At 42.0% G+C, this 72,089-nt stretch overlaps 3 protein-coding genes and 1 long non-coding RNA gene across 4 annotated transcripts in view; 3 read left to right on the top strand and 1 right to left on the bottom strand.

Moving 5' to 3' along the window:
• LOC110538942 (uncharacterized) overlaps positions 1-162 on the bottom strand; it is a 1,195-nt gene extending 1,033 nt beyond the window's left edge. The window contains exon 1 of the mRNA XM_021625910.3: positions 19-162. Within this exon, the coding sequence (XP_021481585.2) occupies positions 19-162 (144 nt within the window). The remainder of the gene's footprint in view (positions 1-18) is intronic.
• Positions 163-15,548: 15,386 nt separating this feature from the next.
• On the top strand, positions 15,549-56,776 carry LOC149979350 (uncharacterized). The gene is made up of 4 exons (XR_016485203.1): positions 15,549-16,270; positions 16,639-16,700; positions 56,531-56,615; positions 56,744-56,776. It is a non-coding gene; the product is annotated as an uncharacterized LOC149979350 (long non-coding RNA).
• A 1,805-nt stretch (positions 56,777-58,581) lies between these two features.
• Positions 58,582-60,201, top strand: LOC110539160 (interferon a3). Its single transcript, XM_021626120.3, has 5 exons — positions 58,582-58,877; positions 59,029-59,100; positions 59,586-59,738; positions 59,880-59,978; positions 60,096-60,201. The coding sequence occupies exons 1-5, from the start codon at positions 58,728-58,730 to the stop codon at positions 60,180-60,182; spliced, it is 561 nt and encodes a 186-aa protein (XP_021481795.2). The 5' UTR covers positions 58,582-58,727; the 3' UTR covers positions 60,183-60,201.
• A 1,496-nt stretch (positions 60,202-61,697) lies between these two features.
• On the top strand, positions 61,698-67,314 carry LOC118937714 (interferon a3-like). Its single transcript, XM_090193123.1, has 5 exons — positions 61,698-62,179; positions 62,354-62,441; positions 62,733-62,807; positions 62,938-65,261; positions 65,587-67,314. The coding sequence occupies exons 2-4, from the start codon at positions 62,355-62,357 to the stop codon at positions 63,106-63,108; spliced, it is 333 nt and encodes a 110-aa protein (XP_090049249.1). The 5' UTR covers positions 61,698-62,179; position 62,354; the 3' UTR covers positions 63,109-65,261; positions 65,587-67,314.
• The last annotated feature ends 4,775 nt before the right edge of the window (positions 67,315-72,089 follow it).

Raw genomic sequence — 72,089 nt, 5'->3', positions numbered from 1 at the left:
TTACGGAAATTAACCTACCTCGGCAAGATCATTGAGGGTCTGGTGAGTTTGAGAAAGATAATATTTTTGCACTTTTGGAGCACTGCATTTAGCATACACAGCCGGGTAAAAAACAATTATACACAGAAGATGTACCACAAAGGACACGTTAAGAGTTGCCATGTGTGCAGTCAGTTGATAAATCCCTGAACACTACTTCTAAACGTTGGGCTACGTGCCCTAACTTTATAGTGTCCCTCACTGAAATATCATAGATGAGGTAATATGTAATTTCCTATGGCTATACACAAAAGGAAATGTCAAACAGGGAAACTGAAAGAGCATTGAAAATTCCATCTCCTCACCTTGCAAGGCTGTTGACGAAATGTTTCGTTCCTGTCTCCTGTATGCAGGTGTGCGCAAGAATGTTGTTCAAAGCATGGGTTATGCAAATACTTATTTGTACCAATACATCATCAAAACAGAGAATAATATAATGATAGGTACACAGTGATCTTCACGCAATGCATTTTAAATACAGTAGCCTATGCATTATACTGTAGACATGATAGCCTACAGTATAATCATTTAAATGCATACTTTTTACATCCCCTCTCCCAAGGGATGGGACGTGTAACTATTTGCATAGCTACTCTGTTTCAGAAAGAAGAACATGATGATAATAGTTGGACTCCACACAGCTGCTCCACTGCAGTTATCTTAATATACTACATGTAGCATCCATGGCATTTCATTATTTATTGTAAAACATAGTGACATTGGAGTATAAAAAGGTAGTTTAAAAGATGTATTGTGGACCTTATTTATTTGCAGCTAGATACTAAGCAATTAGTAACGAAGCAGGTTGGGAGAAGTAGATTAAGTTTAGGAAAAGGGTTCAGGGTTGCAAAAAATGCTAATAAATAAATAACAACCTTTGTCGCGGGGGATGATGCCATCGGTGAATTCAAACCATAAATCGCTTTCACTTTCGAAAACAGCAGTTTTTACATACCCCTGCTTTGCGTCATCTATCCCAGTAGGTAGAACCTTTTAAGATGGTTAGCTCAATTGTCATGAATTCTATTTGTAGCCATCTTCTCATATGGTTTTGAACACAACCTTTATATATTTTTATGAATATATCACATGATTTCACATGGTTGATTTGTTTAGGTAATTATTTGGTTATTTATTTAAATGAACAGTACAATGCCAAGCATGTACACCATGACAATAAACTAAACCTTACTAGAAATACGAGTCATACCTACTGGATATTTATTGGCTATAGGCCCCAAAATGTAGAACGGTCTAAAACTGCCTTATAATCTACAATACTCACTATCTCCTAAGAAATTCGCCTGTCATATTTAAGTAAGAGTGTAATCTGATTGAGACAACCCCATATAAAACACGGTTGACATTTTCTGATCTGATTGAAGTGATGTTAACAGGCCAGCAGGGGACATTCTTCCCCCTTAGGCGCTGTTACGAGGACAACATTTTTAAAGAGGATGGATGCTTAAAATTCATGTTTGGGGACATATACGGTAGCAGTTAATGCTAGACAAGAGAAGATATGGATGCTTAGAATTCTTAAATTGCTGTATTAATCACTTGAATGCCATTCTCAACTGTGTGCTTTAAAATATAAGTTGAATACATTGGGAGATGAAATCAAAGCAAATAAAATCAAATTAAATTGAATTTGTCACATGCACAGTTTACAGGATGTATAAAAAGTGCAGTGAAATTCTTGCTTGCTAGGCTAGCTCACTCAATATTATTATTACATGCTTATTGCCTGTATAAGCAACATGTAACGATGAACTCCTCTGTTGTCTACGTCATCTCTGCTCATTCACTTGATTAAAAGTACAATATAGTCTTATTTTGGTCAAATATGGCAGATACACACCTGGTTTCAGTTCTGTTTGCTTTCAGAGCAGTACACGTAACCTAATACAATGTGATTGGTCAGGCTATTCTGAAACCCCTTCCCCCATCCATTTTTCTATGGACTCACTGCAATGAAGAGTTTACCCTTTCGCCATGACATTGGCAGGATGTTTTTACACAATGAAGTGCATCCTCCATATTGCGTTTTAAAAATGAAACTGACTCATGTCGCAATGCCCTACATCTATCGAATATGAATCATTCAAACGTATTATTCATGACTGTGATTAATAAAGCTCATCATTTCTTCTACAACATGTTTTAATATATATATATATATATATATATATATATATATATATATATATATATATATATATATATACAGTCCTAACCATATGGATTTGTATTTGGATGTCTTGGGTCAACGGGATAAAATGTGTATCCTCCAGAGCGTCCGGTCTTCCAGAGCGTCCTATCCTCCGTTGCATACGTAGGCAGGTTCACTAAAGTTGTTGTTTTTAGTTATTCTCAGTGGCGATTGTAGAATGTAAATCTTTGTGGGGCAAAAATAATAACAATAATGATGCATGCCAGCAAAGCCACTACACAACACATTAATTACACTATAAAGGTGACAAATGTTGCCCATAAACTGTTAGGGCCTACATAAAGCTGTTCCAAAAGCAGAGCTTTCTTTTCAGCACAAAGGAGTGAATCCTTACCACCCTACACCTGGCTATCAAAGGAACGTTGACCGGCAGCGAATCAGTTAATTCAGCTTATTTTACTGCCTTTTAAAAGAACATAGCTGATATGGCGGACTTGCTTAAACAAATGTGGTTTCAACTGACAATTGAGATGTACATATATGGCATAAGGGGATAAGAAGCAGATAAGAGGCAATCTGTACTTTCAATTAAGACATGAATGAGCAAGCTAGGACAGACATAGTCAATATAACTATTTGTTTTACACTTTTGAAATGTACAGTGACAAAATTCAGAATATGGGCCATTCTTACAGTGTTCTCCCTGTACACCAAGTCAGGAACGTAGGACAAATATTACAATATTCGATGTTTGCATTTCTCTAAAAAAGGTTATAGGCTTCAAGTGCACGACTAAATCCGAACAGTAGGTGGAATTAAGAAGGGTAAATAGACCAGATTATTAGGGTGGCACAGCGGTCTGTTATATCTCCCTGGCATATTTCATAATTTATGCATCAGCATACAATACATTTTTGGGCTCACCTTGTTGTGCTGTGCTCACTTGAACAGGAAGGTGGCACAACGGTCTTTCATGGGAAAATTTTGTCATCAAACTTTGTCATCAAAGTCTGGCTTTCTCTGGACTTATGGTGCTTTCAAGACAACTGTGAACTCGAGAGGAAAAAATGGTTGAATCATGATGACATCAGTGATCTTTAAGTCGTAGCTCTAGAAAGAGTCCCGAGTTCCGAATGTACTATTCCGAGTTGGATGAAAGTTCAAAACATATTGTCCCAGCCGTAGCCGAGTTCCCAGTTGTCTTGAACTCACTAATGTCAGAGTTAACAGATGTTTTGAGTGCAGCACAAATCATGCTTAATTTACAGCATGGCCAATGTTGAATGTTTATCATTTTCAACTAGGAAAAGAGACACTTAATTTTAGACTTGGGATCACACAGCCACTCCACTGAATAGCAGGCTAATGATTGCTTTGCAATGCTTGCAGTTAGCCACTTGCAGTTAGCCACTGATTCAACCTTTAAGTCTTTACTGAAGACTCATCTCTTCAGTGGGTCATATTATTGAGTGTAGTCTGGCCCAGGAGTGGGAAGGTGAACGGAAAGGCTCTGGAGCAACGAACCGCCCTTGCTGTCTCTGCCTGGCCGGTTCCCCTCTTTCCACTGGGATTCTCTGCCTCTAACCCTATTACAGGGGCTGAGTCACTGGCTTACTGGGGCTCTCTCATGTCGTCCCTGGAAGGGGTGCGTCACCTGAGTGGGTTGATTCACTGATGTGGTCATCCTGTCTGGGTTGGCGCCCCCCCTTGGGTTGTGCCATGGCGGAGATCTTTGTGAGCTATACTCAGCCTTATCTCAGGATGGTAGGTTGGTGGTTGAAGATATCCCTCTAGTGGTGTGGGGGCTGTGCTTTGGCAAAGTGGGTGGGGTTATATCCTTCCTGTTTGGCCCTGTCCGGGGGTGTCCTCGGATGGGGCCACAGTGTCTCCTGACCCCTCCTGTCTCAGCCTCCAGTACTTATGCTGCAGTAGTTTATGTGTCGGGGGGCTAGGGTCAGTTTGTTATATCTGGAGTACTTCTCCTGTCCTATTCGGTGTCCTGTGTGAATCTAAGTGTGCATTCTCTAATTCTCTCCTTCTCTCTTTCTTTCTCTCTCTCGGAGGACCTGAGCCCTAGGACCATGCCCCAGGACTACCTGACATGATGACTCCTTGCTGTCCCCAGTCCACCTGGCCGTGCTGCTGCTCCAGTTTCAACTGTTCAGCCTTATTATTATTCGACCATGCTGGTCATTTATGAACATTTGAACATCTTGGCCATGTTCTGTTATAATCTCCACCCGGCACAGCCAGAAGAGGACTGGCCACCCCACATAGCCTGGTTCCTCTCTAGGTTTCTTCCTAGGTTTTGGCCTTTCTAGGGAGTTTTTCCTAGCCACCGTGCTTCTACACCTGCATTGCTTGCTGTTTGGGGTTTTAGGCTGGGTTTCTGTACAGCACTTTGAGATATCAGCTGATGTATAAATAAATTTGATTTGAATTTGATTCCAAACTACTCATTGTTGAATTTGCGATTTCCAACTTGCTGTGTAATGTTTATGTCCATTGGCCGATGTTTTATCTATAATTTCACTCCATTATTTATCTTCATATGACAAGGATTGAAAAGGATTTACCAGTAGATTGTTGACTTGATTCATGCTGATGACTGCTAGCTAAGATTTTGAATGTATGATGTTGACATCATCAGTCCCATCAAAGCTAATGTAGATATGTGATTTGATATCATTTTGTCCGTGGCCAATGATATTGAGCCTTCTTGGATGGGCAGTTTAATGTCACTCTATGGCAGCACCCAAGGGGCTTGGATTTTCAAGCTCTACCGCAACACTCTGTAATTTCTGCTGGCATGCCCCACCATCACAGAAAACACGGAGCTAGGCTGAAACACCTGCATTTTGGAGCTGCCTTACTCAAGAAAACAAAAAGGAGACCATGTTTGTATGCGGCTTTATTAACTCATTGATATATACGTATATTGTTTTGTTTTTTTACATTGTTTGCAATCTGATATGTGACACATAAATGCCAAAATAACATGCAAAACAGGAAAGCCTAAATTCGGATAAAAATAGGGGCTCATCACAGGTGAGCCAACGGTACCATATATAAAAGTTAAGGTTCCAAACCATGTGAGAAGATGGCTACAAAACATAATCCACAACAATTGAGCTAATCATCTAAATAGGTGACGTGTTGCGTTCTACCTACGGGGATAGGTGACGAAATACAGTGGTATGTAAAATAGTTTTTTTTTTCGAAAGTGAAAGCGTTTTATGGTTTTGTATTCACTGATGTCAGTGAAGAGAATCGAAAAGAGATCACAAGTTATTTATTCTAGTTAAAAAAATACATTGTTGGAGCTTGATTTATTCATATATTCAGTTATTTTATAGAGATGTGGGTTATTTTGTGTGTGGTATAGGAGAGGAGACCAAGAGGCTGTTTCCAAGAGGCGGAAATGATAATGGTCCAACGTCCAACGCTTTCAAAAGTCGTGATCCTCAGGAGATCATGAGTGTGTGTCTACAATTTTAGTGTTAGTCGAGTTCAATTGCTTGGTTACACGGGGTGTTATTGTGATTACAAGAAGGGGGAACGTTTTGGATACTGAGACTTGCGTTTCAACTAGCTGGCGAGCTCTTACAAAAAAAACTGACACTTATGAAATGGAATTATATCAAACTCAGGGACCTCCAATACCTTCTTGCTCGACAAAATTCGGGAATGTGTAAGTTCTTGGTTATGTTTAATTTGTTAACTTGTTACACAGTTATTATTAGTATTAGTTTTATTATTTTTCACGTAATCACATATTTAATTTAATGTTATTTGTTTACTATTGAAGGTCAGAGACATGAGTCTGCGTCGAAACATTCCAATTGGTGATATGGTTAAGAACTACTTCAAACAGCTGGACGACTTTCTTTCACATGAGGTAAAGAATCTCATAGTTTGTATTTTTTTTGTCAACTGTGTTTCAAATATTAACTATTGAGAAGGGTTGAGTAGGCCTAGCCTAGCCTGTACCCATGGTGTATTATATATTATATTCACATAAAACATATTTGTTTCATGTTTTGGGGAGCATCCTGAGGTTATTTTACAATAAATCAAAGATGACAATAAAACATGTGTGAGAGTAGCGTTACTTTTCGTTCTATTCTGGAACCCCATTTTTGTTGTTGTTGAATATATGATTTCTGCCACTGTAAGCTGTATATGTTTGTTATTTCTCCGTGTTGTAAATAATTTCCATGTAGGCTATAATATTGCAATAAAGAGACAAACACGACATTGATTGGTTAAAATTGTGCTAGTGTGATGCAACTTTGAAATTAAACTACTTTTCAATGAAATGTTATCCTAAATGTGATGTTATTCTTCCTGATATTTGCATATCAACATAATATTCAATGAAAAACAATACACTTCCTGAATTCCAGACATATTTTCCTGCACTTTAAGACATCATCATGTCAATGTAAAACATTGTTGATTGGTATAGTTATTAATAATATCAAGTAAACATGTACTGGATATACTGCAACATAATTGAAATGCCAATTTCTGAATGTTAGTTAAATGGAGCATAGCAATCGTTCTTAAAACCATGATGTTACTGTTCAGTCCCTCTTGGAAAGATAATAGATGAAGAGGTCCCATCAACTCACATACAGTATCTGGATAAATAAATACAATATTTCTTTATAGTTCCAATAAAAACAAACTAATATTGAATACTTTGACAGATGATCTATGTGATAGACTTATATTTTACGCACGCATAGCTACAGTTTAGGCCCAGATTCAAAATGCACCCGCAATATAGACTCCAATTTAAGCTGTGTTGTCAAGGTCTATACTGCCTGTGCACTGCATAGGCTACAAGTGTCTTATTCTGAAAACCGGGAGCATATAGGAAGGTATACCAAAATATTTCAGACCACCCAAATCCGTTTCTAAAACGAAAAAATGTCATGTTGAGTGTGTAGTTGATAGAACCCATACAAGGTTGAACTTTATCTTTAAACGGGTAGTTGAGGTCCACAAACCACAATTACCCTTTAAGCAAGCGGTTCCAACGCAGTTGGACAGCATAGTTTCTGTGTGTAAAATGAAAATGTGTTGCATTTGCAAAGGCAAGATAAAAAGCTATTGTTTTCGAAGTGAAAGTACAAACTCAAACAGTTTTGTTCTATATAGTGATATAGGAGGACGCAATGTTTGAAAATAAATGCATATTTACTTAGGCTATCGTCTGACTAAAATTGATTCACATGTAAATGTTTTTAATCTAAAACATGTTCCTGGTTGATAAGCCAATATTCATAGTAAAATAACAAATAAGTCAGAATTGAACAATTCTTCGAGAGATGCACCTGTCCTTTCCGTGCACTAACTCCAGAACGAAAAATATACTCCGTTATGAAAGCGCCTGTCTACGGGGACTTCCACCTTTTACTTATTGAACACCATGAATAATATTGTTTTATAAATGACCGACACAGATTTAAGCAAGGCAAATAGTTCGGCAAGGGATCGATCAGGAAGAACACTATATCTTTATCCTTTGGGGGAAATCTTTTTTTTGTCGGAGTTATACAAAGTGGTCTATCTTTTGAAGTGTACCTAATTTTTACACCCCTGTTGATTTCAAACAGATATAATAATTTAATCAGCCTTTCAGCCTAGAGCTCAGTGCTTTCTGTGGTGGTGGGGCAGCCAGCAGAAATTATGGAGCGTAGGGGTTGGTAATGTTTTCTAATTGCGCCATGATGAGGTAATATTCTCTAGTTCGTGATTGGCTCAGTGTTCTGTCACTCATGGGGACACTTCATGACTGCAATATCTAAAGGTAGAGCCTGAAAATTCAAGCCCCTTGGGTGCTGCCATAGAGTTACATTAGAAGTGTCCACCCAAGAAGGCTGAGGGTCATTGGCAACAGTTAAAATTACGTCAAATCACAATATATAGTCTTTTTTTATGTAACCTTTATTTAACTAACCATGTCAGTTAAGAACAAATTCTTATTTACAATGACGGCCTACACCAGCCAAACCCGGACGACGCTGAGCCAATTGTGTGCCAATAAGTTTTGAATGGTCATCCAACTCGGAATTGCAAGTTGGGAACTTGGGGCTCTTTCTACAGCTCCGACCTGAAGATCACTGACGTCATCATGATTCAACCTTGTTTTTTATTCAGAGTTCCCAGTTGTCTTGAAAGCACCATAAATCCAGAGAATGCCAGACTTTGATGACTAAATTTGCCCAAGAAGGACCACAGCTCAACCTTCCTGTTCAAGTGAGCACAGCACAACAAGGTGAGTCCAAAAATGTATTGTATGCTGATTCATAAATTATGTAATATGCCAGGGAGATATGTATACTGTAGCTAAGAAAGTAATACTAAATGCACGTTGTGTAGTAAGCTGTTAGTAGCTCATGTGCCTCATCCTAATAATTTGGTGCCTTTTCCCCTTCTTAATTTCGCCTTCTGATCTGACTTGGTGGTGTACATGTAGCCTATTGCCTGCATACCTTCTCCACTATGCAATCTGGTTTCAGAGCTGGTCATGGGTGCACCTCAGCCACGCTCAAGGTTCTAAACGATATCTTTCCGCCATCGATAAGAAACAATACTGTGCAGCCGTATTCATTGACTTGGCCAAGGCTTTCGACTTTGTCAATCACCACATCCTTATCGGCAGACTCGGCAGCCTTGGTTTCTCAAATGATTGCCTCGCCTGGTTCACCAACTACTTCTCTGATAGAGTTCAGTGTGTCAAATCGGAGGGTCTGTTGTCCAGGCCTTTGGCAGTCTCTATGGGGGTGCCACAGGTTTCAATTCTTAGACCGACTCTCTTCTCTGTATACATCAATGATGTCGCTCTTGCTGCTGGTGAGTCTCTGATCCACCTCTACGCAGACGACACCATTCGGTATACGTCTGGCCCTTCTTTGGGCACTGTGTTAACCTCTCTAGGGTAGGGGGCAGCATTCGGAATTTTGGATGAAAAGCATGCCCAAATTAAACAGCCTGCTACTTGGGCCCAGAAGATATGATATGCATATAACTGGTAGATTTGGATAGAAAACATTCTAAAGTTTCCAAAACTGTTAAAATAGTGTCTGTGAGTATAACATAACTTATTTGGCAGGCAAAAACCTGAGAAAAATCCATTCAGGAAGTAGTTTTTTTTGCCATTACAGTATCCATTGACGTATGACTCCATTTACAGTTCCTATGCCTTCCACTAGATGTCAACAGTCTTTAGAAATAGTTTCAGGCTTGTTATAAATGAGGGAGTAAGACCAGTCTGAACGAGTGGACCCTAACATGTCGCAGAGTTTTTTCAGGCGCATGTGCATTTCTTGTTTACCTTTTATATTGACGTCGTTATTGTCCGGTTGAAATATTATAGATCATTTAGGCTAAAAAACAACCTGAAGATTGAATATAAAAATCGTTTGGCATGTTTCTATGAACTTTACGGATACAATTAGGATTTTTTTGTCTGATTGTTTTTACTGAGTTTGAGCCTGTGGATTACTGAAGAAAACGCGCAAAAAAAACGGTTTTTGGAGGTTTTTGGATATAAAGAGACTTCATCGAACAAAAGGAACATTTATTGAGTAAATGAATGTCTTCTGATTGCCACCATATGAAGATCATCAAAGGTAGGGGATTAATTTTATCTCTATTTCTGAGTTTTGTAACGCTTCTGCTTGTCTGGTTACTGTTTGTAATAATTTGTCAACTGGGCTATGTTCTGGGCTAGGTATGTTCTGGGCTAGGTATGCTTTCGCCGAAAAGCATTTTATAAATATGATACTGTGGTTGGTTTAACAAGAAGTTAATCTTTAAACCTATGTAAAATATGTTTTGTTTTTCTGTAATTTAATTTGGCGCTCTGCAACCTCACTGGATGTTGGCCAGATGGGACGCTAGCGTTCCACATACCCTAGAGAGGTTAACAACCCTCCAGGCGAGCTTCAATGCCATACAACTCTCCTTCCGTGGCCTCCAATTGCTCTTAAATACAAGTAAAACTAAATGCATGCTCTTCAACCGATCGCTGCCTGCACCTGCCCGCCTGTCCAACATCACTACTCTGGACGGCTCTGACTTAGAATATGTGGACAACTACCAATACCTAGGTGTCTGGTTAGACTGTAAACTCTCCTTCCAGACTCACATCAAACATCTCCAATCCAAAGTTAAATCTAGAATTGGCTTCCTATTTCGCAACAAAGCATCCTTCACTCATATGCTGCCAAACATACCCTTGTAAAACTGACCATCCTACCAATCCTCAACTTCGTCGATGTCATTTACAAAATAGCCTCCAACACCCTACTCAATAAATTGGATGCAGTCTATCACAGTGCCATCCGTTTTATCACCAAAGCCCCATATACTACCCACCACTGCGACCTGTACGCTCTCGTTGGCTGGCCCTCGCTTCATAATCGTCGCCAAACCCACTGGCTCCAGGTCATCTACAAGACCATGCTAGGTAAAGTCCCCCCTTATCTCAGTTCACTGGTCACCATAGCAGCACCCACCTGTAGCATGCGCTCCAGTAGGTATATCTCTCTGGTCACCCCCAAAACCAATTCTTCCTTTGGCCGCCTCTCCTTCCAGTTCTCTGCTGCCAATGACTGGAATGAACTACAAAAATCTCTGAAACTGGAAACACTTATCTCCCTCACTAGCTTTAAGCACCAGCTGTCAGAGCAGCTTACAGATTACTGCACCTATACATAGCCTTTCTATAATTTAGGCTAAACAACTACCTCTTTCCCTACTGTATTTATTTATTTTGCTCCTTTGCACCCCATTATTTCTATCTCTACTTTGCACATTCTTCCACTGCAAATCAACCATTCCAGTGTTTTACTTGCTATATTGTATTTACTTCGCCACCATGGTGTCACGTTCTGACCTTAGTTCTTTCATTATGTCTTTGTTTTGGTATGGTCAGGGCGTGAGTTGGGTGGGTTGTCTATGTTCCTTTTTCTATAATTTGGGATTTCTGTGTTTGGCCTGGTATGGTTCTCAATCAGAGGCAGCTGTTTATCATTGTCCCTGATTGAGAACCATATTTAGGTAGCCTGGTTTCACTTTTGAGTTGTGGGTGATTATTTCCTGTTTAGTGTTTTGTCCTTCACCTTACGGGACTGTTCTTTTGTTGTTTATTGTTTTTGTTCAGTGTTCATTTTGCTTCATTAAATGATGGACACTTAACATGCTGTGCATTGGTCTGACATTTCTTACTCCTCGTCAGAGGAGGACGAAGACAAACGGTACACGTGGCCTTTTTTTGCCTTTACCTCCCTTATCTCACCTCACTTGCTCACATTGTATATAGACTTATTTTTTATTGTATTATTATTGACTGTATGTTTGTTTTACTCCATGTGTAACTCTGTGTTGTTGTATGTGTCGAACTGCTTTGCTTTATCTTGGCCAGATCACAATTGTAAATGAGAACTTGTTCTCAACTTGCCTACCTGTTTAAATAAAGGTGAAATAAAAAATTTAAATCTCTAAATTACAATTTAGTAATTAATTACATTTTGTTGTCCCAGGCTATTGTACAAGCAGCCCGCATTTTTTTATCTTATGTTAGTCATATTGAGATCATAACATGGCTCTGGTCAGTACAACACAGTCAGGCAAGACCTTTGTTCTGTTTCTCTAGATGTACTGATGTGGTGGCAGTGACCCTATGGTTGACACCCATCGTCTGGGAAGGCACCTTTGACGCTGTGCTAATCGACATCTACAAGCCCACGAACCTCACCGTAGCAACCACTGTGTTGGCCGTTGGAAAGTGAGTACAGCTTTTTACATATATTCAAAAGGGAAGTTGAGCCATCAATACTTTTTCAAATATGCAACTATAAGTAAATAAGTACCTGATGGCAGGTAATTAAATATCATGATGTTATCCTGATTTATGCCTTGAAACTGTCACGTTCCTTATAAGGATCGGACCAAGGCTCAGCATTGTATGTGGACATTCTTATTTATTTAAAGAATGACCACTGAACAAAATAACAAACTGTGACGCTATACAAACGAGTGCTGACAGGCAACTACACATAGACAAGATGCCACCAAACACAAAGGGGAAATGGCTGCCTAAATATGATCCCCAATCAGAGACAACAATAAACAGCTGTCTCTGATTGAGAACCATATCAGGCCAACATAGAAATACAAAAACCCCTAGACCTACAACAACCCTAGACATACAAAAACCCTAGACAATACCAAAACTAGCGTACCCACCCTAGTCACACCCTGACCTAACCAAAATATAAAGAAAACGGATATCTAAGGTCAAGGCGTGACAGAAAAACGTTAAGAATTGTACTACTTCATGTATTATACTATTAAAATAGTGACTTAAGCAACTTTGAGTTTGGTATGATCTGCGGTACTAAGTGCGTCGGTTACAGTATCTTAGAAACGGCCGGCCTTCTGGGCTTTTCACGGACAACAGTGTCTCGGACAGGGGTACTCAACTCTTACCCAACGAGGTCCAGAGCCTGCTGGTTTGCTCTTCTACCTGATAATTAATTGCACACACCTGGTGTCACAGGTCTAAAATCAGTCCCTGACAAGAGGGGAAGAATGAAAAATTGCAGTGGAACTGGCTTCGAGGTCCGGAGTTGAGTTTGGAGGGTCTAGGGTTTACCAAGAATGGTGCGACAACAACAAAAAACATCCAGTCAGCAGTCCTGTTTATGAACACAGCCCGTTGATAAGAGGTTGAAGGAGAATGGCAAGAATTGTGCAAGCTAACATGCGGGCCACAAACAGGCAAACAATGGTGCAGTATAAAAGTTGTGGGCAGAACGGTATCTTGGAAATAACAAATCGTTGGTCCTTGTCACGGATGGGCTATTACAGCAGATGACAACACCAGGTTCTACTCCAATCAACTAAAATCAAGAAGAAGCCAGTACAGTGTGCACGCAATCACCAACACTGGACAATTGAGTAGTGGAAAAACATTGATTGGTCCAAAATAATCCTGGTTCCTTTTGCGTCATGCTGATGGCAGTGTCAGGATTTGGCGTAAGCAGCATGAGCGTTTGGCCGCACCCTGCCTGGTGTCAATGGTAAAGGCTGCTGTCGATGGTGTAATAGTGTGGGGAATGATTTCCTGGCCCTTGATACCGACTGAGCAATCTTTCCATGTCCAAAGATTTTGGGCTGTTCTGCAGGCAAAGGGGGGTCCAACCCCCTCCAACATCCAAATTAGATGTGTGTAATAAACTGGCCGCTGAGTGTATTTTGCATGATAACTACAGTGAGGGGGGAAAAAAACTCTAAATGTCCAAAAATATAACACAATATGATAGGCAAGTCCGTTAAGAACAAATTCTTATTTACAATGACGGCCTACACCGGCCAAACCCGGACGACGCTGGGACAATTGTGCGCCGCCCTATTGGACTCCTAATCACGGCCGGTTCTGATACATCCTAATTTAGGTTTAACATTTCACCCGTTTCCTTTTCTGTGCGTTCTATTATATAGCTTATACTCTAAGTAGTCCTCGGACATTGATTACTTCAGTTTTACACACTCTTCAAGACCATCTTTATTTATTTTTTCTTGAAATAAATATAATTGACCACTTTCCATATGTTTTGTGTTCTGTCACTACTTCTTATTTAACCAAGGTTCAAGGTGATTTTTACGCTTAATTGGGATTCTCATAAAAATGTTAAATAGTGCTTCCCTCTGGTGGACAGTTATAGTACATGAAATACTGGGAAATTAAATTAAATGTATTCCATAGCCTAACTAAAAACAACAACTTTAGTGAACTTATCATCTGGCAACCACAGCACGGTATCAGCAGAAGGGGAAGGCTAGAGAACACATACTTGGAACAGCTAAGGACCAACACCAGACTGGAGGAGGAGGAGGAGATTGTATCTGCAATAGAGGGCAGACAGCTCTGGAGGACACACCTTTCATCCCATCGACCAAAGATGACCAAATCCATATGGTGAGTACTGTATATATATATATATATATATATATATATATATATACATATATGTGTATATGTATACACTGCTCAAAAACTTAGAAAGGGAACACTAAAATAACACATCCTAGATCTGAATTAATGAAATATTCTTATTAAATACTTTTTTCTTTACATAGTTGAATGTGCTGACAAAAAAATCACACAAAAATGATCAATGGAAATCAAATTTATCAACCCATGGAGGTCTGGGTTTGGAGTCACACTCAAAATTAAAGTGGAAAAACACACTACAGGCTGATCCAACTTTGATGTAATGTCCTTAAAACAAGTCAAAATTAGGCTCAGTAGTGTGTATGGCCTCCACATGCCTGTATGACCTCACTACAACACCTGGGCATGCTCCTGATGAGGTGGCGGATGGTCTCCTGAGGGATCTCCTCCCAGACCTGGACTAAAGCATCCGCCAACTCTTGGACAGTCTGTGGTGCAATGGAGCGAGACATGATGTCCCAGATGTGCTCAATTGGATTCAGGTCTGGGGAACGGGCGGGCCAGTCCATAGCATCAATGCCTTCCTCGTGCAGGAACTGCTGACACACTCCAGCCACATGAGGTCTAGCATTGTCTTGCATTAGGAGGAACCCAGGGCCAACCGCACCAGCATATGGTCTCATAAGGGGTCTGAGGATCTCATCTCGGTACCTAATGGCAGTCAGGCTACCTCTGGCGAGCACATGGAGCCCCCCAAAGAAATGCCACCCCACACCATGACTGACCCGCCGCCAAACCGGCCATGCTGGAGGATGTTGCAGACACCAGAACCTTCTCCACGGCGTCTCCAGACTCTGTCACGTCTGTCACATGTGCTCAGTGTGAACCTGCTTTCATCTGTGAGGAGCACAGGGTGCCAGTGGCGAATTTGCCAATCTTGGTGTTCTCTGGCAAATGCCAAACGTCCTGCACGGTGTTGGGCTGTAAGCACAACCCCCACCTATGGACGTCGGGCCCTCATACCACCCTCATGGAGTCTGTTTCTGACCGTTTGAGCAGACACATGCACATTTGTGGCCTGCTAGAGGTCATTTTGCAGGGCTCTGGCAGTGCTCCTCCTGCTCCTCCTTGCAAAAAGGCGGAGGTAGCGGTCCTGCTGCTAGGTTGTTGCCCTCCTACGGCCTCCTCCACGTCTCCTGATGTATTGGCCTGTCTCCTGGTAGCGCCTCCATGCTCTGGACACTACGCTGACAGACAGACACAGCAAACCTTCTTGCCACAGCTCGCATTGAATCAAATCAAATCAAATTTTATTTGTCACATACACATGGTTAGCAGATGTTAACCAGTTAGAGCTCTAGGGGCGCTATTTCATTTTTGGATAAAAAACGTTCCCGTTTTAAGCGCGATATTTTGTCACGAAAAGATGCTCGACTATGCATATTCTTGACAGTTTTGGAAAGAAAACACTCTGAAGTTTCAGAATCTGCAAAGATTTTGTCTGTAAGTGCCCCAGAACTCATTCTACAGGCGAAACCAAGATGATGCATCACCCAGGAATTAGCAGAATTTCTGAAGCTCTGTTTTCCATTCTCTCCTTATATGGCTGTGATTGCGCAACGAATGAGCCTACACTTTCTGTCGTTCGCCCAAGGTCTTAGCAGCATTGTGACGTATTTGTAGGCATATCATTGGAAGATTGGCCATAAGAGACTACATTTTCCAGAGGTCCGCCCGGTGTCCTTTGTCTAAATTTGTGCGTAATCTTCAGGTGCGGGCATTTTCTCCTGGGATTCAGGAGAGAAAGCATGTGTCCAAGAACGATGTATCAATGAAGAGATATGTGAAAAACACCTTGAGGATTGATTCTAAACAACGTTTGCCATGTTTTCAGTCGATATTATGGAGTTAATTTGGAAAAAAGTTTGCGTTTTGAGGACTGAATTTATGGATTTTTTTTGGTAGCCAAATGTGATGTATAAAACGGAGCTATTTCTAATACACAAGGAATCTTTTTGGAAAAACTGAGCATCTGCTATCTAACTGAGAGTATCCTCATTGAAAACATCAGAAGTTCTTCAAAGGTAAATGATTTTATTTGAAGGCTTTTATGTTTTTGTTAATGTTGCGTGCTGGATACTAACGCTAATGCTAACGCTAAATGCTAACGCGAAATGCTAACTCTAGCTAGCTACTTTTACACAAATGATTGTTTTCCTATGGTTGAGAAGCATATTTTGAAAATCTGAGATGACAGTGTTGTTTACAAAAGGCTAAGCTTGAGAGATGGCATATTTATTTCATTTCATTTGCGATTTTCATAAATAGTTAACGTTGTGTTATGCTAATGAGCTTGCTGATAGATTTACACAATCCTGGATACAGGGTTTTTTTCATAGCTAAACGTGACGCAGAAAACGGAGCGATTTGTCCTAAACAAATAATCTTTCAGGAAAAACTGAACATTTGCTATCTGAGAGTCTCCTCATTGAAAACATCTGAAGTTCTTCAAAGGTAAATGATTTTTTTGAATGCTTTTCTGTTTTTTTGTGTAAATGTTGCCAGCTGAATGCTAATGCTAAATGCTACGTTAGCCATCAATACTGTTACACAAATGCTTGTTTTGCAATGGTTGAGAAGCATATTTTGAAAATCTGAGATGACAGTGTTGTTAACAAAAGGCTAAGCTTGAGAGCTAGCATATTTATTTCATTTCATTTGCGATTTTCATGAATAGTTAACGTTGCGTTATGGTAATGAGCTTGAGTCTGTATTCACGAACCCGGATCCGGGATGGGGAGATCAGAAAGGTTAATGCGAGTGTAGCGAAATGCTTGTGCTACTAGTTCCGACAATGCAGTAATAACCAACGAGTAATCTAGCTAACAATTCCAAAACTACTACCTTATACACACAAGTGTAAAAGGATAAAGAATATGTACATAAAGATATATGAATGAGTGATGGTACAGAACGGCATAGGCAAGATGCAGTAGATGGTATCGAGTACAGTATATACATATGAGATGAGTATGTAAACAAAGTGGCATAGTTTAAAGTGGCTAGTGATACATGTATTACATAAAGATGCAGTAGATGATATAGAGTACAGTATATACGTATACATATGAGATAAATAATGTAGGGTATGTAAACATTATATTAAGTAGCATTGTTTAAAGTGGCTAGTGATATATGTTACATCAATTCCCATCAATTCCCATTATTAAAGTGGCTGGAGTTGAGTCAGTGTGTTGGCAGCAGCCACTCAATGTTAGTGGTGGCTGTTTAACAGTCTGATGGCCTTGAGATAGAAGCTGTTTTTCAGTCTCTTGGTCCCAGCTTTGATGCACCTGTACTGACCTCGCCTTCTGGATGATAGCGGGGTGAACAGGCAGAAGCAGAAGCAGGAGCAGTTGCCGTACCAGGCGGTGATACAGCCCGACAGGATGCTCTCGATTGTGCATCTGTAGAAGTTTGTGAGTGCTTTTGGTGACAAGCCGAATTTCTTCAGCCTCCTGAGGTTGAAGAGGCGCTGCTGTGCCTTCTTCACGATGCTGTCTGTGTGGGTGGACCAATTCAGTTTGTCTGTGATGTGTACGCCGAGGAACTTAAAACTTACTACCCTCTCCACTGCTGTTCCATCGATGTGGATAGGGGGGTGTTCCCTCTGCTGTTTCCTGAAGTCCACAATCATCTCCTTAGTTTTGTTGACGTTGAGTGTGAGGTTATTTTCCTGACACCACACTCCGAGGCCCCTCACCTCCTCCCTGTAGGCCGTCTCGTCGTTGTTGGTAATCAAGCCTACCACTGTTGTGTCGTCCGCAAACTTGATGATTGAGTTGGAGGCGTGCATGGCCACGCAGTCGTGGGTGAACAGGGGAGGGCTCAGAACGCACCCTTGTGGGGCCCCAGTGTTGAGGATCAGCGGGGTGGAGATGTTGTTACCTACCCTCACCACCTGGGGGCGGCCCGTCAGGAAGTCCAGTACCCAGTTGCACAGGGCGGGGTCGAGACCCAGGGTCTCGAGCTTGATGACGAGTTTGGAGGGTACTATGGTGTTAAATGCTGATCTGTAGTCGATGAACAGCATTCTCACATAGGTATGTATTCCTCTTGTCCAGATGGGTTAGGGCAGTGTGCAGTGTGGTTGAGATTGCATCGTCTGTGGACCTATTTGGGCGGTAAGCAAATTAGAGTGGGTCTAGGGTGTCAGGTAGGGTGGAGGTGATATGGTCCTTGACTAGTCTCTCAAGGCACTTCATGATGACGGAAGTGAGTGCTACGGGGCGGTAGTCGTTTAGCTCAGTTACCTTAGCTTTCTAGGAACAGGAACAATGGTGGCCCTCTTGAAGCATGTGGGAACAGCAGACTGGGATAGGGATCGATTGAATATGTCCGTAAACACACCAGCCAGCTGGTCTGCGCATGCTCTGAGGGCGCGGCTGGGGATGCCGTCTGGGCCTGCAGCCTTGCGAGGGTTAACACGTTTAAATGTTGATGTGCCATCCTAGATGAGCTGCACTACCTGAGCCACTTGTGTGGGTTGTAGACTCTGTCTCATGCTACCACTAGAGTGAAAGCACCGCCAGCATTCAAAAGTGACCAAAACATCAGCCAGGAAGCATAGGAACTGAGAAGTGGTCTGTGGTCACCACCTGCAGAACCACTCCTTTATTGGGGGTGTCTTGCTAATTGCCTATAATTTCCACTTGTTGTCTATTCCATTTGCACAACAGCATGTGAAATTTATTGTCAATCAGTGTTGCTTCCTAAGTGGACAGTTTGATTTCACAGAAGTGTGATTGACTCGGAGTTACATTGTGTTGTTTAAGTGTTCCCTTTATTTTTTGTATATACAGTTAATTCAGGAAAGTATTCAGACCCTTTGGCTTTTCCCACATTTTGTTACGTTACAGCCTTATTCTAAAATGTATTACATGTTTTTTTCCCCTCATCAACCTACACACAATACCCCATAATGAGAATGCAAAAACAGGTTTTAAGAAATGTTTGCTAATTTATTAAAAATAAAAAACTGAATTATCACATTTACAAAAGTATTCAGACCCTTTACTTTGTTGAAGCACCTTTGGCAGCGATTACAGCCTTACTTGAGTGTTCTTGGGTATGAAGCTACAAGCTGGGCACACCTCTATTTGGGAGTTTCTTCCATTCTTTTCAGCAGATCTCCTCAAGATCTGTCAGGTTGGATGGGAGCGTTGCTGCACAGCTATTTTCAGGTCTCTCCAGAGATGTTCGATCAGGTCAAGTCCGGGCTCTGTCTGGGCCACTCAAGGACATTCAGAGATTTGTCCCGAAACCCACTCCTGCATTGTCATGTCTATGTGCTTAGGGTCGTTATCTTGTTGGAAGGAGAACCTTCGCACCAGTCTGAGGTCCTGAGCGCTCTGGAGCAGGCTTTCATCAAGGATCTCTCTGTACTTTTCTCCATTCATCCTTCCCCTTGATCCTGGCTGGTCTCCAAACCCTTGCCACTGTAAAACATCACCACGGCATGATGCTGCTACCACCATGCATCACCGTAAGGATGGTGCCAGGTTTTCTCCAGACGTGACGCTTGGCATTCAGGCTAAAGAGTTCAATCTTGGTTTCATCAGACCAAAGAATCTTGCTTCTCATGGTCTGAGAGTCCTTTAGGTGCCTTTTGGAAAACTCCAAGCAGGCCGTCATGTGTCTTTAACTGAGGAGTGGCTTCCGTCTGGCCACTCTACCATAAAGGCCTGATTCGTGGAGTTCTGCAGAGATTGTTGTCCTTCTGGAAGGTTCTCCCATTTCCATAGAGGAACACTGGAGCTCTGTCAGAGTGATCATCGTGTTCTTGGTCACCTGCCTGACCAAGGCCCTTCTTCCCTGATTGCTCAGTTTGCCTGGGCGGCCAGCTCTAGAAAGAGTCTTGGTGGTTACAAACTTCTTCCATTTAAGAATGATGGAGGGCAGTGTGTTCTTGGGGACCTTCAATGCTGCAGAAATGTATTGGTACCCTTCCCCAAGATCTTTGCCTAAACACAATCCTCTCTCAGAGCTCTACGGACAATTGCTTCAACCTCATGGCTTGGTTTTTGCTCTGACATGCACGGTCAACTTTTGGACCTTTATATAGACAGGTGTGTGCCTTTCCAAATCAAGTCCATTCAATTGAATTTACAACAGGTGGACTCTATTCAACTTATAGAAACATATCAAGGACGATCAATGGAAACAGGATGCACCGGAGCGCAATTTCGAGCAAAGGGTCTCATAGCAAAGGGTCTGAATACTTATGTAAAGAAGTTAATGAAGTTTTTACTTAAAAAAAATATTTGCAAAAATGTCTAAATTATTTTTTGCTTTGTCGTTATGGGATATTGTGTGTAGATTGATGGGGGGGGGGGGAATGATTTAATCAATTTTAGAATAAGGCTGTAACGTAACAATATGTGGAAATGGTGAAGTGAGTCTGAGTCTGCGTCTCTCACATGGATATGGTTCTGTGCCATTCACTTTGAACAGGACTGTGTTTATAGCGTGAGCGGTCTCGAGTAAATGTGCTTGTTTCGATATCAAAGCAAGTGCTGCATGTAGCCACCTGTGTACATTTGTTCATGTTCTTTGCTAGTTATTGAGGTATTAGCCCAGTTATAGCTAATGTCTAGTCAAGAATGGGGAAGTGGTTGCTTCCTACAAGAGCGCAGAATGTGTTTTTTTCTTGCCATTCAGTCAAAAGCTTTTTTTTATGTCTTTAAAGGGGAAGTGTTGTATTTTGAGACGGTCTTGAATAAGATAAGTAGCAAAGAGGCGAAGGGTAGCATATTTGGTATGTTTCTCTCTAATAATTGTATAGGAATAATAATTTATTTTATTTTGTAAAGAGGTTTCTTGCGACAAACAACACAACATTTTCAGTGACCTTGTCTGAAGGACAAGTGGATAGACGTCAAACCCTGCAAGTTTTTTTCAAAAGTCTCATGGAATATAGGCCTATATTGAAAACACACACTGGCTGCTACAGGCAGAACATCTATTTCCATGTTAAAATGGTGTGGGATGCACTCTGGTAGGCCTACGAGACGGCCTACAGGGAGGAGGTGAGGGCCCTCGGAGTGTGGTGTCAGGAAAATAACCTCACACTCAACGTCAACAAAACGAAGGAGATGATTGTGGACTTCAGGAAACAGCAGAGGGAACACCCCCCTATCCTCATCGATGGAACAGCAGTGGAGAGGGTAGTAAGTTTTAAGTTCCTCGGCGTACACATCACAGACAAACTGAATTGGTCCACCCACACAGACAGCATCGTGAAGAAGGCGCAGCAGCGCCTCTTCAACCTCAGGAGCCTGAAGAAATTTGGCTTGTCACCAAAAGCACTCACAAACTTCTACAGATGCACAATCGAGAGCATCCTGTCGGGCTGTATCACCGCCTGGTACGGCAACTGCTCCGCCCACAACCGTAAGGCTCTCCAGAGGGTAGTGATGTCCGCACAACGCATCACCGGGGGCAAACTACCTGCCCTCCAGGACACCTACACCACCCGATGTCACAGGAAGGCCATAAAGATCATCAAGGACAACAACCACCCGAGCCACTGCCTGTTCACCCCGCTATCATCCAGAAGGCGAGGTCAGTACAGGTGCATCAAAGCTGGGACCGAGAGACTGAAAAACAGCTTCTATCTCAAGGCCATCAGACTGTTAAACAGCCACCACTAACATTGAGTGGCTGCTGCCAACACACTGACTCAACTCCAGCCACTTTAATAATGGGAAATGATGTAAAATATATCACTAGCCACTTTAAACAATGCTACTTAATATAATGTTTACATACCCTACATTATTCATCTCATATGTCTACGTATATACTGTACTCTATATCATCTACTGCATCTTTATGTAATACATGTATCACTAGCCACTTTAAACTATGCCACTTTGTTTACAGTCTCATCTCATATGTATATACTGTACTCGATACCATCTACTGCATCTTGCCTATGCCGTTCTGTACCATCACTCATTCACATATCTTTATGTACATATTCTTTATCCCTTTACACTTGTGTGTATAAGGTAGTAGTTTTGGAATTGTTAGTTAGATTACTTGTCGGTTATTACTGCATTGTCGGAACTAGAAGCACAAGCATTTCGCTACACTCGCATTAACATCTGCTAACCATGTGTATGTGACAAATAAAATTTGATTTGATTTGACTTTATGATAAAAAGCCACAGCAGACTAAACTCGCGCCGGAAATTGTACAGAATTTTCACAATGTTTAAGTTTGCACTCAGCAGAACTGAAATTTGCTCAGTGATGAAAAACATTAGAGGGAACATTGGGTACACGCAATATGGCAAAATTATACCTAGCCTATCAGAAGGAAAAGTGGAGCAACGTCTAGATATGGTTGTGTCTGGACTGGACCATTGCCTTCATATACAATATCATCCACAACAGTCCTGAAGAGCAGGTGAAGGGCTCAAGTTTTGGGAATGCAATATGGAGGATGCCCTTCATTGTGTAAAAACATCCGGCCATTGTCATGGCGAAAGGGTAAACTCTTCATTACAGTGAGTCCATAGAAAAGTGGATGGGGGAAGGGGTTTCAGAATAGCCCAACCAATCACATTGTATTAGGTTACATGTACTGCCCCGAAAGCAAAAAGAATTGAAACCAGGTGTATATCTACCATTGTCACACCCTGATCTGTTTCACCTGTCTTTGTGCTTGTCTCCACCCCCACCAGGTGTCTCCCATCTTCCCCCATTATCCCATGTGTATTTATACCTGTGTTTTCTGTTTGTCTGTTGCTAGTTTGTCTTGTCTTGCCACCCCCTGCCAGCGAGCGTGTTTTCCCGGTTTCCAGTCGCACTAGTTTCTAGTCCTCCTGGTTCTGACCATTCTGCCTACCCTGAGCCTGCCTGCCGTTCTGTCCCTGATTGATGCTGCCGTGTATTACTGACTGTCGTGCATACCCTGAGCCTGCCTGCCGTTCTGTCCCTGATTGATGCTGCCGTGTATTACTGACTGTCGTGCATACCCTGAGCCTGCCTGCTGTCCTGTACCTGTCTGAATCTGATCTGGTTACGAACCTCTGCCTGTCCTCGACCTGCCCTTTGCCTGTTCCCTGTGTTATAATAAATGATCTAAGAACTGAACCATCCACCTCCTGTGTCTGCATCTGGGTCATATCCTGAGTTGTGATTGCCATATTTGACCAAAAGCAGACAGCATTGTACTTTTAACCAGGTGAATGAGGAGAGGTGACGTAGGCAACCCGAAGAGTTCATTATTCCATATTGCTTATACAGGCAATAGGCATGGAATAATATTGTTGAGTGAGCTAGCCTAGCAGGCAGGAATTTCACTGCACCTTTTACACACGCTGTAAACTGTGTACAACACATACAATGTCATTGCATTTAATCTCCCAATTGGAAGTAAGAGAGGGTTGTGTCTGGACACAGCCATTGCCTTCATATACAGTATCATCCACCACAGTCCTGAAGAGCAGGTGAAGAAAGGGCTCACACTTTGGGAATGGTACCGATTTGGGTTCACTCACAAGTTCTTCCAATGAAAACAAAGAAACACGGGACAAATCCTTTTTAAAAGGCAATATGGGGGATGCACTTCATTGTGTAAAAACATCCTGCCAATGTCAGGGCAAACAGGTAAATCCTTCATGACAATGAGCCCATAAAAAAAGTGGATGGAGGAAGGGTTTTCAGAATAGCCTGCACAATCACATTGTATTGGGTTACATGTACTGCCCTGAAAGCAAAAAAAGAACTGAAACCATGTGTGTATCTGCCATATCTGATCAAAAGCAGACGGTATTGTACTTTTAACCAGGGGAATGAAGAGAGATGACCTAGGCAACCGAAGAGCTCATCATTACACATTACTTATAGGCATGTAATAATAATGTTGAGTGAGCTAGCCTAGCAAGTAAGGATTTCACTGCACCTTCTAAACATGCTGTAAACTGTGTACAACAAATACAATTGGATTTCATTTAATCTACCAATGTGTTCAACCTAATTTTAAAGCACATTAATACCGCAATTTAGGATATCTAACATCCATATCTTCTATTGTCTAACACTGCTTACCTAATGTCCCCATACATGATTTCTAAGCATCCATCCTCTCTAACACTGTTGTCCCCAAAACATAAGGTGACCAGACGTCCCTGTTAAAAACTGACTGGAAAGTGAAATAATATTTTACGTGGCAAGAAAGACCGGACAGCAGAGTCTAGCGGTTGACGTCTCAATCGCGTTGTGCTTGTTTTGTCCAGCAGAGGGAGCTGCTCACTATATCATCTTCATTCACTCTCCTTCTACTAACTTCTTGCTCATGCTAGTTTTAGAGAAAACTGATGTGGAAAACTCAGCCAGAAGCTAGCAAGTGTCAAATGAATCCACATCACCACAAACGTATTTTCAAGCCAGGTAAGTTACAATCATTTGAGATACCAGCTAATGATGTGATAATGTCACAATTTATTATATACGTATGTATCAAGCATCACAGAGAAATTCTGATCTAGTATCAGGTCTCTGTACTTATTTATAGTGATCTGGAAGACAAAACTGATCCTAAATCATCACTACTTCTCTGAGAAGCTTAATACGTACTGCACCAGTTCTTTCTTTCTTTCTTTGTTGTTCAAGACAAAATGGTCATTATTTCGCAAAGAAAGTTCACCCTACTAATATTTATGTTATGTTCTGTTATGTTATGTTATGTTATGTTATGTTATGTGTTATGTTATGTTATGTTATGTTCTGTGTTTTTCAGAACTAGAGTGCACAGGCGTGAGAGCTCATGGGGGAAGAGACAAAACGTAATCTGCAAAGATTGGATATCCTTGCGGCACAGATGTACTGATCATCCAGACTCATTTCAGAAGCTACGCCCTTACCAGTTTATAAAGCATTATTACAATCATGTGGGACCCTGTCAGTCTATTTATTATATTTAAATCCATAAATTATTGTTTTTTATTTTAATAATTTATTATTTATATTTTGTATTTCCCTTTTGTACCTGTGTTGAACTGAACTGTATTGCCGGTCTACTATAAAAACCAGTAACAAAATAATATTGAAATGTGAATTAAAACGTATTTTGTATAAATTGTCCAAATTTCGTTCTTGTCTGAAACCAATGAGTGTGGATGTATAATATCTTATATAACCATCAGAAGGGATGCACATTAAACTAGTTGCTGATCAGTCACATGATAATTTCTACTTTAAGTTTATGTATGAGTGTACTTTCGTTTCTTTATGTAACTTATTTTAAATATGATTTTGTACTTTGTGAGTGTTGCTGTTCATGCTTTTCCTGTTCGTTTTATGTGTGGTAATCACACTGGGGCTGTGGGCTGAAGGGGGTGGGGAGATCTGGGTGAGGAGTAGAGGATCATTTGGGGGTCCAGGAACTTTTATCTCCCACTTGACATTGTGGGATGTTTATTTATAAAGTCTGTCCAATGTATTAAACACCTGAATGTCCTACTATGATTGGAGGAGAAATAAGAAAAAAGACTAAATGGAAAAAGAGACAAAAAAACAAGTAATACTTTTAATGGATAATAGTTTAGTCCCCTGAACGAGGCAGGAGGCTTGTGGGCAAAAAAATAAAAACAAATCATTTATATAGCTTAATCATACATATAGAACTTTTAAGAGGCATCATGGGGATCCTGCTAATAATTATCAATGGATTACCTCAGTAGTTCTTGTATAACATTAGACAAAGTGTGTATTAAATAGGCCAATGTGGCAGCACACAGTCCTTTCATAAGACTTGGAATTCCTGGATAGAATAGTGTTATTGTAGATATATACTGTTTATCCATTTGTATAATGGTATGTGGTTATTATTTAACATCTAGAATGCGTGTTTATATTGTATGGCATAATACTCAGAGCCCCATCTGTTTCATGCCCCCCCCACCTGTTTAGCAAAAAATATAGTTTTGTTTTTGTTGTTGTTTCCTGTTTTGCATGTCATTTTGGTATTAATACATGTCACTTATCAGTTTGCAAACAATGTATTAAAAAAATATTTGAGTTAATAAAGCTGCATACAAACATGGTCTCTTGAGTAAGGCAGCCCCAAAATGCAGGTGTTTCAGACAAGCTCAGTGCTTTCTGTGGTGGTGGGGCAGCCATCAGAAAAGGCTGAGCATAGGGGTTGGTAATATTCTCTAGTTGCGCCTTGATTGTCTCAGTGTTCTGTCACTCATGGGGACACTACGTCACCGCAAAATCTACATGGAGAGCTCGAAAATTCAATAATATTTTGAAGATAAATACACAACACAGAGAATGAGAGGACAAAACAAAAGTAGAGTACTAATGTTCAAAAGCGAATTGTTAATTGGAGTTTGGTTTCAGTTCAACGTCTATTCAGAATCTGTGGAATGTCACTCCTGAACTCCTGAACTCGTGTGCCACGTTGTCATTGGTCTGTACATTGAGTCGGGGACAAGACACTTTATTTTGCCATTGGCCACGTTGTACTGCAAGGACTTCTGATTGGTCAACCCCAGGCTCGGGTCGGAGTTATAAAAGGCATCCTGTTCCTATGTTCGGTGGGGAAAAGCTGAGGACAGGGGAGACTGAACATCTACCTCCCAGCATAACATATTGATTTGTCGTCTCACAATAAACCAATTTTCTCCCCCTGATTTGCTTTGGAGTTTCCGTTATTGAAGAAAAACATAAATTGCTAACAGGTGCTGCCATAGAGTTACATTAGAAGTGCCCATCCAAGAAGGCTCAAGGTCATTAGCCACAGCTAAATGACGTTAAATAACGTTATATTTACCGTAGCTTTGATTGGACTGATCAAGTCAACATCCAGCGTTCAAAATCTTAGCTCGCAAGCTAGAAAAGCAGTCATCATCATGACTCACGTTGACAATCTACTGTCAAATGCTTTTCAAGCCTTGTCATATGAAGAGATGCTGTAAATAAAAAGTATAAGTGCTCATCTGCCATTAGACATGAACATTACACAACAAGTTGGAAATTGCAAAACCTGATAGCCAGGTGTAGCAGCGTCATGGATTCACTCCATGGTGCTGAAAAGAGAGCTCTGCTGTTGGGACAGCTTTATGTAGGACCTAGCAGTTTGTCGGCACCATTTGTCATCGTTATTGTGCAAATATTGTACTCTTTAGTGTTATGTTGTATTCCTTTTGCTGACATGCATAAAACATTTTGGGGGAGTTTGCCCCACCAAGATTTAGATGCTAAAAGCCGACTGTCATGATAACCAGTTTGACATGGTGGAGTGGTCCATGTTGCATATATATGATTGGATGAACATGGAAGGACACTCCTCTAAAAATCATAAATAACTTCTTAAGCGCAGGTGGGATACGAGCGTCCCACTGGCCAACATCCGGTGAAATTGCAGAGCGCCAAATTCAAAATACTCATAATTAACATAAAATATACATTGGCTTAAAGATGAACTTCTTGTTAATCCAGCTGCTGTGTCAGATTTCAAAAAGGCTTTACGGCAAAAGCAGACCATGCGATTATCTGAGAACAGCCCTCCGCTTAAACATACAAACATTTTACAACCAAGTAAAGGAATTACAAAAGTCACAAATAGCGATACAATTAATCACTTACCTTTGATGATCTTCATATGTTTGTAGTCACAAGAGTTCATGTTACACATTAAATCTTTGTTTTGTTCGATAAAGTCCCTCTTTATGTCCAAAAAACTATTCTTGGCTGGTTTTGTTCAGTTAACCACTGGCTCAAAGGCAGTCACGACATGCAGATGAAAACATCCTAATAGTACCTGTAAAGTTCGTCGAAACATGTCAAACGATGTTTATAATTAATTCTCAGGTTGTCTATTGTCTAAATAATTTATATAATTTCAACCGGACAATAGCGGCTTCAATAGAAAGGAAAAACAATGAACGGTGCGCAATCGGTCACGCGCTCAAAACAGCTCTGGTTCATTTAGAGTCCACTGAAAGAATTGGTCTCATTCTTCCTCGTAGTTCAGAATACGAGCCTGAAACAATGTCTAAAGACTGTTGACATATAGTGGAATCCATAGGAACTGCAATTTGGGTCCTATCCAAATACATACTGTATAGGCATTCAATAGAAAAGTACCCACATCAAAAATATCCCGCTTCCTGGATGGATTTTGCCTAGGTTGTCGCCTGCCATATCAGTTATGTTATACTCATTGACATTATGTTAACAGTTCTGGAAACTTTAGAGTGTTTTCTATCCAATACTACCATGCATATGCATATCCCAGCTTCTGGGCCTGAGTAACAGGCAGTTTACACAGGGCACCTCATTAATCCAAAATTCTAAATACTGCCCCCTACCCAAGAGAGGATAAGCACAACATAAAACGTATTCAGGATTTGGTGAGTGTGCTGACATAAACCATTGATTATTGTGTCCTAGCATAAAATGTAGGCTAATCTCTCAGTCTGTATTCTATTTTCTCCATCTGGACACAATTGACAACTTGCCTGACCATATAATTTGTTTTAAATACCTAGAGGGGTCGTTTTCGGGTGCAGTGCTTGCAAGAGAATGTGTACATCAACATTCAACATTAATTTGTTATTTGAAGACACCCATTATCAACAGGTAGGTTAGTCTGTAATTTTTTAAGTAGCCAATAGAATCTCCTCTAATGGAATGATTGTGTAGCACATTGATTTACATTCATTTATTTTTCACAACAGAGAGAGATGATTTGTCATTTTAGGTCAAGTGAGAAAGATACTGTATTTGCTAAACCTCGTCAGCCTCTGATGGATTTCTTTAGAAATATACTTTTATGGCAGACGAATTTATCTGAATGCATGAGTATAATGTTTTACATGCAAGTTGAAATGTCTTCCCTGATATGGCAATACCACCTACTACATTGAATTGTTTCGCACAGTTGAATGCGGATGATAACTCTACCATTGGAAACGTTTTCATGGAGACATAACGTCGTTCTACAAAACGCCACTTGAGCAAAATGAAGCAACTTCTATAGCAAAAGGTTACAATAACACAGAAGCCTATTTTGAGTGGTTGTATTTGAATCACTTTTTCGTTGTTACATTTACTCAATCCAATTTACTGTGGGGTTTCATCGTTTCTGGACAACAGTATCTGGGAGGTTGGTCGAAAGGAAATAGTGTGGATATTCAAGAATTTACAGATTCTACTCGAGTCTATGCACTACAAATGAGCAGATGTAATATATTTATTTCAAAACACGACTGGAGGCTGCCGAAATAAACCTGTTGACCCATTTAACAACATTTATAATTAACTGACTTCACAAATACATCGAAATTCATCTCAAGTTTGAAAACAATCATTCATTTGTTGATTGGCCAACAATCATGAACAATCACTGCCATGATCAGATAGTTCATGTCACACCCTGACCATAGTTTACTTTGTATATTTCTATGTTGTGGTTGGTCAGGGTGTGATCTGAGTGGGCATTCTATGTTTCATGTCTAGTTTGTCTAGTTCTATGTTCGGCCTGATATGGTTCTCAATCAGAGGCAGGTGTTCGTCATTGTCTCTGATTGGGAACCATATTTAGGTAGCCTGGGTTTCACTGTGTGTTTGTGGGTGATTGTTCCTGTTTTTGTGTTTGCACCAGACAGGGCTGTTTTGAGTTCTCACGTTTCTTGTTTTTTCGTTAGTTTGTTCATGTATAGTGTCGTCAATAAATTACAATGAACAACCACCACGCTGCGCTTTGGTCCGCCTCTACTTCACAAGAGGAGAATCGTTACAGAATCACCCACCACAACAGGACCAAGCGGTGTGGTAATGGGCAATGGAAAAAGCAGCAGCAGGAGCAGCGCGAGGAGGTATGGACATGGGAGGACGAATTAGACGGTAAAGGACCTTGGGCTCAGCCAGGAGAGTATCGCCGCCCCAAGGAAGAACGGGAGGCGGCGAAAGCGGAGAGGCGCTGGTATGAGGAGGCAGCGCGGCGTCGTGGATGGAAGCCCGGGAGTCAGCCCCAAAAATTTCTTGGGGGGGGGCTAACAGGGAGTATGGCTACGCCAGGTAGGAGACCTGAGCCAACTTCCTGTGGTTACCGGTGGGCTAGAGAGACCGGGCAGGCACCGTGTTATGCTGTGGAGCGCACGGTGTCCCCAGTGCGGGTGCACAGCCCGGTGCGGTACATTCCAGCTCCGCGTATCGGCCGGGCTAGAGTGGGCATCGAGCCAAGTGCCATGAAGCCGGCTCTACGCATCTGGTCTCCAGTGCGTCTCCTTGGGCCGGCTTACATGGCACCAGCCTTGCGCACGGTGTCCCCGGTTCGCCTGCATAGCCCAGTGCGGGCTATTCCACCTCGCCGCACTGGCAGGGCGACCGGGACCATTCAACCGGGTAAGGTTGGGCAGGCTCGGTGCTCAAGAGCTCCAGTGCGCCTGCACGGCCCGGTCTATCCGTCACCACCTCCACACCCCAGCCCTCCGGTGGCAGCTCCCCGTACCAGGCTGTCTCTCCGGCCCATCCGTCCAGAGCCTTCCTCCTCTCCAGCGCTGCCGGAGTCTCCCGCCTCTCCGGCGCTACCAGAGCCTTCCTCCTCTCCAGCGCTGCCGGAGCCTCCCGCCTGTCCGGCGCCTCTGCCGGAGCCTCCCGCCTGTCCGGCGCCGCTGCCGGAGCCTCCCGCCTGTCCGGCGCCTCTGCCGGAGCCTCCCGCCTGTCCGGCGCCTCTGCCGGAGCCTCCCGCCTGTCCGGCGCCTCTGCCGGAGCCTCCCGCCTGTCCGGCGCCTCTGCCGGAGCCTCCCGCCTGTCCGGCGCCTCTGCCGGAGCCTCCCGCCTGTCCGGTGCCTCTGCCGGAGCCTCCCGCCTGTCCGGCGCCTCTGCCGGAGCTTCCCGCCTGTCCGGCGCCTCTGCCGGAGCTTCCCGTCTGCCCAGCGCCGCCAGCGCCGCCCGTCTGCCCAGCGCCGCCAGCGCCGCCCGTCTGCCCAGCGCCGCCAGCGCCGCCCGTCTGCCCAGCGCCGCCAGTGCCGCCCGTCTGCCCAGCGCCGCCAGTGCCGCCCGTCTGCCCAGCGCCGCCAGTGCCGCCCGTCTGCCCGGCGCCGCCAGTGCCGCCCGTCAGCCAGGGGCCGCCAGTGCCGCCCGTCAGCCAGGGGCCGCCAGTGCCGCCCGTCAGCCAGGGGCCGCCAGTGCCGCCCGTCAGCCAGGGGCCGCCAGTGCCGCCCGTCAGCCAGGGGCCGCCAGTGCCGCCAGTCAGCCAGGGGCCGCCAGTGCCGCCAGTCAGCCCAGCGCCAGCGCCGTCAGTCAACCAGGGGCCGCCAGTGCCGCCAGTCAGCCAGGGGCCGCCAGTCAGCCAGGGGCCGCCAGTGTCGCCAGTCAGCCAGGGGCCGCTAGAGCCCCTCCGCCCGGAGCAGCTGTCCCTCTGTCCCGAGCAGCTGTCCCTCTGTCCCGAGCAGCTGTCCCTCTGTCCCGAGCTGTCTCTTAGGAGGGTCACCTATCTAGGGACGCTAAGGAGGTGGACAAAGACTATTATGGAGTGGGGTCCACGTCCAGCGCCAGAGCCGCCTCCGCTGACAGATGCCCACCCAGACCCTCCCCTATAGGTTCAGGTTTTGCGGCCGGAGTCCGCACCTTGGGGGGGGGGTACTGTCACACCCTGACCATAGTTTACTTTGTATATTTCTATGTTGTGGTTGGTCAGGGTGTGATCTGAGTGGGCATTCTATGTTTCATGTCTAGTTTGTCTAGTTCTATGTTCGGCCTGATATGGTTCTCAATCAGAGGCAGGTGTTCGTCATTGTCTCTGATTGGGAACCATATTTAGGTAGCCTGGGTTTCACTGTGTGTTTGTGGGTGATTGTTCCTGTTTTTGTGTTTGCACCAGACAGGGCTGTTTTGAGTTCTCACGTTTCTTGTTTTTTCGTTAGTTTGTTCATGTATAGTGTCGTCAATAAATTACAATGAACAACCACCACGCTGCGCTTTGGTCCGCCTCTACTTCACAAGAGGAGAATCGTTACAGTTCATCGTTACATGGTAAACCTACACCTCCAAATAACATCATCATCCTCCTATGATTCTATATCTGAATGGGACTTTCATGGTTAAATAAATGTTTTGAGAAATATATAGCCATAACCATCATTAGCATTGTCATCATTCACATTAGGTCAAATTCACACATCATCTTCATCATCAAGGCTAATTTGGAGCACTTTTTTTTTTTAAACAAAAATTAACAAACTGTAAAAAGAACCCCTGGAATTTACCGAATCAATTGAATAAGAAAGAACAGCATGAGAGAAGACCGATTTGGTCTTAAAAACAACGCTCAAGCTCTGACACCTTTCACCGCATATTCAGAATTACAACAAACATCGGCGGATATCTCTAGCTGAAACTGACGGGTTATGATGGGGATTTTGTATTATGTTACTTAATAACTTATTCGCCACACTATCGGTATGGATGGAACATTTCAGATTGTCAGTGATGTGTACTCCAAGAAACTTGACTGTTTTTACCTTCTCCAATGAGGGCCTCTCGATGTGGATGTGGGCGTGCTCCCTCTGCTGTCTCCTGAAGTCCAAGATCAGCTCCTTTGTTTTGTTGACCATGAGGGAGACGTTATTTTCCTGGTACCACTCCGCCAGTGCTCTGGAATTGGAGCGGATAGCAAATTTACGAAGCACCCGATTTGACACTATCCTTTGAGAACGCACAACGACTACCATTTAGCTAAGCTAAGAAAGATGTGAATAATCAAGTCAACAACTGTTGGGTAGTTAGATAGCATGTACTTAATACACTAGCTAGTTTGATGTGTTAGTAGCCAACTAACGTTAGGTAGCTAGCTAACATAAATTACCGGTACATACTGCTGTAATGATATGCTTTATGGTTCATCAGGATAGCGTAACTAACAAACTGTCAGCCAACATAATGTATAACGTTTTGATTTACTTTGTCACACACACACTCAGCAAACAGACAAAACCAACAGTATTTTGTTGGGAAAAACTTACTTTCTTTTAATTTAATAATGTTAATTTCTTCTCAATTAAAATATATATTTAAAATATATATATTTTGTGCCCATGTGGTAGGTCAAATGCAGATTTCCCATGTAGGTTTTAAATGTATAGCTGGTTTTGCAATCATAACCAACTGTTTTACCAGTCCACTGATTATTTTTTAATATAGATTTTTTATTTTTACAAAAAAAATTTAGAACCTGCAGGAATATTTTCTTTTTTCGAACCTGCAGGAATATTTTCTTTTTTCTATCTCAGGATGGTGCCTTGTGATCATATAAGTGGTAACTGTGTCATATAATCCGATGAACGCTTCTCTGCTTCAACAGAGAGGCACAACACCTGTCTCTAACCAGGATACTTCTGCTTCAACAGAGAGGCACAACACCTGTCTCTAACCAGGATACTTCTGCTTCAACAAAAATATCCCAGTTGGAGATGTCCCTGTTCCTACAGGGTCACCCTGCTTCAACAGGGTGTTTGCCCTGGAATTACTCCTTTAATAAATAAAGATCTGTTTTATCAGAGTTCCCAATAAAAAAGTATAGTTCTTTCACTATTCAGAAATAACTCTGCTACATCAAAGTTTCTAACTAAGGGTGTCTTTGCTACAACAAAGTTTCTAACTAAGGGTGTCGTTGCTACAACAAAGATCAAATGTGCACAACCTGTCCCAGAACAGGATTTTCTGTGATGTTCAAAAGAAAATCAGTCTCACCCATCATTTATTTTGTCTGTTCTGAAAGGCGTATCAACTCACTGAAGCTCCCTGCAGGTCTGAGCGGGTCCCTATCCTGCTTCGCTTAGTCGAAGTGTGGGGCTCCCTGAGCCACATCTAACGCAGCCAATGCGCACAGTTTAACCTCGGTTTCCCCGGGAGCAATCAGTAAGCGGAGTTAGTCATCCCATCTTTGTCGCCAAATTGTTAGAAAAATTCTATAGGAAGAGAGACTGCAGATTCTTTCAAACAACCGTTTTTTAAGATTTGCAAAAATTAAGCAATCAATAACATCCACTCAATCAGTGCATCATTTGGAAAGCCCAACAAACAGAGTTGTCTCTATACTCTAAAAGAAAAAGTACAACCTGTGTTGTCTAAATGGCAGTTTAGCAGATTGGTGGAAAGAGGGACAGAACATGGTGTTAAAGCTGATTTAGCTTGTCTGTTCAGATTAAGATAGCTGATGTTGCCACTGATGTCTGTTCCTTTCTGCATGTTTCCACACATCTAAGTTCCTGTAGATTGTGAAAACAATCACCTAAACGGCTCTTATCTGTACAAACAGACTTATGACTAAGTCACATAAGACTAGCCTGTATCAGCAAAATTCTAACGTATAACAATGGACAATTCTCGAATAAAAACAGCATAGTAAGTCTAATTAAACACTATAGTATGTCATGAATTTTACATTTCCACCACATAATGACGCAGTATAACAGTGGCGAGCAGAATGGCATCTCAGAAATAACAATTTGTGGACACTTGACATGGATGGTCTATTGCAACAGACGAAAATGGGTTCTACTCCTACCAGCTGTAAACAAGAAGAAGCGGCTCCACTAGGAAAGCAATCACCAAAACTGGACAATTGAGAAGTGGAAAAAGGTTGCTTGGTCCGATGAATCCCGGTTCCTTTTGCATCATGCTGATGGCAGTCAGGATTGGTGTACCTAATAAACTGACCACTGAGTGTATTTTACATGTTGATTACTGTGAGGGTGGGGCATCTCTAAATATAATGTCCAAAAATATAAAACAATACTATTATACATTTTTTTATTTCTTAATATTGTTATTATTATTTGGTTTTTAAATAAATATTTTACCACTTTCCATAATGTTTGTGTTGTGTCATTAACTCTTATTAAACAAAGGTCAAAAGTTATGTTTTGATTTAGAGCTTCACACTTTAGTGGGATTCACACTAAACTGTTAAATAGTGTTTCCCTCTGGTTGATATTTGGGGTACATGAAATACTGGGAAAAGAAATGAAATGTATTCCGTAGCTTAACTAAACAGCTTTAGTGAACTAATCATCTGGCAACCACAGCAAGGTGTCAGCAGAAGGAAGGCCAGAGAACAAATACTTGGACTAGCTAAGGAGCAACACCAGACTGGAGGAGGAGGATGTATCTGCAGTGTAGGACAGGCACCTCCGGAGGACCCACCTTTCATCCGGTCGACCCAAATCCACAAGGTGATAAATGTATATATATTTTTTTTTTAAATTGTTGGAGAAGAAATGATTTTTTTTTATCACACTCATGAATAATAAGTTGTTTGAATGATTTATATTACACATATGTCGGACATTGGAATAAATGAGTCAAACACCCATCTTTTAATATTTTCTGTGACAACGATTATGAAGCACTTGACTAACAAACGAATGGTTTAGCAGCGGAGAGATGTAGAAATAGGGAATATTACATACAGTAGATTCCAACTATAGATTTGTAAGTCAGACAAGGCACAGCAGTGGGCTGAAATCCATTTAGGGAAAAAGGGCAGGTGGAAATGGCGGTCCTGTCCAGAAACAACCCCTAACCACTACACACATATAGATCTGAAAGGCTTGGATAGGTACAAGCAATGCTCCCCTCAAAGCTGAGCACAGCTCCCCTCGGGCTGCTGAGCAGAAGAAATATCAGCCTGCGCAGATAAGTACTAGATTGAACATCAGAATAGAATTTAGAATTTAGAACATAGAATTTTCCCTTTTAGTTACCACTACCAGCGTTTCACTCTACTGTGGGAATGCTCGAAACAACGGAGTATTAGCCACTTCAATGTAACATATCGAAACAAAACGAACTATGCAAGACTTAGCACGCTAAACTAACTGTGCAAGAGATTTTCTTCTAGGCAGAGCGCAGTGGAGTAGGAATCTATTGCATTGACAGCCACGACTCAGGACCATACTCTACACAGACCAGTGCGCCATGAACAATCAGAGCTGCAGTAGACATATATGCAAATAGCCATTGCCATACATGGTTCTGAGCCATTCACTTTGAACTGGGGTAAATGCGCTTGCTTTGATATCGACGTGAGAGCTGCATGTAGCCACCTGTGTACATGTGTTTACATTCTTTGCTAGTTATTGAGTGATTATCCCAGTTTTAGCCAATATCTGGTCAACAATGGGAGAGTAGTTGCTTCCTACAAGAGCACAAAATGTGTGCATTTCTAGCCATCTTTGAAAAGCCAGTCGGGCAGTGTTGTATTTTGAGACCGTCTTGAATAAGTAGCCAATAGGTGGAGGGTAGCATAATGTGCATGTTTCTCTCTAATAATGGTATGGGAATAATAATGCATTTTATTTTTTATGTAACAACACAACATTTTCAGTCACCTCCTTGTCTGATGGACAAGTGGATTAACCTTAACCTAAAGCCTTGCATGCTTTTTTCAAAATGTAGGCCTACTTTGAACACCACCCATTGGCTGTTATTAACAGAACATGCAATAAGCATGTAATAATAATGTTGAGTGAGCTAGCCTAGCACGCAAACAATGTTGTACCTGCTGGGAAAGATAGATGACGAAACGCAGTAATATTTAAAAACGTTGGTTTTCGAAAGTGAAAGCGATTATGGTGTGTAATCACCGATGTCATCATCTGCCGAGACAGAGGCTGGCCCACGGTCATGGCTATAAGGGTTCCTAATTGTCAAATTAATGTACAACGTTTTGGGGGGCATTTTACCTATCCCTAACTCTTTTCCTAAATTGAACCTAATAATCCTAACCTGCTACGTTAATTATCCTAACCTGCTGCGTAATTTCGGTTAAACCTGCTACGAAAAATCTAAATTGACGTTAACGTTAACTTAAGCCAAAGTTGGATCCCTTCTAGTCATGACCCTGTCCCACGTGCAGTCATACAAAATAACAAATGACTTTAATCTGTATAGTAGCTCGCTGACAGTGAGCACTGAGCAGTCATTGTTCATGTTATTTTATTTGGCCTATAGAAACTGTAAGGAAAACACCTTCATGGCATTGTATCTTAACAATACATTTACCTTTTTATTCTCCAATGTCACTATGTTTTACAATAAATAATGAAATGCCATGGATGCTACATGTAGTATATTAAGATAACTGCATCGGAGCAGCTGTGTGGAGTCCAACTATTATAATCATGTTCTTCTTTATGAAACAGAGTAGCTATGCAAATAGTTACACGTTCCATCCCTTGAGAGAAGGGATGTTAAAAAAGTATGCTTTTAAACGCTTATACTGTAGGCTATCAACCCTACTCAATAAATATAAAATTGAAGTACAAAATGGATAGGCTACTGTGTTGAAAATACATTGCGTGATGCGCAATGTGTATATACACACAGAAGACAAGAACGCAAAATGTCGTCAACAGCTTTGCAAGGTGGAGGAATGGAATTTTCAATGCTCTTTCACTTTCCCCCGTTGAACTTTCCTTGTTTAACAAATAACCTCATCCATGGCATATCAATGAGGGAGGCTATGAAGGTAGGGTAGGTAGCCGACCGTTTAGAAGTAGTGTTCAGGGATTTATCAACTCACCGGACACATGGCCACTCTTAATGTCTCCTTTGTGGTACATCTTCTGTGTGTAATTGTTCTTTACCCGGTTGTGTATGCTAAATGCAGTAACCAAAAGGAGCAAATGCATTATCCTTCTCAAACTCGCCAGACACTCAATGATCTTTCCATGGTAGGTCAATTTATGTAACCTGTTACAAATTGACCTTATAGGCAGACATATTTAGAAATATGGCTCTGAATATAGGCTTTAGCATACTGTGACATCACAATTTTTTTATTCTAGATGAAAATTGATTATTGGAGCTTAATTCATTCATATATTTAGTTATTTTATTGAGATATTTGTATTATGTGTGTGGTATAGGAGAGGAGACCAAGAGGCTGTATCCCAGAGGTGGAAATGATAATGGTCCAAAGTCCAACGCTTTCAAAAGAGGTGATGCTCAGGAGATCATGAGTGTCTACAATTTCTGTGTTAGTCAAGTTCAATCGCATGGTTACACGAAGTGTTATTCTGATTACAGGAGGGGGAAAGGTTTAGACACGAGACTTGCGTTTCAACTAGCCAGCGAGCTCTTCCAACAAAACCTAACTCTTGTGAGTTCATCTCAGGGAGCTCCAAGACCTTCTTGCTCGACAATATATGACCTATTCGGAATGTGTACGTTCTTGGTTATGTTTCATTTGTTAACTGTAACTTGTTGCACAATTATTTTTTATTTCTACTATTATTATTCAAGTAATCACATGGATATTGATTTTAATGTTGTTTGTTGTTTACTATTTCAGGTCAGAGACATGCTACTGCGTCAAAACATTCCAATTGGTGATATGGTTAAGAACTACTTCAAACAGCTGGACGACTTTTTTTCACCTGAGGTAAAGCATCTTATAGGTTGCATTTTACTGAGAGGGCTGGAGTGGGCCTAGCCTATACCTATGGTGTATAATGTATTATTTTCACTTAAGCGTTTTTCATTTCAGCTCTTCAGCTTGTGCTCGTGGGAGGTCGTGCGAGCTGAAATGTGGAGCATCCCGAGGGATTTTTACAAAGAAATAAAAAATGCCAAGAACACACGTGTGAGAGTAGCACTACTTTTAGTTAATTTCTGCAAAACATGTAATTTTGATGATTAAATTAAATGTACCACCGTAAGCTTCATATGTTTATGTTATTTATCCGTGATGCAAATTATTTCCATGTAGGCTAGGCTATTTAAATTAAGATACAAACACGCCTTACATTGGTTGAAATTGTGCTAGCAATTTTGTAAAATTCAATGGTGTGAAGCAACCTTGAAATACAACGACTTTTTCGTTTAAATGTTATACTAAATGAGATGTTATTCCTACTAACAATTGCATATCAACATAATCTTCAATGAAAAACAATAAACTCCTTTACAATACTCTGAATTCCAGCCATACTTTCCCGCCCTTTCAGACATCATCATATCACTGTAAAACATTGTTGATTCAGATAGTTATTACTTCTAGCAAGTGCATGATATCCAGTAAATATGTAACATAATTATAACTCCACATTCTGAATGTTAGTTCAATGGAGTATAGCAATCGCTAACCGTGCTGTTACTCTTCAGTCTCTACAGTGGAAAGATAATAGATGCAGAGGTAACATAAACTCACATATCTGGATAAAAGTCCAATAAAAACACATGAATACGGAATACTTTGACAAATGATCTACGTGATAGACATATTTTACTCACAAGTGCGTGTAGGCCCAGATTCAAAAGCACCCGAAATACAGTCTCCAATTTAAGCACTAATGTCAAGGTAAGCAGTATTGTCAAGGTCTATACAGCCTGTGCACTGCATAGGCTACCAGTGTCTTATTCTGAAAACCGGGTGCAGAAAGGAGCTCGTCTACGAAATTAAATAAGACCACTAAAACCCGTTTCTAAAACGAAATATAGTAATGTTGAATGTGTAGTTGATATAACCCATACAACGTTGATCTGTATCTTTAAAAAGGAAGTCGAGGTCCAGAAACCACGTTCACCCTTTAAGCAAGTGGTTCCAACGTAGTTGGATACCATAGTTTCCGTGTGTAAATGAAAAGGTGATGCGTTTGCGAAGACGAGATTTAAACACAAGGGTTTCCGAAGTGAAAGAACAACGAAATGTTTGAAAAGAAATGCATATTAATTTACTCTGTCGTCTGACTAAAATGGATTCACAAGTAAATGTTTTTAATCTAAAACATGTTCCTGGTTGGTAATCCAATATTTCAAAATAAAATAACAAATCAGTCAAGAATTGAACAAGTCTTCGAGAGATGCACCTGTCCTTTCCGTGCGTTGTCTCCAGGCCGAAAAATATACTGTCAGGTATGAAAGCGCCTGTCTACCGGGACTTCCACCTTTCACTTTCGGAACACCTTTCAAAATCTTTGTATAAAATATCGACACAGATTGCAGCATGACAGAACTCTGGATTTCGAGAAGAGGGTCGATCAGGAAGGACACTTTATCTCTTTGTCCTTTGAGGAAAACGTATTTTTTTCCGGAATTATACAAAGTATAGGCTGTCTTTCGGAAGTATGCCTAATTTTGCACCTCGGTTGATAGCGAACAGTCAGCGAACTACAGTACACCTACGATAAAATGGGTTCAATAAGCTTTTGGATGTGCTTGATCCTGACGATTTGCACCTGGCATAAAACCTTCGGATGCACTTGGATGAGGACACTTCCTAAGTCTCGGAGCATGTTCCAAGTGTTCAGCAACAACACCATAACGGTGCTTCGGGAAATGGTAGGATACTGTAATGTTTATTAACTTGTTCCTGGTCATTGAGCAGTTGTCATCTATTCAACATTTAATGTGCTGCTGTGTTTCATTTGATTCAGTTACTCGTTTATGTATACAATAATAATATTGCAATCATTTGATTCTATTTTTTGCCATCTCAGGGTCATGTGGTCTCTCGAGAACCTCATATTACTTTCCCTTACGAGGAATACAGACATGTCGATCATTTCAAGGTAAGACATATGCATAGCCTACACTATTTAAAAAGGGTTTTGGTTCAACGTTTTTTCTCATAGTGTAGGCCATATAATTAGGTATTAACGAATATGCTAAATTTGCTATACTTTTCTGATATTCATAAGGCATGTACTAAAACAAATCACTCTTCTTCTAGGATGACGACAAGATTGTCTTCATTTCGCAAACTCTGAACGCTATAGAGAAATTGTACAGAAGTGATAACTATGATTCTTTCTGGGACCAGGAAGTAGTTGACGAGTTTATGATTGACCTGCATCGCCAGACCTTGGAGCTGGACCAATGTGTAAGTCTATGTGATTTGTGATTTTCTATTAACATTAATGCCAAAAGGCAAACATTATCCTATATTTTTTAGATTGCCGTATAATGTGATTTAAACGAATCATAACATAACATTAATGACTTATATTTTGTTCCAACAGGTAAAGGCTATAAGAGCTACACTACCAACATCTGACAAAGGAGTGAACAAAAATATGAGCCTTCACTTCAAATTCCTGAAGAATTACTTGAAACGCGAGGTATGTCAATTTGTCTTACCAAGAGAGTGCATTCACCAAATAAGGATATATTCATATGTGATGACACAACATGTGTCTATTCTAAAATATTACATGTGTGTTTCGTTCATGCAGGAATACAGCGCAAGCGGCTGGGAAGGCATAAGGAACGTGGTGCTGAAACACATGCTAAGACTAGTCACAATAATATTGACTAACCAATGAGCCTCGTGTGTGTGTAGAGATTATTTATTTATACTTCTATTTTTTCAACTATTTATTTACACGGTTATTTTTATATATGTTTTATTTATTTATTATGTGAATTCACAACTCTGCGAAGTAAAACACATTTTATACTGAATAATGTATTATGTGCTAGGTATTTTTAGGCTATAGAAAATGTATCAACGTTTTCATGCATTGATTTTTGTATTTATGAAGACCATTGCATGCTGTATTTATTATTGCAACAATATTGGAAACGTTCGTTATTGTAACGATTAAATACATTTGAAATAAACTAATGTGACCTCTAACAGCTGAAATATATTTTTAATCTAACATATTTACATATGGGCCTAATAAAAAGGTCCTTAGATAGGCCTGATAATGTCACACAGTGTTGTTGTGTCTTAAAACTTGAAGACTGATGATATCACACAACCCGTGCATAACGGCTGGGAAACCCTTTAAATGCGTCCACAGTGGAGGCAAGATAAGAAGACATTTCAGCACCATGGCAAACAAACAGACAGGATCGGACATGATTACAGCAATCCTGAATGAATCGTGAATAATGATTAGTGAGAAAGTTAAAGACGCACAAATATCATACCCCCAAGACATGCTAACAGCATTACAGTAACTGCCGAGGTTTGCATTTTTTTGGAGATGGGGTATGATATTTCAAATCAAATCAAACTTTATTTGTCACATGCACCGAATACAACAAGTGTTGACCTTACCATGAAATGCTTACTTACAAGTCCTTACCAACAGTGCAGTTCAAGAAGAGTTAAGAAAATAGTTACCAAATAAACAAGTAACAAATAATTCAAAGCAACACAATAAAAATAACAATAACTAGGAAATTTACAGGGGTACCGGTTCTGAGTCAGTGTGCCGGGGGTACAGGTTAGTTGAAGTAATTTGTACATGTAGGTAGGGGTGAAGTGTCTATGCATAGATATTAAACAGCGAGTAGCAGCAGTGTACAAAACAAATGGAGGAGTGGGTGTCAATGTTCTGGCCATTTGATTAATTGTTCAGCAGTCTCATGGCTTGGGGGTAAAAGCTGTTAAGGAGCCTTTTGGTCCTAGACTTGGCGCTCTGGTACCGCTTGCCGTGCGGTAGCAGTGAAAACAGTCGATGACTTGAGCGACTGGAGTCTCGGACAATTTCATAGGCTTTCCTCTGATACTGTCTATTATTATATAGTTCTCGAAAGGCAGAAAGCTTTGCCCCAGTGATGTTCTGGGCCGTACCAACTACCTTCTGTAGCGTCTTACGGTTAGATAAAGACCAGTTGCCATACCAGGCAGTGATGCAACCGGTCAGAATGCTCTCGATAGTGCAGCTGTAGAAATGATTGAGGATCTGGGGACACATGCCAAATCCTTTCAGTCTCCTTAGGGAGAAAAGGTTTTGTCGTGGCCTCTTCACGACTGTCTTTGTGTATTTGAACCATGATAGTTTTCTGGTGATCTGGACACCAAGGAATTTGAAACTCTCGACCCGCTCCAATACAGCACCATAGATGTTAATGGGGGCCTGTTTGGCCCGTGTCAGTGATTGGGTGCAGAGATTAGCGGAGTCAGGCGCAGGACACAGGTTTGAGCAACACAACTGAGTTTACTCACAAAAATTCTAGCAATATTTCAAATAGGAAAATACATACAAACTAACACCTACAACAACCACTAAGACACCAACAATCATGGACAGAACAGAAATGTATGCCAGAGGGTTAAATAAGGAACCTGATATGGGAATTGAAACCAGGTGTGTGTAATACAGACAAAAGAAAAAGAAAATGAAACATGGATCGGTGGTAACTAGAAAGCCGGTGACGTCGACCGCTGAACACCACCTGAACAAGGAGAGTGGCCGGGTTCGGCGGAAGTCGTGACAGTACCGCCCCCAGACTCTAGATGTGAATTGGGGACCCCAATCAGAAACTATATCCTCAGGCACCCCGTAGTGCCGGATTACGTGGGTGAACAGGGCCTCAGAAGTTTGTAGAGCCATTGGGAGACCGGGCAAAGGAAGGAGGCGGCAGAACTTAGAAAACCAATCCACAATGACCAGGATCGTGGTGTTTCCCCGTGGCGGGGGAAGATCCGTCATGAAATCCACCGATAGGTGTGACCGCGGTCGGTGTGGAATGGGAAGGGGTTGTAATTTCCCTCGGGGCAGATGTCTAGGTGCCTTGCACTGTGCACATACCGAACAAGAGGAAACATAAACCCTCACGTCCTTAGCTAAAGTGGGCCACCAGTACTTCCCAGCAAGGCAGCACCCCGTCTGACCGATGCCAGGATGACCAGAGGAGGTTGACGTGTGAGCCCAACAGATCAAACGATCGAAGACATCAAACGGAACGTACAGACGCCCAGCTGGACACTCAGGGGGAATGGGCTCTGCATGTGACGCCCGCTCGATGTCTGCGTCCACCTCAACAGCCAACAGCTCCCGGTCCCCCACATCATAGTTTCGCTCCACCGGGCTGAGCTTCTTCGAAAAGAAGGGGCGGAGCTTTGGTAGCGTACCCGAGCGCTGAGCAGCTCAGCTCCTATCCCAGCCTCGGACGCGTCCACCTCTACTATGAATGCCAAGGAGGGATCAGGATGAGGCAGTACGGGAGCCGAAGTAAACAGAGCCTTCAGGTGACCAAAAGCCCTGTCCGCCCCAGCTTACCACTGCAGTTGCACCGGTCCCCCTTCCACAAGGAGGTAATGTGAGCCACTACCTGACCAAAACCCCGGATAAACCTCCGGTAGTAGTTGGCAAACCCTAAGAACTGCAGCAGCTCCTTTACCGTGGTTGGAGTCGGCCAATTAAGCATGGCTGAAATGCGGTTATTTTCCATCTCCACCCCTGACGTGGAAAAGAGGTACCCTAGGAAGGAGACGGACTGTTGGAAGAACAGACATTTCTCCGCCTTGACGTATAGGTCATGTTCCAACAGTCGACCAAGCACCCTGCGCACAAGGGACACATGCTTGGCGCGAGTAGCAGACTATATTAGAATGTCATCTATATACACCACTACACCCTGTCCGTGCAGGTCCCTGAAAATCTCATCCACAAAGGATTGGAAGACTGATGGAGCATTCATTAACCCATACGGCATGACGAGGTACTCATAGTGCCCAGAAGTGGTACTAAATTCCGTCTTCCACTCATCTCCCTCCCCCCGGATACGCACCAGGTTGTAAGTGCTCCCGAGATCCAATTTTGTGAAGAAGCGCGCCCCGTGCAATGACTCTGTCATACTGGCGATGAGAGGTGCTGTAACTGTATTTTACCGTAATCTGATTTAAACCTCGATAGTCAATACACGGGCGTAAACCTCCATCTTTCTTCACAAAAAATAAACTCGAGGAGGCAGGTGAAGTGGAAGGCCGAATGTATCCCTGTCCCAGAGATTCAGCGACATATGTTTTCATAGCCGCCGTCTCCTCCTGTGACAGAGGATACACGTCACTCCTGGAAGTGCAGCACCTACCAGGAGATTTATCGCACAATCCCCTGTCGATGGGGTGGTAATTGAGTCGCCCTCTTTTTACAGAAGGCGAGTGCCAAATTGGCATATTCGGGGGGAATGTGCATGGTGGAAACCTGGTTTGGACTTTCCACCATAGTGGCACCTAAGGAAACACCTACACACCTCCCTGAACACTGACAGGCCAATCCCTTGAGAGCCCTCTGTTGCCACGAAATAATAGGATCATGAGAGGCCAACCAGGGAAGGCCCAACACAACAGGAAACGCAGGAGAGTCCTCGTTTCTCCTCGTGACCCCCCTGTGTTCCCATAGCAATGGGAGCTGTGACCTCCTTAATTAGCCACAACCCCAAATGACGACTATCTAAGGCATGTACAGGTAAGGGAACATCAACAGGAACAATAGGGATCCCTAATCTATGTGCCAAGGAGAGGTCAATAAAGTTCCTAGCTGCGCCTGAATCTACTAGCGCCTTATGCTGGGAATGAGGGGAAAACTCGTAGTCATCCAGAGTCGGGCCTTCCCTTCCGCAGATGGTGTTGGCCCACTCCAGGTCTTTTCCAGTCAGGCAGGATATGAAGGAGCTCACGTCCCAAAGGGGCCGGCTGAACAGCTGTCAGGTAGAGCTCCAGCTGGAGTAGGAACCCCTGGCACCCGGCAGCTGTTCCGTGATACACTCCGGGGGCGAGAACCCAGGTGTGTGTAATACAGACAAAACAAAATGAAAATGAAACATGGATCGGTGGTGATTAGAAAGCCGGTGACCACACTGCCAGTTCTCTGACCTCCTCCTTAGACTGGTCGTTGTGGGTGATCAGGCCAACCACTTTGTGTCGTCAGCAAACTTAATGATGGTGTTGGAGTCGTTTTTGGCCACACAGTTATTGGGTGAACAGGGAGTACAGGAGGGGACTAAGTACACACCCCTGAGGGGCCCCAGTGTTGAGGATCAGCGTGACAGATGTTTTGTTGCCTACCCTTACCACCTGGGGGCGGCCCATCAGGAAGTCCAGGATCCAGTTGCGGAGGGAGATGTTTAATCTCAGGGTCCTTAGCTTAGTGATGAGTTCCTGGGAAATCAGTATGTCTTTCTCGTCAGACTTGTAAAGAAAAAAGCTTCTTCCAGTTCGTTGTGAGTAATCGCTGTTCTGATGTCCAGTAGATATTTCCGGTCGTAAGAGATGGTAGGGAGAGGGAGAGGGAGAGGTGTGGTGCCAAGACAAGTAAAAAAATAAATGACAAACAACGCAAAAAAACAATCTATTTGTGCATCTGGGTAGGCATATAACGTGAACGTCTAGCAAACGAAAGGCAGCGAGTTTGTATCTCATCACAGACAACCTTATCATTTTAAGTAACGTTGTAATGGTAAGAGTTTATTTTGTCCTTGTGATATAATATTTTAGCTTCTGTAACTTTCTCACTTATTATTCAAAGATTCATACACGATTATCAAAAATTATTGTAGAATCCACATAAATGTAGAAGTGCTTAGAAGCATATTCTTCTTTTGTTTACAGTAAAAGTGACTCCAAAATGACACAAAACATGATCTACCATTAATTTCTATTGGACACAAAATAAATCTGAAACTTAACCAAAACAAACAGCAAATGCATCCAACTAGTTTGTAGAGTCGCAAACTGGATTTAGTCATTGGGAGCTATCAAAATGGGACCAAATACGTGTTACTACTTCAATACACATATAAGTTAATTTCTCCCAATACTTTTGGTCCCCTAAAATGGAGGGGGTATCTACAAAAAGTGTTGTAATTTCAGAAAATATGTCAGATCTCCCCAAGGAGATGTGGGTGTGGAGTCAGGCGCAGGAAAAACAAGTTCCGAAAGAAAAGGGCGTTTCATTTAACAAGTTCAAAATAACAGGACTCCGGACTACAACAGTAGCCACAAACCATACTAAAACACCTGTTAAAAAATGAACAAGAGAAAACGCAACCCAAAACTTACTGACAGTCAAACAAAAACAATCCCGCACATAACCCAAATGAAATGGCGAGATTAAATATCCCCTCTAATTAACCAAAATGAAACCAGGTGAAACACAAAACAAACATAACCAAAAGAAAAGGGGAAAAAAAAGGATCGGTGGCAGCTAGTAGACCGGTGACGACGACCTGCCGAGCGCCGCCCGAACAGAGAGAGGAGCCACCTTTGGTGGACGTGGACGCAGGCCTCGAGGACGACCCAGAGGGCGAGGTGCAGGGCTATCAGGATGGAGGCGGTGGAACTCACCCAGCAGAGATGGGTCCAAGATGCCCCCCACCGGTACCCAACACCTCTCCTCCGGACCGTAAACACGCACTGAAACGGCGACAGGTCCGTGGAGGAGTGGCGAAGTGAATTCTGGAACGAACCTCGCCCATTCTCCAGGCCGGTCCTGTCAATACGACCGCAGAAACCTGCCCAGATCCTGGTTCACTCTCTCCACCTGCCCATTACTCTCAGGGTGAAAACCAGATGTCAGGCTGATCGAGACCCCCAGACGCTTCATGAACGCCTTCCAAACCCGGGAAGTGAACTGGGGACCCCGATCAGAAACTATATCCTCAGGCACCCCGTAGTGCCGGAAGACTTCTGTAAACAGGGCCTCGCAGTCTGTAGGACCTTAGGGACACCGGGCAAAGGGAGGAGACAGCAGGACTTATAGAACAGATCCACAATGACCAAGATCGTAGTGTTCCCCTGTGACGTAGGAAGATCACTAAGAAAGTCCACAGACAGGTGTGACCGAGGCTGCTGTGGAACGGGGAGGGGCTGTAACTTCCCTCTAGGCAGGTGTCTAGCAGCCTTACACTGAGCGCACACCGAACAGGAGGAAACATAAACCCTTACATCCTTAGCCAAGGTGGGCCACCAGAGCTTCCCCCTAAGAGCACGCACTGTCCTCTCGATCCCCGGATGACCAGAGGAGAGTAGCGTGTGGGCCCACTTGATCAATCTATCACAAACACCAAGCAGGACGTACCTCCGACGCGCTGGACACTGTGGTGGAGGAGGTTCTAAACGAGACGCCCGCTCGATGTCCACGTCCACCTCCCATAATACCGGTTACACCAGACAAGAAGCCGGAAGTATGGGGGTGGGATCGATGGGCCGCTCCTCGGGTATCATAGAGATGGGACAGTGCGTCGGCCTTCGCGTTACGGGAACCTGGTCTGTATGAGATAGTGAAGTGAAATCTAGTAAAAAAAAACATCGCCCACCTTGCCTGACGAGGATACATTCTCCTCGCCACTCAGATGTACTCCAGATTACAGTGGTCAGTCCAGATGAGAAAAGAGTGTTTCGCACCCTCAAGCCAATGTCTCCACACCTTCAGAGCTTTTACAACAGCCAGCAACTCCCGATCCCCCACATCATAGTTTTTCTCTGCCGGACTGAGCTTCCTCGAAAATAAAGTGCAGGGGCGAAGCTTCGGGGGCGTGCCCGAGCGCTGTGATAGCATGGTGCCAACACCAGCCTCGGACGCGTCTACCTCCAATATGAATGGCAAAGAGGGGTCCGGATACACCAATACGGGAGCATCGGTAAACAATGACTTCAGACGACCAAAAGCTCTGTCCGCCTCCGCCGACAACTGCAAGCGCACCGGCGCCCCCTTCAGCAGTGAGGTAATGGGAGCAGCAACCTGCCCAAAAGCCCGGATAAACCTCCTGTAGTAATTGGCAAACCCTAAAAAACGCTGCACCTCGGAGTCGCACGGCCGCAATGCGGTCACACTCCATCACCACCCCAGATGTGGAAATGCGATACCCCAGGAAAGAGACAGGCTTGTTTGGAGAACATACATTCCTCGGCCTTGACGTACAGGTCATGCTCCAACAGTCGTCCAAGTTCCTTGTGCACCAGAGACACATGCGCGGAGAATGTGGCGGAATAGATCGGTATGTCATCGATGTAAACCACTACACCCTGCCCTTGCAGGTCCCTGAGAATCTCGCCAACAAAGGATTGGAAAATGGCTGGTGCTTTTTTCAACCCATACGGCATGACGAGGTACTCATAATGGCCAGATGTGGTACTAAACGTGGTTTTCCACTAATCTCACTCCTGGATTCGCACAAAGTTATACGCGCGCCTAAGATCCAGTTTTGTGAAGAAGCGTGCTCCGTGGAATGACTCCACCGCCATGGCGATGATAGGTAGCCGGTAACTGAACCCCACTGTGATGCAATTTATACCTCTATAGTCAATGCACGGACGCAGGCCTCCCTCCTTCATCTTCACAAAAAAGAAAGTCGAGGAGACAGGTGATGTGGAGGGCCGAATGTACCCCTGTCCCAGATATTCGATTTTTCTCAGGATTTCACCTGCAATATCAGTTCTGTTATACTCACAGACAATATTTTTACAGATTTTGAAACTTTTGAGTGTTTTCTATCCTAAGCTGTCAATTATATGCATATTCTATCATCTGGTCCTGAAAAATAGGTGGTTTAGTTTGGGAACGTTATTTTTCCAAAAATAAAAATAGTGCCCCCTAGTTTCAAGAGGTAAACAAGTTCAAAATAACAGGACCCCGGACTACAACAGCAGCCACAAACCCTACTAAGACAGTCCAGGGAAAAAAACACCTGTTCAAAAATGAACAAGAGAAAACGCAACCTAAAACTAACTGACAGTCAAACGAAAACAATCCCGCACAAAAACCCAAAGGAAATGGAGAGATTAAATATCCCCCTAGTTAACCAAAATGAAACCAGGTGAAACACAAAACAGACATAACCAAAAGAAAAGAAAAAAGGATCAGTGGCAGCTAGTAGACCGGCGACGACGACCACCAAGCGCCGCCCAAACAGGGAGAGGAGCCACCTTCGGTGAAAGTCGTGACAAAATACCCTCAAATTAAAGCTGACAGACTGCCCATTAACCTCATAGTCATGGATCATTTCAAATCCAAAGTGCAAGAGTACAGAGCCAAAACAACCAAACGTGTCACTGTCCCAATCCCTTTGGAGCTCATGGTGTTTGTTAAATTTCTCAAGCTCAGTCAATTTGGTTGGGAATAATTGATAGATAGCAGTATTCATACCTTGTCTCTAACTTGACCAATGAGGAACACTAAACATCTCTTGGAAAGCCATTCTGGTGTGTCTTTTGCGTTAAAATGTGTGTAATTGTCCCACTGAAAAATGTAGCGATAACCGAGTGTTAGGTCTTCAAAGGACTAAGGCATGTTTCCCTCTACTTTTTCCTCTTGGCTTTACTCCTTTCATATTTATTTTGATCCTGACAAACTCCCCAGTCCCTGCTGGTGACAAGTCTACACATAACATGATGCAGCCACTGTAAAACGTGAAAATACAGACAGCAAGTGCATCGGTGATGTTGTACCCACAGCGTTTATTAAAACATTCCCCAACCAGAAACCGTGGATTGATGGCAGCATACACGCAAAACTGAAAGCGCAAACCACTGCTTTTAATCAGGGCAAGGTGACCGGAAACATGACCGAATACAAAAGGGTATCTATTCCCTCCACAAGGCAATCAAACAAGCTAAGCGTCAGTATAGAGACAAAGTAGAGTCGTAATTCAACGGCTCAGACGAGAGGTATGTGGCAGAGTCTACAGTCAATCACGGATTACAAAATGAAAACCAGCCACGTCGTGGACCAGGATGTCTTGCTCCCAGACAGACTAAACAACTTCTTTGCTCACTTTGAAGACAATACAGTGCCACTGACACGGCCCGCTACCAAAACCGGCGGACTCTACTTCACTGAAACCAACGTGATTAAAATATTTAAACATGTTAATCCTCACAAGGCTGCAGGCCCAGACGACATCCCCAGCCGCGTCCTCAGAGCATGCGCAGACCAGCTGGCTGGTGTGTTTACGGAAATATTCAATCAATCCTTATCCCAGTCTGCTGTTCCCAAATGCTTCAAGAGGGCCACCAATTTGCATGTTCCCAAGAAAGCTAAGGTAACTGAGCTAAACGACTACCTCCCCGTAGCACTCACTTCCGTCATCATGAAGTGCTTTGAAAGACTATTCAAGGACCATATCACCTATACCCTACCTGACACCCTAGACCCAAGCCAATTTGCTTACAGCCCCAATAGCTCCACAGAAGATGCAATCGCAACCACACTGCACACTGCTCTACCCCATCTGGACATGAGGAATACTTATGTGAGAATGCTGTTATAGACAAAAGCTCAGCATTTAACACCATTGTACCCTCCAAACTCATCATCAAGCTCGAGACCCTAGGTCTCGACCCCGTCCTGTGCAACTGGGTACTGGACTTCCTGACGGGCCGCCCCCAGGTGGTGAGGGTAGGTAAAAACATCTCCACCCCGCTGATCCTCAACACTGAGACCCCACAAGGGTGAGTTCTGAGCCCTCTCCTGTACTCCCTGTTCATCCACAACTGGGTGGCCATGCACGCCTCCAACTCATTCATCAAGATTGCAGACGAGACTACAGTGTTAGGCTTGATTACCAACAACGACGAGACGGCCTACAGGAAAAAAGATCATCAAGGACAACAACCACCCGAGACACTGCCTGTTCACCCCGCTATCATCCAGAAGGCGAGGTAAGTACAGGTGCATCAAAGCAGGGACCGAGAGACTGAAAAACAGATTCTATCTCAAGGTCATCAGACTGTAAAACAGCCACCACAAACATTGAGTGGCTGCTGCCAACATACTGATTCAACTCCAGCCACTTTAATAATGTAAAAATTGATGTACAAAATGTATCACTAGCCACTTTAAACAATGCCACTTCATATAATGTTAACATACACTACATTACTCATCTCATATGTATATACTGTACTCGATACCATCTACTGCATCTTGCCTATGCCGTTCTGTACCATCTCTCATCCATATATTTTTATGTACATATTTTTTCATTCCTTTACAGTGTGTGTATAAGGTAGTTGTTGTGAAATTGTTAGGTTAGATTACTCGTTGGTTATTACTGCATTGTAGGAACTAGAAGCACAAGCATTTCGCTACACTCACATTAACATCTGCTAACCATGTGTATGTGACAAATACAATTTAATTTGATTTGATTTGAGTTTCACTCTGTGATGTATTGTGTTGGATTTGCCACAGCATGTTTTATTTAGTTACAAAAGTTAATAAATTTGCCATGTTGTCTTTGCCATGTTGCAACCCGATTGGATGTTTTAGAATGAGTTATTTTTGAATACAGTGCCTTGCGAAAGAATTCGGCCCCCTTGAACTTTGCAACCTTTTGCCACATTTCAGGCTTCAAACAAAAATATATAAAACTGTATTTTTTTTGTGAAGAATCAACAACAAGTGGGACACAATCATGAAGTGGAACGACATTTATTGGATATTTCAAACTTTTTTAACAAATCAAAAACTGAAAAATTGGGCGTGCAAAATTATTCAGCCCCTTTACATTCAGTGCAGCAAACTCTCTCCAGAAGTTCAGTGAGGATCTCTGAATGATCCAATGTTGACCTAATTGACTAATGATGATAAATACAATCCACCTGTGTGTAATCAAGTCTCCGTATAAATGCACCTGCACTGTGATAGTCTCAGAGGTCCGTCAAAAGCGCAGAGAGCATCATGAAGAACAAGGAACACACCAGGCAGGTCCGAGATACTGTTGTGAAGAAGTTTAAAGCCGGATTTGGATACAAAAAGATTTCTCAAGTTTTAAACATCCCAAGGAGCACTGTGCAAGCGATAATATTGAAATGGAAGGTGTATCAGACCACTGCAAATCTACCAAGACCTGGCCGTCCCTCTAAACTTTCAGCTCATACAAGGAGAAGACTGATCAGAGATGCAGCCAAGAGGCCCATGATCACTCTGGATGAACTGCAGAGATCTACAGCTGAGGTGGGAGACTCTGTCTTATAGGACAACAATCAGTCGTATATTGCACAAATCTGGCCTTTATGGAAGAGTGGCAAGAAGAAAGCCATTTCTTAAAGATATCCATAAAAAGTGTCGTTTAAAGTTTGCCACAAGCCACCTGGGAGACACACCAAACATGTGGAAGAAGGTGCTCTGGTCAGATGAAACCAAAATTGAACTTTTTGGCAACAATGCAAAATGTTATGTTTGGCGTAAAGCAACACAGCTCATGACCCTGAACACACCATCCCCACTGTCAAACATGGTGGTGGCAGCATCATGGTTTGGGCCTGCTTTTCTTCAGCAGGGACAGGGAAGATGGTTAAAATTGATGGGAAGATGGATGGAGCCAAATACAGGACCATTCTGGAAGAAAACCTCATGGAGTCTGCAAAAGACCTGAGACTGGGACGGAGATTTGTCTTCCAACAAGACAATGATCCAAAACATAAAGCAAAATCTACAATGGAATGGTTCAAAAATAAACATATCCAGGTGTTAGAATGGCCAAGTCAAAGTCCAAACCTGAATCCAATCGAGAATCTGTGGAAAAAACTGAAAACTGCTGTTCACAAATGCTCTCCATCCAACCTCACTGAGCTCGAGCTGTTTTGCAAGGAGGAATGGGAAAACATTTCAGTCTCTCGATGTGCAAAACTGATGGAGACATACCCCAAGCGACTTACAGCTGTAATCGCAGCAAAAGGTGGCGCTACAAAGTATTAACTTAAGGGGGCTGAATAATTTTGCACGCCCAATTTTTCAGTTTTTGATTTGTTAAAAAAGTTTGAAATATCCAATAAATGTCGTTCCACTTCATGATTGTGTCCCACTTGTTGTTGATTCTTCACAAAAAAATACAGTTTTATATCTTCATGTTTGAAGCCTGAAATGTGGCAAAAGGTTGCAAAGTTCAAGGGGGCCGAATACTTTCGCAAGGCACTGTAGGTTTACTTCTTTTCACTTTGTCATTCAGGCCTGTAATGTGGAGTGAATGCAATGGTGTTGATCCCAAGCAGAGTTTTCTATCTGCTCAGCCAATACACACTGTAGCTATTTTAAAATCATCTTTAGCCTCATAGTGACATTCCTGAGTTTCCATTCACTCCCACCACTCATTTAGGAAGGATGTTGAGATATTTGCAGTTTCTGGTTGCAATTATACACAATCCAGAGATAAATTACCATACTTGACCTTACTCAAAATATTCAGGGGGTTGGGATTATTTATTAAACTCACCTGATCTATGCCTGTCTAAAATATCTTGCAGACATGCTTTAAAAGCTCATTTGTGGATCTGAGGTTTAATCATTGTTTGATATTCACACTCCACTATCCTTTGACATTACAGAGACAGGGGAAGTTGCTCTCAAATCCTAAGAACCACTACTTTTGCAAACAGTTGGACCACATTCATGAAATAAATAATAACAAATAATTATCATTCAATTGTGTGAATAATATCTCTGGCTGTCATTTGGCGCTTTTGGCGGCCATCCATGGTTCCTGAAGTCTCCACATTCGTCGCCGCCTGCACTGTGTGTGCACAAAATAAGACTCTGCGGTAAGCTCCGGATGGCCTTCTTCAACCACTCCCTGTTCCTCACCGCCCCTCGTCCCATATCTCTCTGGACATTGTTACTGGGCTTTCTCTATCAGATGGCATTACCACGATCCTGACGTTGGTGGATAGGTCTTCTATCCACCCATTTTATTCCCCTTCCCAAGTTACCCTCAGCCAAGGAGATGGCTCAGCTCATGGTGCAGCACTTCTTCCGTATCCATGGACTTCCGGTCGACATGGTCTCCGATCGTGGTCCTCAGTTCTGGAAGGCATTCTGCACCCTCATTTGGTCTCCGGACAGCCTGTCCTCTGGTTTTCACCCCTAATCTAATGGTCAGTCGGAGAGAGCCAGTGAGGACTTGGAGACGGCTCTTCATTGCCTCGTCTCCGCCAACCCCACCACCTGGAGCCAGCAACTTGTGTGGGTGGAATATGCCCGTAACACCCTTCCCTAATCGCCCTTCAAGTGTTACTTGGGATATCAGCCCCCGCTCTTTCCTGAGCAAGAGGAAGAAGTTAGCATACCCTCTGCCCCGATGTTCGTCTGCCGCTGTTGCCGTACCTGGAAGAGAGCCCGGAGTACCTGGAAGACCACATCTAGGTATCGGCGACAGGCGGATCGCCTACGGACCGCTGATCCCCGCTATCGGCTCGTGCGGAAGGTATATTTTTCCACTCAGGACCAGCCCCTCCCGGTGGAGTCTCGTGAACTTTACCCTCATTTCATTGGCCATTTCCACATCTCTAAAATCCTTAGCCCCTCTGCTGTCCGTCTCCTGTTGCCCCGCACCCTCCGTATACATTCCACTTTTCATGTGTCTAGGACTAAACCTCTGTCTCACAGCCCATTGTCTCCTGTTTCCAGGATTACGTATCTTTGCCTGCGTTGACCTACCATTGCCTAACATCCTGTATCTGCCTGAATCTGATTTGAATTACGAATTTTTGCCTGCCTTGGCTTACCTTTTGCCTGCCTCTTGTAATATAATAAACTCTGAGACTTGTACTATCCGCCTCCTGTGTCTGCATCTTGGTCTTAGTCTGAGCCGTTAGCAGTGTTGTAATGTTAGAGTTATGTTTAAAATCCAATTTTAAGAATATAAATTGTAGAAATGGGTTACGACTTTGTGGTGTTTGTGTGTGGTCAGGGGGAGACCCAGCTGTATCCTAGAGGAGCATGGATATTGGTCTAAGTTCCAACGTTGTCATTATAGGTGATGCTTAAATAACCAATATGAAGATCATGCGTGGCTATAAAATATTCAGTGTTAGTCTTTGATTGAATTGGATACACTGTGTGTTATTCTTTTTATTACCGGTGGGAGAAAAGCTATGCACACTGAGAATTGCGTTTCAACTTGTAACGTTCTGGGTGTCGTGAGTGGGAAGTCAGGCGCAGGAAACAGATAGTTCAATATAGTGCTCTTTTAATGCACACACGATGAACAACGGCCACCCACGAAACACTGGGTGCTCAAAACAAATGACCCAGACACTGGGGACGAAAACTGTCCCGCAAACTACACGAACATAAACCAACACGTTCGTCTACACCAAACACAAAGGTTACAATAATTAATCCCGCACAAAGAAACGCGCGGGCCGGCTGACTAATAAAGCCCAACTAATTACAACAAACTCAAAACAGGTGTAACCAATAAACACATAAGGAGGGGGGGGAAAGAATCAGCGGCAGCTAGTAGGCCGGCGACGACGAGCGCCGAGCGCCACCCGAACGGGAAGGGGAGCCACCTTCGGTCGGAGTCGTGACACAACTGGCAGGTCAACTCTTTCAACAAAACTTGACACAATGGAACACTATCACATTAGGGGAGCTGCAGGTCCTTCTTGCTCGACAAAATATGACATATTCAGAATGTGGAGGTTCTTGGTGATGTTGTTGTATTTGTTCATTGCATTACACAGTAGGCTATTACCTTATTAATCATATTATCCGTGTAATTCATTGTATTAATATTATTCACAAGGAAATTCATATTCAAGTTATTTGTTATGTTTACTATTTTTCCCGGGTTAGAAACATGAGTGTGCATCTTAACCCTCGCATTGGAGACAAGGTGAAGAACTACTTCAAACAGCTGGATGACTTTATTTCACATGAGGTAAAACATCTCCTATGTTTACTTTTTTGTTTGTTTTTGGGTCCCTATACCTATGATGTAACCCTGTGTGTGCCATGTTTAATTTTAAAATAAAATAAAATATATTCGTTTCCTGCTTTTTCTTTCAGAAATCAGTTCGTGCGCAGAGAGTTGAAATAGAGGGCATCCTGAGACATTCTCAGACGAATTTAACAAAAATGCCAAGAATGTACGTGTCATGGTAGCATGTTGTAGTTACATTTTGCATAAGTTTATTAAAACATGTTTTATAAGTAATAGTGTTCTTTATAAGTAAAAAGTTCTAGATACAACCAAAAAATGTTTTATTGATTGTTTCATATATATCACCCCTGAAGGTTCTATATAGAACCCTTTTCTAGAGTGTGTATAATATTTGAATAAACACACGCACACACAGTTTATATTTGTTAGAAATGTGCTAGTAATTTTGTAAAGATGTGTGACCTGAATGAACCGATTAATGAAGACGAATTTCTCAATGAAATGTTACCATAATACCATACCAACATCATCTTCAATGAAAAACAACAAACGCCTTTACAATACACTTTTAAAAAAGACATCAAATAATTGTGGCATTTTATCACTGTTAAAAATGGTTTATTCATGTAGTTATTAATAATATAAAGTATATACTGCAACATAATCATTATTATATTTTGAATGTTAGTTCAATGGAGAGTACCAATCGCTCTTAAAACAAAGCCTATACTCTTCAGTCGCTGGGGAGGAAAGGTAATAGATGCAGAGGTCCCATCAACTTACATAACCGGAGGAATAAATAAAATATGTATTTACAAGCCCATTAAAGACAAGACTATTGAATACAGAGACAGATTATCTACGTGAAAGAAGTATCATACGCACACATTCCTAATGGCCCAGATTCAAAAGCCCCCGCAATATAGGCTCAAATGTAAGCAGTATTCCCAAGGTCAGTACTGCCTGTGCACTTCATAGGCTACCAGTGTCTTTTTCTGAAAACCGGGAGCATATAGAATATATATCAAAATATTTCAGACCACCCAAACCTGTTTCTAAAACGAAATAAAGTAATGTTGAGTGTGTAATTCATACAACCCATACAAGGTTGATCTGTATCTTTACATAGACAGTTGGTGTTACGGTGCGTGAATGAGGACCCAAAAGCGAATCAACTTAAACAGAGCTTCTTTAATTACCAAACATAGGTAGGCTCAGATGGACCGGCAGATTCCGACAGGACAGGACAAGGTTACAGCAAACATGACGACAGTCTGGTTCAGGCATGAATGACACAAACAAACAAGAATCCGACAAGGACAGGAGCAGAAACAGAGAGAGATATTGGGACCTAATCAGAGGGAAAAAAGGGAACAGGTGGGGAACGGGGTGAATGGGTAGTTAGAGGAGACAAGGGACAGCTGGGGGAAAGCGGGGGAGAAAAGGTAACCTAACACGACCAGCAGAGGGAGACAGGGTGAAGGGAAAGGACAGAGACAAGACAACATGACAGTACATGACAGTTGGGGTCCACAAACCACAATTACCCTATAAGCAGGTGGTTACAACGTAGTTGACACCAAAGTTTCTGTGTGCAACTGAAAAGGTGTTGCGTTTTCAAACATTAAATACTTTGGTTTTCGAAGTGAAAGGCCAAACTAAATGTGTTCTATATGGTGATATTTATTTCGGCCATAGTCGAATCACATGTTTATTTTTTTCATCAAAATAATCCTGGTTGAAAGGTCAAAATTTCGTGATAAAATAGCAAATAGCTCAAGATGTAACAATTAGTCGAGCGATGCACCTGTCCTTTCGATGCATTTTCTCCACACGTACAACAACACTTAGGTATGAAAGTGTAAGGGAACTTCCACCTTTCACTTTTGGAACACCTTGCAGACTCGTTGAATAAAGGATCGACACAGGTTGGAGCATGGGAGAACTTGGGTGGCAGAACTGGTATTGATCAGTCAGGAAGAACACGTTATATCTTTATCCGTTGCGGACAACTTACTTTTGTCGGAATTATAGGAAGTAGTCTATCTTTCGGAAGTGCACCAACGTTGATTGCGGACAGACCGAGAACTACAGTAGACCTACGCTAAAATGGGTTCAATCAGCTTTTGGATGTGCTTGGTCATGACGATTTGCACCTGGAATAAAACCATCGGATGCACATGGATGAAGACACTGCCTCGGTCTCCGAGCATGTTCCAAGTGTTCAGCAACAACACCATAACGATGCTTCAGAAAATGGTAGAAAATGTTTAATCACTTGTTCCTGGTCATTGAGCTCTTGTCATCTTTTCAACATTTCATGAGCTGCTGTGTTTCATTGAAATTACCTGACTCCTTTTTGTACAATAATAATAATGCAATATTTTGTTTATATTTTTTGGCATCTCAGGGTCATGAAGTCTCTCGAGGACCTCAGATCACTTTCCCTGACAAACAATACAGACAAGTCAATAATTTCAAGGTAAGAAATATGCATAAAAAATGTTTTGTTCTATCCATAACTCTTTTTTTTCTAAGAGTGGATTAAACACTGAATTCGGGAAGTATTCAGACCCCTTCACCTTTTCAACATTTTGTTATGTTACAGACCACTTCTAAAATGGATTACAAATAAATAAAAAACCATCATCAATGTCCACACAATATCCCATAATGAAGAAGCAAAAAACAGTTTTTGTTTTTCATAAATTAGAAAAAATGTCGAAAAACATGTTTTGGCTTTGTCATTATGGGTTATTGTGTGTAGATTGATGAATTAAATCATATTTATTACATTTTAAATTGAGGCTGTAACGTAACAAAATGTACAGATAGTGAAGTGTTCTGAACACTTTCCGAATGCACTGTATATAATTAGGTTATAACGAATTTACAATTTGCTATAATTTTTCGATATTTGCCATCAATTCATAAGGCATATACTAATACAAATCACTCTTCTTCTAGGCTGACGAACAGATTGCCTTCATTTCGCGTACTCTGAACGCTATAAAGAAATTGTACAGCAGTGGTAAATATGAGTCCACCGCCTGGGACCAGAAAGGAGTTGACAAGTTTATGAATGACCTCTATCGCCAGACCTCGGAGCTGGACCAATGCGTATGTCATTTGTGATTTTCGCCTCTTTAACAGTAATGCAAAAAGGAAAACATTATACTATCCTTCTTGATTATAATATAAGTAGCTACATGTTAATCAAAACATAATATTAAATGAATGATTTGTATTTTGTTCTAACAGGTAAAGGCTATGAAAACTAGACTGTCAAAATCTGTCAACAGAGTGAACAAAAAGATGAGCCTTCACTTCAAGTTCCTGAAGCATTTCTTGAAACGCGAGGTATGTTGATCCAGTTGTCTTACAAAGAGAGTACATTCACCAAATCTGGATGTTTTTATGTGATGATACAATATGTGTCTATTCTAAAAAATGAACAAGTGTATTTCGTTTATGCAGGATTACAGCGCGAGCGGCTGGGAAGACATAAGGACAGTGGTGCTGGCACACCTACAAAGACTAGACACAACATTAAGTAGCAAATGAGCGTTATGTGTGTGTTGTGTAGATATTTGTTATTTATACATCTATTTATCTATTCATATATCTAACTATATCTTTTTACATGTTTACTTATTTGTTTTTTAACGTATTTATTTATTGTGTAGTCATGTATTCACAACTCCGAGGAGTAAATATTTTTTTTATTCTGAATAGTTATGTGATTGACTTAGGCTATACATAGCCTAATGTATCAATGTTTCCGTGCATTTTTTTTTTATTCATGAAGGCCATTGCATACTGTATTTATTATTGCAACCTGATAGGAAATGTTTGTTATTGTAATAATGAAATATATTAAAATTAAATAAATGTGTCCTCTACAGCTGTAATCTTTTTTAATCAAATAAATTGTAATTTATCGCATACACACATTTAGCAGATATTTTAACGGCTGTAGCTATATGCTTGTTTTTCTAGCTCTACCACTGCAGTAATATCTGACAATACAAAACAATACACACACATCTAAAAGAAAATGAATGGACATAAGAAACATAGAAATATGTCGGAGTCCGGAGTATATATACACAGTACCAGTCAAAAGTTTGGACACACCTCAGGGTTTTTCTTTATCTTTACTATTTTCTACATTGTATAATAATAGTGAAGACATCAACACTATGAAATAACACATATGGAATCATGTAGTAACCAAAACATTGTTAAACAAATCCAAATATATGTTATATTTGAGATTATTCAAAGTACCCACCCAGCTTTGATGTCTGCTTTGCACACTCTTGGCATTCTCTGAACCAGCTTCAGGAGGTAGTCACCTGGAATGCATTTCAATTAACAGGTGTGCCTTGTTAAAAGTAAATTTGTGGAATTTCTTTCCTTCTTAATGCGTTTTAGCCAATCAGTTGTGTTGTGACAAGGTAGGGGTGGTATACAAAAGATAGCACTATTTGCTAAAATACCAAGGCCATATTTCTGTCAGGAACAGCTCAAATAAGCAAGGAGAAGTGACAGTCCATCATTACTTTAAGACATGAATGTCAGTCAATGCGGGAAATTTCTAGAACATTGAATGTTTCTTTAAGTGCAGTTGCAAAATCCATCAAGCACTATGATGAAACTGGCTCTCACGAGGACAGCCACAGGAAAGGAAGACAGAGTTTATTAAGACCCTGATGGAACAGGTGTTTTCGAACTGGGTTGGAAAAAAGCCTGCACCTTCTCCTGCTGGTCTCCAGGGCCGTGCAGACAGTTTTGGTGACCACTTCCCTACAGTATAATATACTATGATCTTTACAGTTAAACAGACTTTGAAAATTATTTGAATTAATCCCAATATCAGACTTCCCAATCCCAATCCCAGACTTTGAATTAATCCCAATATTATTTAGAAAAAGGGAGAAATGAACCAATGCCAAGTTTTGACCTTGCAGAGTCAAAAACGTGCACAGCACTATGACACACACACACACACACACCCACACACACACACACACACACACACACACACACACACACACACACACACACACACACACACACACACACACACACACACACACACACACACAAAGAAAATAGAAAGTTCCAACAAATCATGTTGTCGTTGCTTGTCAACATTGCATACATAGCAGACAACAGTAAATTGAAAGTTGGTTACGTCATTGTGAAAATGAAAGTTGGGAGATGTGGGTATTGACGCTGACGTTTCCCATTCACTTTTCCGTTGTAGCGCAACAGCAGAGGACTACGGAACAATATTTCGGACTAACTTTGATCGAAAACCACTAAATGAATGTCTTATATGGCTACATTTCTTAAGAAGTTTGGGTTTTCGCCTTCGACGATATTATCATACTTTTTTTTCGTTTCAAGCGAAGTTATTAGCAGTTGAAAGCAAAGCTCGCGAATAGCCTATAGTCGCTAGTAATAGTCAAGCCGATATCTATCTATTTAAAGCTGATTTCAAGGAGAATGTGAATAGATTTTCTTGTTTTTTTTTTCGGAAGTCACCGCCTCCGGTAGGTTGATCGGTGGGAAATTCTCCATACAGTTTTCCCTTTCCCAATTCCACATAAAACTACTTAACACAATTAACATGTTCAAACTTATCTGGAACACTAACAGCGAAACAAATAGCTGTTTACAATGTATACAATGCAGAGCTGGACTTGTATTTGTCTTATTATTTGCAGTATGCAGAGCGTGTGTCATTGCTGTGACTGGAGCCGACACCACTACGGTCACTTGAGCGCAGAATACCTTTCCCTGCTGGACCAGATGGTGAGTTATTAGCACACTGTAAGATGAGACTGAATGCATGTATTAAGGACAGCAAAACAACCAACCAAGTAAAATAGTCATATGTTTCATGTTTAGCATCTGTGTTAGAAAACTGTTAGCCTATATTTGAATATACATACTAAAAGGGCGCTAAGGCTATAATGACAGAGATATCAAGAGACGCTATCTACATTAGGCCTACTGTACTTGCAGTATAAGCTATACTTTATGTCTGTCTTGATTGCTCTTGAAGTACACGTGACTTAACACCCTATATTGATTGTTTTCCAGGGAGGAGATATAACAAAGCAGAATGCCCCAGTCTTTTTCCCAACATCACTTTACAGACACATAGATGATGCCGAGGTAAAGGCTAGAATTTTTACTAATCATGTTCTGATATGCTTTGGTTTTGCGGTCTTGACCCAATGTTATATTGATGCCATAACGGAAGCCTATACTGTTTATAATCTTCTTTTTATATCTTCCTGTGTAGGTTGAGGACAAAGTCAGATTCCGGAACGAGGCCATCTATAAAATCACAAAACTGTTTGATGGGAATATGAAGTCCGTCACCTGGAACAAGAAAAACCTGGACGATTTCCTCAAAATTCTAGAAAACCAATTTGAGAACCTTAATTCCTGCGTAAGTAACGGGTCTATTTAAAGTATAATCCCTGTTCAGGTCAGGGTTCTCCAATCCCGTTTATGTCGAGGTACCCTCCTGTAAGTTTTCACTCCAACCCCAGTTGTAACTAACCTGGTTAAGTTGATCAACTACCTAATTAATCAGGTGTGGTAGATTAGGGTTGGAGTGAAAACCTAAAGGAATGCAGTTCTCCAGGAACAGGGTTGGAGAGCCCTGGTTTAGCTGTAGCCTACTAACTCTACAAGTGGAGAAATTGACTTATAAAGTACACATATGTTCAACTTTTTCCACATTTTGTTACCTTACAGACTTTTTCTAAAATTGATCAAATTGATTTTTCCCCTCTTCAGTTTATACACAATACCCCATAATGACAAAGCAAAAACCATGTTTTAGATATTTTGTCAAACATAATAACAATACAAAACTGAAATATCACATTTACGTAGGTATTCAGACCCTTTACTCAGAACTTTGTTGAAGCACCTTTGGAAGTGATTACAGGCTTGAGTCTTCTTGGCTATCATGCTACAAGCTTGGCACATCTGTATTTGAGGAGTTTCTGCCATTCTTCTCTGCAGATCCTCTCAAGTTCTATTCGGTTGGATAGGGAGCGTCGCTGCACAGCTATTTTCAGGTCACTCTAGAGATGTTCGATCATTTTAGCGTAAGTCCGGGCTCTTGCTGGGACACTCAAGGACATTCAGAGACTTGTCCCAAAGCAACTTCTGCGTTGTCTTGGCTGTATGCTTAGGGTCGTTGTCCTGATGGAAGGTGAACCCTCGCCCCAGTCTGAGGTCCTGTATGCTCTGGAGCAGGTTTTCATCAAGGATATCTCTGTTCTTTGCTCTGTTCATCTTTCCCTTGATCCTGACTAGTCGCCCAGTCCCTGCCAATGAAAAACATCCACAGCATGATGCTGCCACCACCATGCTTAACCGTAGGGATGGTGCAAGGTTTCCTCCAGACGTAATGCTTGGCATTCAGGCCAAATATATTTCATAAGACCAGAGACACTTGTTTCTCATGGTCTGAGAGTCCTTTTGTCAGGGAGGTGCCTTTTGGCAAACTCCAATCCGGCTGCAATGTGCCTTTTACTGAGGAGTGTCATCCGTCTGGTCATTCTACCAGAGATGGTTGTCTTTCTGGAAGGCTCTCCTATCCCCACAGTAGAAATCTGAAGCTCTGTCAGAGTGACCATCGGGTTCTTCGTCACCTCCCTGACCAAGGCCTTTCTCCCCCGATTGCTCAGTTGTGCCAGGCGGCCAGCTCTGGGAAGAGTCTTGGTGGTTACAAAGTTCTTCAATTTAAGAATGATGGAGCCCACTGTTTTCTTGGGGACCTTCAATGCTGCAGAAATGTTTTGGTACCCTACCCCAGATCTGTGCCTCGACACAATCTTGTCTCAGAGCTCTACGGACAATTTCTTCAACTTCATGTCCTGGTTTTTGCTCTGACATGAACTTTCAACTATAGGACCTTAAATAGCAGGGTGTGACTTTCTAAATCATGTCCAATCAGGTGATTTTACCTCCAATCAAATTGTAGAAACACCTCAAGGCTGATCAGTGGAAACAGGATGCACCTGAGCTGAATTTTGAGTCTCATAGCAAAGGGTCTGAATTCTTATGTAAATAAGGTATTTCTGTTTTTCCATTGTCATTATTGGGTATTGTGTGTAGGTTGATGAATCATTTTTTTCTTTAATCCATTTTAGAATAAGGCTGTAACGTAACAACATTTGGAAAAAGGGAAGGGGTATGAATACTTTCCAAACGCACTGGATATGGGTTATTACAGATTTTGAGCCCGTTTGCCACATCACATAAATAATATTGCAGCAATGAGAAATGTAAATTATTGTGGATTATAATTCATGGAACGTTTTCATGGGCTTTGATGCATTTTTCATTATGGCAAATCAAGTTTGATATTTTAAAGTGGAAATTACAATCTTTAGAATCCTTTTCAAACATTGAATACACATTAAATTTCAATTTCCTGCCGTGCAGAAAAATTCTCAGAAAAAAAGGGATCAAATGAAGATCCTACATCTGTATGATGCTAAAGTATTGTTTCATTTTGTCCGACATGTATCACCTGCCATGAAACCTGAGAGGAGACTGAAACGGTACTTCAAGAAGTTGAATAGGAAGGTTCTGAGAAAAATGGTGAGTTTGATTTCGTATGGAAATGTGTTTAATACATGTAATCATGAATATAAACTAGGGTAAACAGGGGCAGTGTTCTTTAAAAAAAATAGTGAGTACTGGGGACATATGTATTAAGCATCTCAGAAGTGCTGATCTTGTATCAGGTCTCCTCTGTACTTATTTATAGTGATCTTGAAGACAAAACTGATCCTAAATCAGCTCTCCTACTCCGAGAAGCTTAATGCATATGGCACCAGTTCATTCTATGTTGTTCAAGACAATATGGTCACTATTTTGCCAAGAAAGTTCACCCCACTAATATTTGAAATGTTCTGTTTTTCAGAACTACAGTGCTCATCAGGAAAGAGATGAAACGTCATCTGCAAATATTGGATATCCTTATGGCACAATTGTACTGACAATCCAGACTCATTTCAGAAGCTACACCCTTACCAGTTTATAAAGCATGAATACAATCATGTGGGACCCTGTCAGTCTATTTATTATATTTAAATAATAAATTATCGTTTTTTATTTTAATAATTTATTATTTATATTTTGTATTTCCGGCGACAAAAGCCTGCCATGGAAACAGGCGGAGGCAGATGGAGAGATCAGGAGTTACGGCAGAGACGGGAGCACGAGAGCCAACCCCCCCCCCCCCCAAAAAAAATTGGGGAGGGACACAGGTTGGCGAGCGGAGTTGGTCACGGTTCCAGTGCCATGTTTTACGCACTATTTCTTTGTTTTTGGCCGAGTGTGGCTCCCAATCAGCGGCAGCTGTCTATCGTTGTCTCTGATTGGGAATCATACTTATGCAGCCTTTTTTCCCACCTGTGTTTTTGGGGTATTTAGTTTCTGTTCAGTGTCTGCACCTGACAGAACTGTTTCGGTTTTTCACTTTGTTCGAGTGTTTTTTGAGAAATAAAATATGAACACTTACCATGCTGCGCTTTGGTCCGATCCTCATTCTGACGAAAGTCGTGACAGAACTACCCACCACAAAATGACCAAGCAGCATGGCCAGGCGGAGAAGGGATCCTGGGTACGGGAGAGAAGGGAGTTTAGGTCATCGTGGACATGGGAGGAGATCATGGCAGGCGACAAAAGCCTACCCTGGAAACAGGCGGAGGCAGATGGAGAGATCAGGAGTTACGGCAGAGACGAGAGCACGAGAGGCAACCCCCCCCCCCCCCCCCCCCAAAAAAAATTGGGGAGGGACACAGGTTGGCGAGCGGAGTTGGTCACGGTTCCAGTGCCATGTTTTACGCACCGTGCCTTCAGTGCACAGTCACAGCTCGGTGCGTGCAGTACATGCTCTCCGTACCTGCCCCGTAAAGAGGGGTATCCAGCCAGGAAAGGTGGTGCCGGCTCAGCGCTCCTGGTCTCCAGTGCGCCTCCTCGGGTCAGGATAACCTGCGCCTGCTCTGCGCAAGGTGTTTCCAGTGCACCTGCACAGCCCAGTGCATCCTGTACCAGCGCCTCGAACATGCCGGGCTAAAGTGGGGATTCAGCCAGGAGGGGTTGTGCTTGCTCTAAGCTCCAGACCTCAGTGTGCTTTCACAGCCCAATGCGTCCTGTGCTGGTCCCCTGCACTTGCTGGATTGAAGTGGGTATCCAGCCAGGATGGGTTGTGCTTGCTCCACAAACCAGGCCTCCAGTGTGTCTCTCCAGCCCGGTGAGTCCTGTGCCTGCTCCACGGACCAGGCCTCCGGTGTGTCTCTCCAGCCCGGTGAGTCCTAGTGAGTCCTACTAATGGTCAATAGTGAATTGTAAATTGGAGTTGGGTTTCAGTTCAACATCTGTTCGGATTCTGTGGAATGCCACTCCTGAACTCAGTGCCATATTGTCATAGGTCTGTACATTGAGTCGGGGGCAGGATGTGGCCATTGGCCACGTTGTACTGCAAGGACTTCTGATTGGTCAACCCCAGGCTGGGGAGGGGGGTTATAAAAGGCATCCTGTTCCTATGTTCAGTGGGGAAAAGCTGAGGACAGGGGAGATTGAACATCTACCTCCCAGCATAACATATTGATTTGTCGTCTCACAATAAACCAATTTTCTCCCCTGATTTGCTTTGGAGTTTCCGTTATTGAAGAAAAACATAAATTGCTAACAGATGCTGCCATAGAGTTACATTAGAAGTGCCCATCCAAGAAGGCTCAAGGTCATTGGCCACAGCTAAATGACCTTAAATCAAGATATATCTGCAAAAGCTTTGACTGGACTGATTTAGTCAACATCCAGCGTTCAAAATCTTAGCTCGCAAGCTAGACAAGCAGTCATCATCATGACTCACGTTGACAATCTACTGTCAAATGCTTTTCAAGCCTTGTCATATGAAGAGATGCTGTAGATAAAACGTATAAGTGCTCATCTGCCATTAGACATGAACATTACACAACAAGTTGGAAATTGCAAATTCAACAATGAGGTTTGTAAGGAATCAGTGGCTAATTTCAAATAACTAGCCTGCTATTCAGTAAACTTGTGTGTGTGGTCCAAGTATGGGTTTAAGGGTCTCTTTCCAAGATTAAAATTATAAACTTTCAACACCACGGGCCAGAAAAGGTTGAATACATTGGCCTTGCTGTCAATCCAGCATGACTTTTGCAGTGTTCAAAACAATTGGAAACTAGGAACTGGGAAATCTCAGACTTCAGTGAGTTCAAACAACTAGGAATTCTGTAGAGAAAAAGAGCTCCGACAGAGAAAATAAGTTTTGAACAGTCATCCAGCTCGGAATTCCAAGTCGGGATCTCTAGAATTCCTACCTGAAGATTACTGACGTCATGATTCGACCAGTTTTTTCTTGAGTTCCCAGTGGTCTTGGAAGCACCATAAATCCAGAGAATGCCAGACTTTGATGACAAGATGTGCCCAAAAGATGGACCGCAGCGCCTCCTTCCTGTTCAAGTGAACGTAGCACGACAAGGTGAGTCCAGAAAAGTTTTGCATGCTGCTGCATAAATTATGTAATATGCCAGGGTGATATGTATACTAGTAGCCCATATGCCTCACCCTAATAAGTTTGTCCATTTCCTGTTCTGATCTGACGTGGTGGTGCATATGTAGCCTATAGCCTGTTGTAGAGAAATGTAATCATTGAATATTGTAAGAGCTTTCAATGTCTCCTCACATTCCCTTCTTTTTTATACTACGGTTCTGACTTGGTGCACAGGGAGAATACTGTAAGCATGGCCCATGTTCTGAATTCTGTCACTGTACATTTCAAAAGTGCTGAACAAATAGTTATATTGACTACGTCCCTCCTAGCTCGCTCATGAATGTCTTCATCAAAATTATGGATTGCCTCTTATCCGCTCATAGTCCCCTTATGCCGTAGTTTGCACATCTCAATTATCAGTAGAAATCACATTTGTTTAGGCAAGTCAGCCATATTAGCTATGTTATTTTAAGGCAGTAAATGAGGCTGAATGATCTGTTTCCCTGCTAGACAAGGCTCCGCTGATAGCCAGGTGTAGCAGCGTCATGGATTCACTCCATGGTGCTGAAAAGAGAGCTCTGCTGTTGGGACAGCTTTATGTAGGACCTAGCAGTTTGTCGGCACCATTTGTCATCGTTATTGTGCAAATATTGTACTCTTTAGTGTTATGTTGTATTCCTTTTGCTGACATGCATAAACATTTTTGGGGGAGTTTGCCCCACCAAGATTTAGATGCTAAAAGCCGACTGTCATGATAACCAGTTTGACATGGTGGAGTGGTCCATGTTGCATATATATGATTGGATGAACATGGAAGGACGCTCCTCTAAAAATCATAAATAACTTCTTATGCGCAGGTGGGATGCTAGCGTCCCACTGGGCAACATCCGGTGAAATTGCAGAGCGCCAAATTCAAAATAGTGAAATACTCAAAATGAACATTCATAAAATGTTACCATCTGAGGACAGCATACCATCTGAGAACAGCCCTCCGCTTACAAAAGCATACAAACATTTTAAAACCAAGTAAAGGAATTACAAAAGTCAGAAATGTCGATAAAATGAATCACTTACCTTTGATGATCTTCATATGTTTGTAGTCACAAGAGTTCATGTTACACATTAAATGTTTGTTTTGTTCGATAAAGTCCCTCTATGTCCCAAAAACTCAGTTTTCTTGGCTCGTTTTGTTCAGTAATCCACTGGCTCAAAGGCAGTCACGACATGCAGACGAAAACATCCTAATAGTACCTGTAAAGTTCGTTGAAACATGTCAAACGATGTTTGTAATTAATCCTCAGGTTGTCTATTGTCTAAATAATTGATATAATTTCAACGGGACAATAGCGTCTTCAATAGAAAGGAAAAACAACAAACGGTGCGCAATCAGTCACGCGCTCAAAGCTCTGGTTCATTTAGAGTCCACTGAAAGAATGGTCTAATTCTTCCTCGTATTTCAGAATATGAGCCAGAAACAATGTCTAAAGACTGTTGACATATAGTGGAAGCTGTAGGAACTGCAATTGGGGTCCTATCCAAATTCATACTGTATAGGCATTCAATAGAAAAGTACCCAGATCAAAAATATCCCACTTCCTGGATGGATTTTGCTCAGGTTGTCGCCTGCCATATGACTTCTGTTATACTCAGACATTATATTAACAGTTCTGGAAACTTTAGAATGTTTTCTATCCAATACTACCATGCATATGCATATCCCTGCTTCTGGGCCTGAGTAACAGGCAGATTACATTGGGCACCTCATTAATCCAAAATTCAAAATACTGCCCACAACCCAAGAGAGGATAAGCACAACATCAAACTTATTCAGGATTTGGTGAGTGGGCTGACATAAACCATTGATTATTGTTTCCGAGCATGAAATGTAGGCTCATTTCTCAATCTGGACACAATTGACAACTTGCATAACTATATATATATATTTTTTAAATACCTACAGGGGTCATTTTCGGGTGCAGTGCTTGCAAGAGAATGTGTACATCAACATTCAATAGTAATTTGTTATTTGAAGACACCCATTATCAACAGGTAGGTTAGTCTGTAACTTTTAAAGTAGCCAAAGAATCTCCTCTAACGGAATGATTGTGTAGCACATTGATTTACATTAATTTATTTTTCACAACAGAGAGAGATGATTTTTCATTTTAGGTCAAGTGAGAAAGATGCTGAATTTGCTAAACCTTGTCAGCCTCTGCATTCAAGTTGAAATGTCTTCCCTGATATGGCAATACCACCTACTACATTGAATTGTTTCGCACAGTTGAATGCAGATGTTAACTCTACCATTGGAAAGTCTGTTGGGTAGCCACATCTAACGCAGCCAAAGCGTGCAGTTTAACCTCGGTTTCCCCGGGAGCAATCAGTAAGCGGAGTTAGCCATCCCGTCCTTGTCGCCAAATTGCTAGAGAAATTCTATAAGAAGAGTGCAGATTCTTTCAAACAATTTTATAAGATTTGCAAAAATGAAGCAATCAATAACAACCACTTAATCAATGCATCATTAGGAAAGCCCAACAAGCAGAGATGTCTCTGCTTTAATAGAAAAAGTACAACCTATTTTGTCGAAGTGGCAGTTTAGCAGATTGGTGGAAAGAGAGACGCAACGTGGTGTGTAAAAGCTGAATTAGCTTGTCTTTTCACATTTAGATAGCTGACGTTGCCACCAATGTCTGTTCCTTTCTGCATGTTTCCACACATCTAAGTTCCTGTAGATTGTGGAAACAGTATGTCACATACTGAGGTCGCACCCAAACAACTCTTATTTGTACACACAGACTCACAGACTGAGTAAGATGTGGCTACCCAACAGTTATTGACTTGAATATTCGCATCATTCTTAACTTGGCTAAACAGTATAGTCGTTGTGCGTCCGGAGGCTTCGTAAATTCGCCCTGGCTATCTGCTCCGATTTCAGATCCCTGGCGGAGTGATGCCAGGAAAATATCATCTCCCTCATGGTCAACAAAACAAAGGAGCTGATCGTGGACTTCAGGAGACAGCAGAGGGAGCACGCCCCCATCCACATTGACAGGCCCTCAGTGAAGGTAACCAGCTTCAAGTTCCTCGGAGTACACATCACTGATGTTCCATCCATACCCACAGTGTGGCGAATAAGATTAGCCTGTATCAGCAAAATACTAACATATAACAATGGAAAATTATCTAACCAAAAACAGCATAGTAAGTCTAATTAAACAGTATAGTATGTCATGAATTTTACATTTCCACCACATAATGACGCAGTATAACAGTGGCGAGCAGAACGGCATCTCAGAAATAACCATTTGTGGCTCCTTGTCATGGATGGTCTATTGCAACAGACGACCAAAATGGGTTCTACTCCTACCAGCTATAAACAAGAAGCGGCTCCACTGGGAAAGCAATCACCAAAACTGGACAATTGAGAAGTGGAAAAAGGTTGCTTGGTCCGATGAATCCCGGTTCCTTTTGCATCATGCTGATGGCAGTCAGGATTGGTGTACCTAATTAACTGACCGCTGAGTGTATTTTACATGTTGATTACTGTGAGGGTGGGGGCATCTCTAAATATAATGTCCAAAAATATAAAACAATATTATTATTTTTTTTTTTTATTGCTTAATATTGTTATTATTATTATTTGTTTTAAATAAATATTTGACCACTTTCCATAATGTCTGTGTTGTCATTAATTCTTATTAAACAAAGGTCCAAAGTTATGTTTTGATTTAGAGCTTTACACTTTAGTGGGATTCACACTAAAATGTTAAATAGTGCTTCCCTCTGGTTGATATTTGGGGTACATGAAATACTGGGAAAATAAATTCAATGTATTCCGTAGCTTAACTAAACAGCTTTAGTGAACTAATCATCTGGCAACCACAGCAAGGTGTCCGCAG

Source organism: Oncorhynchus mykiss, chromosome 12, assembly GCF_057628025.1.
Source record: "Oncorhynchus mykiss isolate SJ-2025 chromosome 12, ASM5762802v1, whole genome shotgun sequence".
Classification (NCBI taxonomy): Eukaryota; Metazoa; Chordata; class Actinopteri; order Salmoniformes; family Salmonidae; genus Oncorhynchus; species Oncorhynchus mykiss.
The sequence above is the reverse complement of the archived record's forward strand: the minus strand, read 5'-3'. Positions and strand labels throughout refer to the sequence as shown.

Coding starts and splice junctions, on each gene's coding strand:
- LOC110539160 (XM_021626120.3), top strand. CDS start 58,728: ATGGGTTCAATCAGCTTTTGGATGTGCTTGGTCATGACGATTTGCACC. Junction 59,101..59,585: donor GACAAGTCAATAATTTCAAG/GTAAGAAATATG, acceptor CTCTTCTTCTAG/GCTGACGAACAGATTGCCTT. Junction 59,739..59,879: donor CCTCGGAGCTGGACCAATGC/GTATGTCATTTG, acceptor TTGTTCTAACAG/GTAAAGGCTATGAAAACTAG.
- LOC118937714 (XM_090193123.1), top strand. CDS start 62,355: ATGCAGAGCGTGTGTCATTGCTGTGACTGGAGCCGACACCACTACGGT. Junction 62,442..62,732: donor TTTCCCTGCTGGACCAGATG/GTGAGTTATTAG, acceptor ATTGTTTTCCAG/GGAGGAGATATAACAAAGCA. Junction 62,808..62,937: donor GACACATAGATGATGCCGAG/GTAAAGGCTAGA, acceptor CTTCCTGTGTAG/GTTGAGGACAAAGTCAGATT.